Source organism: Melitaea cinxia, chromosome 14 (assembly GCF_905220565.1).
Source record: "Melitaea cinxia chromosome 14, ilMelCinx1.1, whole genome shotgun sequence".
NCBI classification, from domain to species: domain Eukaryota; kingdom Metazoa; phylum Arthropoda; class Insecta; order Lepidoptera; family Nymphalidae; genus Melitaea; species Melitaea cinxia.
In genome coordinates, this window is record NC_059407.1 from 1,940,720 (window position 1) to 2,001,667 (window position 60,948).

Below are 60,948 nucleotides of genomic sequence, written 5' to 3' on the forward strand. Positions count from 1 at the left end.
ATCTCAGTTTTCCTCAAATGAACATGTGTGAAACCTCGGTGAACGGCTAGTCTACAGTAAGCAAAATCATAAATAGACAACAGTAGCCGGCAGTAAGAATCGCGTCCCTCCAACCGTATCCGAATAACAATATACATATGATTCAACGTCTTATTAGAACACGGTATCAAGTGGCGGATAATGGAAATGATCTGTGAAGCATGAAGGCGCCGGCGCATGTCAGACGTCTGACCGCCATTAACGCTACGCTGCTCTTATCTTAATTACATACATACTTAAACTTTAATGATTCAATAATATACAATCAAATGTTTATATAGGTCATACAAATATAGAAATGATTGTAATGGTCTGGGTTTTTAACAGACTTCGATAAAAAGAGTAACTGAGGTAGGGCACAGCAGGAATTTCCTGCTCAAAATATGGAGCAGCCCGACTGGGGTAGTACCTCGACCTTACAGAAGATCACAGCAAAATAATACTGTTTTCAAGCAGTATTGTGTTCCTGTTGGTGAGTAAGGTTACCAGAGCTCCTGGGGTGATTGGGGATTGGGTCGGCAACGCGCTTGCGATGCTTCTGGTGTTGCAGGTGTCTATAGGCTACGGTAATCGCTTACCATCAGGTGAGCCGTACGCTTGTTTGCTGACCTAGTGACATAAAATAAAAGTGTTTCTGTTACCTCAAAACTTTTAACTGGGTTGATCTACTGGTGTATTTCGATAGTTATTTTTAATAGAACAAGAGCACTTTCGAATTTTCATTTCACAAATAAAAATTATAAATTGATTATTATTTTTGTAAAAGTAAAGCTACCACCGATTCGGAATGTAGATTCTGCAGAGAAGAATCGGCAAGAAACTGCACAGGTACTCTTGAAAATAAGAGATATAAAAACTGTTTATTAGTACAAAATTAGTAATATCTTGCATGAAATACAACGTCACTAAGGCCAAACATCTTTATCAACTATGTAGTCCTGCACCGAATAATACGCTTTGTCTATATATTTTTTTAATAAAAATCTAATTAAAGGCGGTTTTTTTTTCGATTGCTAGCAAACACAATTATGTGTTTGTCTTATGTTCCGCCCGTTTCCGGGCCTCCTACACAGGATTGTTATCCAACTTTTCTATGCCCAGGAGTCTAACAGATGAAAGCAAAAAACAATATGCTTAAACCTTTTTCCTCCTTGGTCTCATTCATAAAAATTACTCGTTTCAACAGATCCCTTCCCTACTATGAGAATCACAACTATATAAATATAGGTAGCTAACGATCGCCAAGAAGTACCGTAAAAGACTTATTTGTAACATGAATTGTTCCCATGTCTAGCTAATTAACGTTTCTTTAAATACTTACTGGAAAATTGTTCTATTTAATTTTAATATATAATGGTTTGATCTTAAAAAGATCAAGCCTTAGGGAAATTAATAACGGTATAAATGTTTAATTTAATTAAGAACACGAGAGGTAAAACTACATTCATAAAATTAATTCCACGCATAAAGGAGTTTTTACAGAAATAAAACCTTTGCTAGATTTAAAATTCCGAAATTATAAACAAGGTTTTGACTAATTATAAGTTTAATAGGCTAAATAAATAAACGACTCTAAAAATTGCTTTGTTTTTTTTTCAAGTTATTTGATTCTAATAACTGTTACTGTGTTAATTAAAAAAAAATAGCTCCCATACAGATTATGTTTCATATTCAATGTATTTTCGTATATTTACGCTTCTTTATATGGGCTGCAGTGTATGCCTAAAAATACCTATTGACTCTTGATGATTATACCTGTGATACATCATACAATCGAAGGTAGACCTTTGACAGTGTCACCATTGTTGATCAGTGTTAATCATCATTATTTGTGATAGCAGTCAAGCTCAATTATATATACTTGAAGATAATAAAAAAAAAGTTACTCTTAATTTTGTTCAACTTGTATCATTGTTCAAAATGATGTCACTCGACCGTGATTATGACAGCTCCAATTTACGCTATAAAATAAATCTCAACTCCATTACCGCTATTACTATCATATTTCTAATATAAATAGATCTGCGACCTAATAAAACCTTTATTAACAGTCAGACGAAAGTCACGTCTATTTTTAGTTCGTGTTAATACATAATGATGTTATAAATAGAACGAGGTGTTCTGCGACGTTATCTATGTGTCAATAAATTAATTATCGTGACAAAATCTTTTTTTAACCGACTTCCAAAAAAGGAGGAGGTTCTCAATTCGACTGTATTTTTTTTTTTTTTTTTTTATGTATGTTACATCAGAACTTTTGACCGGGTAGACCGATTTCGACAAATTTCAAATTATGTTTTAATCGAAAGGTTTTGTGTGCTAATTGGTCCCATTTAAATTTATTTGAGATCTAACAACTACTTTTCGAGTTATATCTAATAATGCGTTTTTACTTGACGCTTTTTTCGTCGACCTACGTTGTATTATACCACATAACTTTCTACTAGATATACCGATTTTGATAATTCTTTTCTTGTTGGAAAGGGGATATCCTTAGTTTGGTACCGTGATAAGGAAACCAGGATCTGATGATGGGATTCTAGACAAATCGAGGGAAACTCTCGAAAATCCGCAATAACTTTTTACTGGGTGTACCGATTTTGATAATTTTTAATTTAATCGAAAGCTGATGTTTATCATGTGGTTATATATAAATTTTATCGAGATCTGATAACTACTTTTTGAGTAATCTTTGATAACGCGTAGTTGCTTGACTATTTTTTCGTCGATCTACGTTGTATTACTTGTCGATGTAATTGAAGTCGGTTTTTTTTCGTTTGCAAGCAAACACAATTATTGCAAATTAAAAACGTCTCATACTCAATACCCCTAGTAGCAAAATTCTTCCTGTGTTGGTTGTCCGAAGCACTAAACATAAACATAAGAACTCAGGTCACATAAAACATCTGCATGGCCTCTAAAAACATTGGTCATGATTGAACCGAAACGAAACATGCCTTTGGTTCCAGCAGACATTTGTCTAATTCTGCAAGGAATAAGTCTTAAGAAAGTACAAAAGCATATAAGGAATGATTTATAACAAAATGTGGCTAAGGACAGGTAATAGCAATTACAGATTGAACTTATGATAATGTGTGTCTACGAATAATCTAGAAATGTACGTGAAAGAAATTAACGTGCGCGTGTCAACAAATTTTGTAGTAGTGTTTAAATAATCAAAAAGAAATCGGCAATAAAACGAATCTAAACTGAGTTCACTGAGCCGTAACAAATCAATTCTTCAATTCAGAACATCTGTCGAAAGCAAAATTAATGTTTTAAATTGCGTTTATTGAATTCAAACCGAATAATATCTTCACGGACATCTTCTAAAATTGGAGATAAGGATATACGTATGATTGTTACTCAAAGTGGAACAAAACTAGGTTTATCCAAGTAATTGGTTTCAATTTCGTGATCCACAAATCTGTACTAAAAATTTAATAAAGACGAGTTTTTTTGTTTGAATGCGGTAAGAGGTAAGATGCGGCTCAGAAACTACTGCTGCAAATCGAAAATATCTCTTAGTATTGTGACCAAGTATCGAGGAAGGCTGTAGGTACAACATTACGCTACAACCATGTGAATAGGACCATCTATGAAAAATGTTGCAAAAACAATTATAATTGTATTCTATATAATATGTAAATTTCTATGCGAACGTAGTTTTACAGCTTCTTCTCAAGACACAACTCAGCATGCGTTTAACCTTAATTTGTCACTGATTGTTACGTAAAGCTTTCTTCTAGGAAGTAGATCAGCTTTTAGGTAATAATTCGTTTTGTTCATCGATTAGCATCGTCCATTGGTTCTCAATTAGTTATCCCTAAGTGCCATGTTAAAACGATCTTAAACTGGTACATTTTAAATTATGGCTGCAACGATAAAAATAGTATTTTAATATTATTATTTTTTTAATCTGTTACTTTAGAAATATTAAAAACTATGCTTTTATAATGTAAAATAAAAAAATCAGTTATATGTGTAGGCTAATACATTTTGTATATTTATCACGTTATTTACTAACTTACGGCACAGCAGTGTAAACCAATAAACTCTCTTTTTTATCTAATCTCGAAACTTGTTTGTTTCAGAAATCTATTTATTTAAATAAAGAAAAAAAGGTTTACTTTCCATCAGTGTATGTAGAGTGTTGTTAACAAAATTAGATTAAATTAATGTTGATGACCTATTTTTGTTGTCAAATTATTTCTTAATTTAAATATACTATCTATTATGTAATATTTTTTTTTTGTGACCATTACTGATAACAATAACTTACATCTTATAAAGATTTTTATGCAGTTCTTTTTAGCGATTAAAATTAATACAATTATAAACACACATTTACTGAGTTACCACGCGCAAGTATGACAACTAGTTCCATGAAAATTTACGTACCATTTTAATTTTGTGTATTTTTTATTTTTTTATTATTTAGTTCTGAAAAATATGTTTCTGTCTTAATAATAAAAATTATTTGTAGTTATTTATATAGGGCACTTGTGGCACTTTTGAGGGTATGCGTACTTCGATTTGGGAACCACTGGCTTCGCAGTGAAAGTAGCCCAAGCTGTTAGATTTCGATTGTAAATTCTGCCTTTGATCGGGATAACGGTTGATGCCGTAAATTTAAATGTATACCAATTTCTGTTTATGGATTTATTTTCATCGATAATAATTTATATGTTATAATGATTATAGTGTAAATTGAGCTGTATTGACTGTTAGGGAAATAGTAATGATTTTTTAATTTATATATTTCTTAATAAATCAATTATCAAGCACCGACCCTCAGAAGAATAAGAAAATCGTGTTGGGATCCCTAAACACATACAACACAAATGATTTTCCAGACCAGGAAAAACATCTGTGAGAATGGAATGAACTTGCAGCTATTAGCTTAAACCTAATTATTATGATCACTACGCCAACCTTAATTAGCGGTTTCAAACAAAAGTATATAATACGAATGTGTGTCATTTTTAGATGTTTAATTGCAATTACTTTGCTAGAAAGAATATGTCCAGACAAAGCTATTTTTAAAGTACATACATATATGACGATTACACATTGTGTTTGTGAAAGTAATTGTAAAGCTCTTTTGTTTGTTTTTATATAATCTAGAGGCACAGCCATTCCTTTGCCAAAATTGGTCTAAAATGCAGAGCACCTTTACTTAATATCTTTCATCAGAACTTATATATTCATGATTTCAGCTTAAAACCTCTTTTGACGTCGGTTAAATAAAGGTTGACAATCTTATAACTGAACGAAGCTGACCTAGAGAAATCCAGAGCTCAGCATAAAGTAAGAAACATACGCAAAGAGCAACTACTTTGTAATAATTTATTTTAACACTCACACACACACACGTACAAAATCACAGACACACAAGACCCATCATTTGACTCTTCACTTTATAATCCAGAAAATAGGATGACACAGTTAAAATTTTATAATTAAAAAAAATGATTTATGAGAGTCTCTTTCGAATGCCATTTTGAAACTTGTAATTGTCTGTAGCATGTCATCCGCCATCACGGAACTTCCGTTGACGTAAATAACCGCGTAATACTGACACGCCTACAAAATTTAAAATTGAGTAGAGTTATTTTACATGTCTGTGACGACACAATGAAGATTACCTATATGAAATTGTTGACTTGGAAATTAACGATTAAAAAATAACAAAATTTCATAAAAATACTTATACACAAGGCCATCTGTTTTCAAGTAGGTAACGTAATGTCAGCATTTTAGATAACATCTGACAGATTTACATACAAATGTGTTTTAAAAACGTGCATATAAATAAGAAATACATAAAAAATTACATACATACGAGAGGCATTCAAAAAGTAATGAGAATTGCATAATTATGGGGTCTATGTTAAATACTTAAAAAATATTATTTTTTTACTTTATTAGTACCAGTTCTGATATGTATTTGTTTGTGACTTGTAAAAAGGGTAAAAATGGAAATTCATGCGGTGATAAAATATTTTTGCTTGAATTTTTTTACCACGGAACAAGTTTTTAACAAATTAGGAGAAACTGCTCCGCCATATTGACAGCTAACTGTTGGCTCAGGCAAAATTGAAAATAATTTATTTTTACCTTAACAAATCATAAAATAGTCCTAGATAAGTTAGAAAGATGAGCAATCAATTCTATTTCCATAATGTTTACATTTAAATGGATACTGCTCTGTGTCAATGAGTATTCAGTAACGCTGTAACATGGTATGCGATTGTATGAGTCACACGTGATTCAATTCAAGACGCCAATCCCACGTATGTGTGTTCCTTTTTTGTCTGTTCCTTGTATGGGGTTGTGTGCGCTGTCATTTATTTTATTAATATTAATGGTTAACGTTTTGACTTTTGCATTTATTTGTAGGCGTGTGTATGTATAGTATGTAGATCCCGCGCGTTTTCACCTACGTTTTATTTAAATAGTATTCCATTTTTTTATACTGCCCTTTTTATAAAAGCCATAGCATGATCAGTAGCCCTAAAACTTTCTTAATAAACAACCTATACAAATCTACATTTTTTTCAAATCCGGTCTCTTGATACCGAAGTCAAAATGCCAATAAACAGACTCGTTGGTGCGCTTGTTAATTAACAATATGTTTCTATATATATGTCATATCATGACCAAATTTTAGCAGAGACATGTACGCAAGTTCATAAGAATATTAATACAATAGATATAACACTTATATAATATAGAATAGATACAACTGGGAGAGAGAAGCTGTCAATGTCAAGTGCAGCTATATATTTTCAAAGTAATCTTTCACATTCACGCAGTATTTCCACTACTACGCTATAGTTTTCAATTATTTGTATGTCATAAAATCAGTGCATTGGCATGAGCATGCAAGCAAATAACAACAGCTTTATTCAATTAAAAAAGTCTAACTGAATTAATTAATTGTACAAGTGTCGCCTGATAGATTTATTTTAAAATTAAAATACGTTACTTGTTTATATTACAAATTAAAACAATAATTGATCCCATTACGTCAGGGATTTGTAATATAAAATAGTATCGAATAGTAAAAAAATCTAATATAGTGAATTCATAAATATAAAAAAAAACGCAAGGAACGGCGTTAGTTGAAACTATGAATTACCCAAAAGACCGTTTACTTGAGTGACTAAATTTTGTCTTATTTTTACATCTATATATCTCCGTAGTATTCATTTGATATTCTTCAGAACTGGGTGAGTTCCAAAATCTAACATTTTCCCAGTTTTTTAGTATATAATATTACTTATTTAAATTGTGAATAAAAATCAAGTAAGACAAGAATGTTAATCCACTAAATAGGATCGTATGTCCGGCCTTCAAACGTAATAGGTACTACAAGTTATTTAACATTATATATCGTGCAGAGGAAAAAACAGATTACAAGCTAATAAAGTAAAATGTAACCGAACGACACTATTGTAAATAACCTTGCTATGTAATTGATCGAATTGGATAACCGTGGGGACGATTTTCTTACGTCCAGAACGAATATTTGATATCTAAATGACCAACTAGGTATATTTGCTTTTTTCGGCAAATTATATTTTATTTTCCTAGTTATGGGTGAATGTGGATTAGATGTTACAGATATATTAAAATTTCTTCCCAAACTGCGATTTTCTTTTACTTTTTACATGATATTTTGCTTCAAAAAAAGAATTTGAAGACAAAGTAAAAACTTAAAATGCAGTAGTAGTGTAATTATTATATATAACTTCTGTGTTTCTAAAAGGTTGTATTTCTTACTATCTAAAATTTATTCGTTTCGGTTCGATCACATTATTGTCATCATCAGTCGTTGGTTTTCTATCTTAGTAACGTTCAGGACACAATTTTAAGCTAAGTCAAATTGTATGTGAATATGATTAGATTGCCTTGAAAGCCCGTTTATTGAGGAAGGTCAAAACCATAAAACAATACTATGGCAAATATCAGAACTGTAATAACAAACACGGATAATTAAACGCTTCGTCAATAAATAAATTGGTACATAGAATCACGCCCGGAGCAAGTTGACGTTTACGAATAAACCTAACATTCCTCCTTTAAAGTTTCACGTACGTTCGAATATATACGAGTATATGCATGATAAGGAACGTAGAGAAACGTTTGAAAAATATTTCTAGTAGAAAAATCCAACGAATAGAACCGAACACACACATATTCAGTTTCTATTTTAAGAGTTGCATAATATATAAACAGTATGCAGTAACGAATGCGCTGAGTTCGTTGAAGCTTATGTGGGTCAATGACGAAACGTAAGGGAAAAGCGGGGTTTTAGCGTTTTTCCGTGCTTTAGAGTAAACAATATAACTATTTTTAGAATGCAATCACAATAGCATTCATTCGAGCTGTAGACGAGGATGAGAACATCGCAATTTTAAGTGATGTAACTACATCACCTAGTAGAGTAAGGTACTAGGTGATTAGCTGTCTGCGGCTAAACGTGTGTAAAGGTCATTTATATAATATGTATAAGCAATAAAATAGCTTTGTATGTGTTTTTGACGCAGATACTGGTAAGGCATATGTTTCTATCCAATGTTTTTCTTGTTATTCGACTTTCCTTGCTGTTTTATCACCTTAAACATTTATTGCTACTGTTCCTTTATCATAAGTGTGTACTTTTTTTAGCCTGTAAAACATCTAAATAATATTACTTAGTAATAATTATGCCGTTATATATTATTGAAGTAAAACTTCTGTAAGCACGCTTGACTTGGGGAATAAGCTGGTGAATGCGTGACGAGAGCATTACGAACAGTGTGATCAGGCGAGGCTAACGGAAGTTGAAAAGGAGATATAAGTTAGTGGAGATAGAATCAGACAGAGTTACTTTCGTAAGTTTTACTTCAATCCTTTTGTCTAAAGCACACTCGGTTATCTTCAAAATTAAACTGATATTAAAAATATTTCCTCTTTATAATATAAGTATTTTATACTTTACAATATACGCTCATAACATACAACTATATGACTAGCCCGTTGGCGCAGTTTGTGGCCTTGCTTTCTGCTTCGCGGGTTTTTGGTTCAGACGACCGTGTGTGGATGTTATAAGGTGTTTGTTATAAAAACTGTATGACAATATTAATGATGGTTTGCTAATTCTCCGTCACGCTGCATTTCAACTTAAACATAGGTTTAAGAAGCCTAGACTCTTAGGTTAGTCTATAGAGACTAACCTGAGAGTCTAGGCTTCGTGTTAAGAACACCCTCTTTGCAGATACTGGGACATATCTTAATTAGTTCAGCAATTAGGCCAGCAAATTTTATCTCAATCAGAAGAAATAGGTCACGTATTAGATAGGATTTTATCGGTTTATTAACTAACAAATTGAAGTGTAAAAAATCTATACTTGTAAAAATGAAGGCTTAATTGTAATCAGATATCGTACTCGTATAACTTTTAGAACGTTAAGATTTTTTAGCCTATATCAATAATTATAAAAAATGTTTGACAAATTAAAATCAATATTCAAAAACATCAATTATTATCGCTAAGAATAAAAACATATTGGGACCAATAAACTAAGACAGGACATTTATCCCGCTATCGGTTGGCTTTTTAAATTCCAAGGTGGTAATAGAACTGTGTTATTCCGCTGTCAGGCAGTACGAGAAGAGATGGGGTGGCTATATTATTTACTGCCGTAACCACACAGCAAGTTTATACTATTAGACTATGTATACATTTACGATTGTAAATCTATTGCCGGTCATACTATTGCCAATGTATTGACACAATGTGGTGTAATCGCTTAGTAACTACAGACTTGCAAGTATCCATGTAATTGAAGATATTTCAAATTAAGTATGATCAAAGTAAAATGCTTAGATCAATGTTCTTCTTCTCAATCTTGGATTTTATTGATTATTGTTATTGTTAGGAAAAAGTTAAAAATATTGTATGCAATAAATATTGTTATTGTTAAAATAATAATTTGTATTACTTATTTCCTATGTACTTGAACACTGCCATAAGTTTCATTTTTTTTTTTTGTTGTAAGAATAGTTACATTACCTAAACTTAAACAAAAGGTGCTGTGTGGCTACGGCACTAAAGAATTTAGCCACCCCCTCTCTTCCCGTGGGTGTCGTAAGAGGCGACTAAGGGATAACAAGGTTCCACAACCACATTGGAACTTAAGAAGCCGACCGATGGCGGGATAACCATCCAACTGCTGGCTTTGAAATACACAGGCCGAAGACGGGCAGCAGCCTCTTCGGTGCGACAAAGCCAGTACTGCGGTCACCAACCCGCCTGCCCAGCGTGGTGACTATGGGCAAAACACATGAGTTCACGTTATTTTTGGCGTAAACTTGTGGAGGCCTATGTCCAGCAGTGGACTGTATAGGCGGTAATGATGATGATGAAACAAAAGGTACTTGATTATCATACAGTTCAGAATACTAGATTTAAAAAATCGTTATTTTCGTTCGCATAAACGATGGTACAATTTTATTTTATAGATACACAAAGAAGCACTGTTCTCTGAATCTGAATCTACGTTCTACATTATTTTATACTTCATGTAAGTACGTATTACTTTTATTGTACCCGTCTAGACTTTTGAACAATGAACTTTTGTCAAAATATTGCTATCGCTCTAGACGGACTTAAATACGGTACGAGAAGATTAGAAACTTCGACCAGTTCAGTAAATTATTCCTACTACTAAACCAGGCATCTTTTCTATCTTTTGTATCTTTGATTTCAAATGCTAAATTAAATATGCCTTAAATTTTAATATCGTGAGGAAAGTATCGTAAACGAAACCTGCACTTCAGTAATAATTCTAAAATTAATATTCGGATATTTTTCCATATGTACTATGTGTCTGTGTCTGTCTAACCTGTATGAAGCATGATAAAAAAAAGTTAGTTACGTACGCAGAGCTCCAAAAATAAAAAATCACTAAAATGTTACTTATGTTCTTTAAGCCAAATCAGTCTGGAAGCGAAGAGGAAAGAAGCAACAAGTCTGAAAAGAAAGCAAGTAAATTTCCGATTTAAACGAATCGTGACCGAAAAGAGAAAAGTCATCAAAGCCTCATCTTCACGACATTCAACAACTTTCGTATCATCATACAATATCGCACGCTTCATACAAAAATATATTGCCGTATTAAATTTAACCCAATTCTCTGGCTCAACGAGTTCAAATTGCCGTGGAATTTATCGCCTGCAACATACTGAAAACTCGTTTAACTAAACTAGCTTGTTTTGTAGATTTTCTCTTCCAATTTAAATTCTTAGAGCAAGTTGGTAATAATGATTATCGTGATTAACCAGACAAAAACTAACTAACAGAAAAATTTTGTTTTTCATTGTCATTTGTTTTCTTGGAGTGTAGTATGGAAGTGATTTGATAGGAACTTACGAATTAACCAATGCCAGCTTACCCACAAGTAATATGTCGTTCTAACAGATAATTGATTTCACGCGCAAATCTTCTATTTTAAGCGTTATTGGTTTTAGATAGGGTCGACGGGAATGTAAACATGTCGAGACTTATTATATTTTATATGATAAGAGAGAAAATGGGGAGCCGTCTTTCTCATGGTAAATGAACACTGTCGACCATCGACCATTGACTTGTAAATAGTCTTTGGAGCGTCTTCAATTGTAAATAAATTATACGCACAAGATTGGCCTTCTCCTACATGGGGAAAGAGGCCTATCCCTGCAGTGGGTTATTACAGGCTTAAGCCTAAGCAAGATTGGCAAAGTGGTCACAAGGTCCGACCTTTACGCTAAAAATTAGACCTTAAAAATTCATGATAAACGTTTATAAAGGCCATATCGATGTTTGCCGTGGTCTGATCGCTTAACTTGAGCTGTGTATATTTCTGGACATCACACAGGATTTAAATCTTGCCATATACCGTTGATTAACTCCATAGCATATATACTTTTATACTCCTTTTTACTATTGGAGCATCTCGGTAGTAGGTGATTAACCATAGTATTACACGCATGACTCAGCCTTAATTTATCAGTGCTGATCAAATGTCTTTTGATGTAGAAAAACGGTTGGGACATAATTCACCAAGCTGTTCCAATGAGATTTGGTGGACAAATCTCCTAGCGTAAGAAAAGATAAATAAACTAAGAAACGCCTAACACACAACGGTTTATTTATTCCTGTGACAGGAATCCGGAAACACAATATACAAGCACAAATGCCCAGACCACGAGAAACATCTATATGACCAATACAAATGTTTGCCATCGATTGCATTAAACACGCAACCGTCAGCGCTACTGTTACCAAACTGTGTTGTGACCTTTGAGCCAACGCGTCGTCAATGTCATAATCAGATCACTATCAATTGAAATATCCAAAGGGTCGAAATATTTTCGATGTACTTTGTTACGATTAGTAGAAAGCATACTGTGAGTATGGAGAAATCCACTTCAACAACGAAGGTCTTGATGAAATGAAAATGCCGTACTTGTCACATGTCTGTCGGATAAAACTTTCACATGTGCCGTTTTAATGATGACATTATAGATAAGGATAGACAGATCATCATTGACCACCGGTGTCGTTTGCGGATGTCATTACCATCTTACTGTCGAAGTTGTACCGTTAGTTAATAAGTTGCGATGTCATGTTTTTATTTTAACCGATTGCTTATAGATAGGGATGATAATGCGTTTGATACGAGTTTCATTATCATTTTTTATTTTGAATTTATCATATTTATCATAAGTTGTTAAAACTTCCGCTGTTGTTCTAGCTGGTTTTAGTTATCAAGATTTTATACATCATAGTCTCTGTGAATGCATTGTTGTTCTTTAGTTATGAAACAAGTTGTACGTATGTATGTAGGTTCATTTCAGATAATTAGTTCCGATAGCATCCTTTGTTGAAAGAAATAAATTGATTTATTTTGTCTGAATACACATATCAAAAATAATAATATATAGGAATCAGAATTGTAAAAATCACGTCGAATTTCGTGCTGCAAATTTGCCGTAAAATTTGCTCGGAAACTTACAAAACAGCCAAAAAATGAAAACTTAACTATTTTAGCTATTACTCTCATAAAAACCCATGTAATTAATTTATTCTTAAACCTCTCATGTACAAACATCGACCGGTGATAACTTTATTATGTGTTTAGAAAATCCATAAAAAGGTTTTTCGCAAAAAGCACGCGTAGAGGGGCAAATTGTATTATTTTATTATGGATTCATTTTTTTCTTCTATGTGAGTATTTTATAACGTACCTATAAAATATGATATCACGTTTTCACGTATAGGCAAAGATACTGCTGATAGAGTTTAATGAACTGAACCGAATCAACCTGTGACGTTCCACTGCTATATATATATATATATATATATATATATATATATATATACCACCTTCTCCATATAGAAGAATGGTCCAAGCGTAATGCACAACGCTTCTCCAGGGGTTTGCGGATAATTTATTAAGTAAAGAATTTTATCAAAATCAAAAAGCATATAAGCTGCACAAATAATGTACCTATTTATATTTTTATGTTCACGTAAAAATAAACAAATAAAAAAAACACTTATAACTAATTATTTGTAACAAAACTAAACCGGAAATAATTTCGAATTTGACAAAAAACAAGGTATTGTGATTTCTTTTTGTGACAGAAACTACAATAAACTTCTATTATTGAAATGACAGAGAATTATAAGAACAAGCCGTGTAAAAAATACCACTCACTTTTAAAATAAATATTATCTACATAAAAAATATGAAAAGAAAAAAAAAACTTTAAATAGAAATACGAAAAAAATAACTCAGGTAAAACTTTCAAAATACTTATATAATAATTTTAGATTAGAAATTTTTTTCAGAACTGGTAACTACAAAAAATATAAAATCGTCAAATAAGATTAACTACATTACTGTTTAGGCAACTACTAGCCCAAGCTTGTAAATTACTTTAGCAGTCTGTAAAATTCCTACAATTAGGGAAAAAACTTATATCCTCCACTGGCTTATGTCTTAGAAATTCTCCCAAAACGTGCACTTTTCATCGCGACGTTTTCCATCATTATCAAAGAGTATTATTTTCTGTAAGGTTGAGGTACTACCCCAGTCGAGCTGCTCCATATTTTGAGCAGGAAATTGCCTACTGTGCCCTACCCCAGTTATACGAATTCACTTTGACAAAGTTTTGCTATGGTATATGTATGGTATGGTTTATTTGTACATTGTCTTAGCCTTGATACGACAGACTAATTAATTACACATAACAATTAATTGGCAAAGCATCTACAATATTTGTTTATGATGAAGTCTTGTTGTTTGTTATTATATTTATAAGTAATATATTAAATGTAGAGGTATACAGAGTTTGCGTCTTGTTTTTAATTGGGATTACTATTGCTATTTTGTTAAGTCAACGCAGAATAACTTAATACAAAATCGTGTGATAAAAAAATAAAAAAGGCTAAGAGATCGTCGTTCATAACGAAATTGAAATATATTTTTAAACATGCATTATTCAAATTTCAATTGAAATTCTCTTTGTTAAGATTGAAATTGAATGCCATCCATTTGTTTAGCAACGTATCCCATTATTCTTCAAATTGAAGTACAAACGCCCGTAAAAACGATGGACGTCGCAATTCGATTCAATCTACTTCATTACTCCGCTATCCAGTTACAGCATTATATAAATTACAAACTCAAATTCACTTATTGTAAGATTGGGCTGTACTTTTACGCTTTTGATGATTATTGATTTTAATCTAAGTAGATTATATCCAAATCGTAAAAGTTTAGGCTGTATTATTTATTTTTTACCATCGTATTCCACTATATTTATGAGATGTTTCCATTCGCAAAATTAGATCTAAAATTTGTACTTTAATGAAAAATGTTTCGTAGTGGCCTATTCTACCTCCTGCTGTTAAAGTATATCCGTAACTTATGTACTGGATAATCGTTATCCACAACCGGTGAAACAGGATCGAAGTATTTAGTAAAGCATTATTATAGTACCTATGTAGAATTGAACTGGAAAATAAAAAATAATAATAAAACAACAGTATAAAACCCTGAAAGGAATCCAATTACTTCTTTAATTTTATATAGTTTGCATTTCGCGTGCTGTATTTATTGTAATACCGATCGTTTATAATACAGAGATAAATAAAAAGAAAAAAAAATTAACACATTCGATGGACCACTTGGAAGGTTTAACTTAAATGTCGATAAACAATATTTCAGCTGCAAGGTTCACACAATTTAAACATTCCATTACATTTCAAGTACCTACCTTATTTATAATTCTGAATGCTGTCGGAATTTATGCAAACATAATAATTTCAAACTTTATCGACTACACGTCGAATAAAGATTATTAACATCATATTTGTTACGAGGAACAAATTTTATTTAATACTAGCTGTGCCCGCGACTTTGTCCGCGTGGAATTTAACTAAAGTGTTATTGTTCAGTTCGCATTTATAAAATAAATAAATTTCTAAAATAAAAGTAGCCTAAGTTACTCCTTATTACATCAGCTATCTGCCAGTAAAAGTCCCGTCAAAATCGGTCCATCCGTTTCAGTAATTAGCTGAACAAATAGACAGACAGACAGACAGACAAAAAATTGTAAAAAATGTTATTTTGGTATATGTACCGTGTATACAGCCATATGCATTTAATAAAAAGCGGTTATTTTCATCTTACAAACAGACACTCCAATTTTATTTATTTCTATATATGAAGTACTGAACTGCCTTCAACATCTTTTGCTTTAATTTCGCTAATGCACGTAGACGTTATACTACTTGCTAAATTTTGAAAAGTTGACTTTTCCGTTAAAATTTCTGTTGTTTATTTGGTCTGTTGGTTTACATTTATTTAAATTATAGATAATATCAGTCTATAGTCACTAATATACCTAATGCTTAGATATACTCACAATTTCATACAACATACAATTCAAAGAAACTATAGATTTGGTAAAAAATCTAAAATTTCTGTCTTTGCTTGGGTAAGTTACAGTATGTACCGTAAGCAATTCATCATCATCATCATTACAGCCTATACAGTCCACTGCTGGACATAGGCCTCTACAACTTTACGCCAAAAATAACGTGAATTCATGTGTTTTGCCCATAGTCACCACGCTGGGCAGGCGGGTTGGTGACCGCAGTACTGGCTTTGTCGCACCGAAGACGCAAGCCGTAAGCAATCGCGGACAATATTATCATCCATAAATCTAACTCTCACAGCCTTATACCGCTATGAATCAACGACATCCCGATAAGAAAGGATTAAATTAATTTATACCTGAGATGTGTTAACAACTTATAGCTACAGAAAATTAAACTCTTAAAGGACCCTACTCTTTACTTACACACCTATGCGTAGTGCACTTAATGTGTTTAAGAAAACTCATTGACACTATGAACTCTTCAACAAACGAGCCCTTGTTAACGTTACAATATATATGTCTAAACTTGTAATATTGATGTTCACTCATCATTCTCCTGCGTGTCTTTTCTATCCCACGTGACGTTGGCGAAATCGACAGTGCCCCCTGGCACAACTGAAAACCATTAAGTCCAACAATAATAATACTAATGTAATTTTTTGTCATCAGGTGGTCGCGAGAAGATCAGACTTGAAGCTGATCGTGACATCGGCCACGATGGACTCCAGCAAGTTCGCTACGTTCTTCGGCAACGTGCCCACCTTCACGATACCGGGACGAACCTTCCCCGTCGAAACTTTCTACTCGAAAAATGTCTGCGAGGATTACGTTGACGGAGCTGTCAAACAAGTAAGATTAATGCGAAGTATTACTTTTACAGCTCTTACCGGAATTTTCATTTTGAAACTCCCGATATTTTGACGACGTTGCAGACGTATCAATGGTGATAAATATGTTTATTTCTGAACATATTATTATTTTTCTTATCTATGTTTGTCTATATCTACACTTATTTGCTAGTTATCATATATGTACACTTATGTTCGACTTACAATATACACTTAACCTGTTACTGTTAGTGAGGGTTTTTTTTATAATAATAAAATAATAATATGTTCAGAAATTACAAATGAATGATGTGTATACTTTTCCATCAATCAGTACTTTGTAAGGAACAAAATAAAAATAAAACCGTCAGCGTCGGACTACGTCCTAGTTTTACTAGGTAGTCACAGAACTGTCGATCTGTAGTAATAATGAAAATTCGCCTGTTGTATTATTATAATGCATGCATGATTAACAAAAGACGTGGGTTTTTTGAGCCCGTGGATATAAATTTTTAAATTTAGAAAAAAATAATTATATGCTTATTTCAAAATTCCGCCGAATTATATAATACTAGCGACCTCTGTCCGTTCATATTATTTTACGCGATACGTAATCACCAACAAACATATCAAGTACTAGAATCTTCTCCTTAATACGCTGCATCTTATGGTTTAATATTATTCCGATGGATTCTGTAGTTTTCGCAGTATAGCCGAACAAAAAGACTTGCTCTCCATTTATTAATATAGATTTTCCGCCAATAAATTGTCACGCAGTTTGGCGCGTTAAAAAATTGTCAAGTGCATGGTCCAATAAAGAATTTATTGTTTAATTATTATAAAAGTGATAATCGCGGTATATCCCGTAACAGGAAAAATGTTCATCGCTACCGTGAAAGCTTAAAGCATTTTACATGACAAGAAATTTTTTTTTTATTTGTAACTTTCATGTACGCTAAAGGAAATAGAGCTTTTAAATACATAAAATATCTGTATACTCCGCTATAGTGATAAATTTTAAGAGACATTGTCACGGTCAGCTTGCTGACACTATTGGGGCTGGTATCAGCGGAATCGGCTTTATGAGGCGATAACAAATACACATCAAGAACTAAAGTTTAGGTTGTAGTTACATTTGTATGCAACAATGCATAGATAAAATCACTTAAATAAAGTAAATATAGTTCAACTTCCATCGATAAAATCTAATAGTGTTGAGACGTTCATAAAACACGCACGAAATATGTTCTAAACATAAAAGCAATTGAAATGAAAGTCTATCGAGACCAAGTATACTGCAATAACTACAAGTCGCGATAATCTCTTCTAATACTCGCGACATAAGAGTGATAATCCCACTCGTTTGTCTCCAGATTCTAGACTGCGTTTTACAAGTCTAGCCGATGTCAATGAACTCGATTTTGCGATCTCTTTGTAGTACCGATACGCAATAAAGATTTTATTTGATTTATAACATTACAAAGTGTTACACTCAAATAAAAAAGAAAGATAATTATCAAAGATCGTTTTATTACTGTTGCGAAACTGATATATAATTTTATCGAAATATTTTTGGTACACATAATATATTTTAGAACGAAGTTCCGTAGCCGACGAAAAACATCCGTAACGTTAAAAAAAGCGTAAGATTGTTATGTATAGACTAAGTATGATGGCTAGTTATTATTATTGCGGTTTGCTATTATTATTATAGCATTCGATAATTATAACATATTTTTATAAATCATTGTAAATAAAATAAGATTAAGATAATTTTGTAGTCGTTATTTTTATCGAAAAAAAAAATCAAAGTAAAAAATGTATTCTTGAATAATTATTTTCTTTATACCTCGAATAGAACTTGATATTAATATAATTTTATAATAACGGACTTCGTTCCTATCTGGCGTCCCAACGACATCATTCGAAGACATTGTACCGACAAAATTATATGTATATAACTTAATAGACATTTATATGGGGTCGTGTTTTTGCAACTTTTCAACTCTGTCCCCTTTTGACATGTGAACAATAGTGAGGAGAGGTAGATTAAACCCCATACCTAAAAGACACGTGTATATTTATGTGCAGTGTACTGAAATTGTATTTTTAAATGAAGGCATAATTTGATAAAATTTTGAAAAATTATGCATCGTGATATAAATTTTGAGATCGATATTAAGGTTACGGCTGTGTTTGGCTGTGTGGCTACGGCACTGTGCTGTGTGGCTACGGCACTAAAGAATTTAGCCACTCCCTCTCTTCCCGTGGGTGTCGTAAGAGGCGACTAAGGGATAACAAGGTTCCACAACCACCTTGGAACTTAAGAAGCCGACCGATGGCGGGATAACCATCCAACTGCTGGCTTTGAAATACACAGGCCGAAGACGGGCAGCAGCGTCTTCGGTGCGACAAAGCCAGTACTGCGGTCACCAACCCGCCTGCCCAGCGTGGTGACTATGGCAAAACACATGAGTTCACGTTATTTTTGGCGTAAACTTGTGGAGGCCTATGTCCAGCAGTGGACTGTATAGGCTGTAATGATGATGATATTAAGGTTCCCAGGATGTTACCGTTTGTTTTTTTTTGGTTCAGTAATCACGCGTTCGACGAAAAATAAATATAAGCTTTAGGCTATTTAGCCTCGTGTGATTAATGACGAACCCTATGTCTGTAACGTTGTGTATTCGGAAACCGATGATCATTAGTTCAACTCAGCTGTTTAACATTCCGTGTTTAATATTCTCGTGCCCAAAAATAGTAAAGGAAATATTCAATAAAATACATACCTCGATGGAAATACCGAAACATGTACGAATATAATTCTCATTGGAGGTTTACAGTTTTACGAAACGAACAACAGATAACGGATGAAGAAACGTTTGCCCAATAATTGAACAATTACAATTAACAAAATTATTTTATTAATTTTAAAAAAAATTTTAAACGATTACTACTACGTTACTATTTTTATCTTAATTGAAATACAATAATAGGTTCAGATAGTTGTGCTATGTATTAGATAGTATAAACGACGACGAAAAACAAATCTATATCAATTTATATCAACGAGTAATGTGACGTAGGAAGTCGGAAAAAATATTAATTAAGTTCGCACTATTAGGACCACATAGCACCAGATTTCGACAAAAATCACATCAAAAATTCAGTCGAATTGAGTACCTCCTGCTCATTTTAAAGTGGGTAAAAAATGTGTAAGATAATCATTCGACTAGCCCGTTGGCGTAGGTTATAGGCCGCGGGTTGCGGGTGCAATTCCCGCCCGAGTCTGGGTATAATATTTGTATTTATATATGTATTATTACTATGTATATTTATCAAAAAAAATAGTTATAACAGTCGGCTGTTATCTGTAACACAAGCATTAAGTTGCTTACCATAGGAACAGACGACTATTGTATGTATGTTATATGATATTTATTTATTAGCCACTCCTTATTGCATTAACTATGTCGTTTAAATTCTGTAATTATAACATTTTTAATTACAGTAGTTAAATATTATCGTCCCTTGTTTTCTTGAAGAATGGTTCATTCGAAAGCAAAATACTTGACGCGCAGTACATTGACACGTCAACCTAAACTCGCAGCCGGGGTATTGACCTTTAATTGTAATTTATTTTATATGATAGTAAGAAAACCGATTTCCGTCATATTTTTAACGTAACGAAAATATTTCTTTTAAATTATACGGTTCAGCCATAATAGGTATCTTATTTATGAAGATTACTATTATGTATGCATATAATGTATATATATATATATATATATATATATATATATATATGTATTCACATAAATGCGTATGTATTACGTATTGAAGGAAATAACTCTTCTTTCTAGGCTATTATACGTACTTATATGTCATACCTTTTACGATTGCTAGAATTGCGCAATTATCGCTGTCTAATCACAATAAGCAAGCGATTTATATTGCTGCCTCTACTCTCTAGTCAGCAATCAACGTATGAAACCATTAGTACCAATTATCACTGTTAAATCTGCTATTATCTTTACTTTAGATAAATATTTTTATACAAGAATTTTTATTATTGGAATGGAACTGTCAATCGCACGATAGCAGAGCGTCTACTCCAAATAGTTGTATCAAATATCTGTAATTAGCTGTATGCACAATTACATTTACACGATTCAGACATCAAAATGTTAGACAGACAAAGATAGGCTATATACAGGTATGTCAAATATACGGCCCCCGATCGCAGTGTGTCCCAGAAAGAAGAATCATGACTTTTACTCGATTCCTCTACGGAAGTTTCAAAATGCGGACACTACATTTTTTTTATTTGAATCTGACACGTTCTAAATTTAATATATGGCCCTCTGCAAAATTGAGTTTGACACCACTGGGCTATAATATAAATATAAATAAATAGACAGATTATTATTATTAGTACCTCGTTCGAAACCTCTCTATATAACCTCTAATCCATCGGCTATTAACTCTAATTATTCTATCAATATGTCTATGGATTCCATTACAAAGATTAAAATGGTGACGCGTTGAAAACAGACCATCCTCTAATGGTGTTTATTGTCTTATTGCCGAGGTGTGGCCGCGTATAGTTCAGTTAGGGACCATTTAATAAAATTGTCTTGAGATACCTTATGTTTTTTTTAAACGGATTGAATTTTATTTATAGTGGCTAATATTGAGTATTCATTCTACTTCGATAGACCTCTTTTTCACACACACGGAATATGTCATCAGAAATGTTCTTAAAAGAAATTTTTAATTCTGTAGTTTTAGGTAATGAAGTATTTTTTTTTTTCTATATTTTTTGAGTAGGGAACGAAAATGCATCATGTTTGCATGCATAATGTTGAATTTACAAATTATACAGATAATTGCGCTGCTACCTTTTCAATCCATATTATCCTATATCTAAAGGTTGTCTGGAAGAGATCGCTACTAAGCGATAAGACCGCCTTTGTACATTACTATCTCTATGTGTAAATAACTGTTTTATGTAATGTTTTTTTTCCGAGTGGTGTGCAATAAAGTATATTCTATCTATCTATCTAATGGATTGACAATTTTCAGTTTTCCGTCAAGTATTATTTCAGATCGAGAAAGTACAGTAATCGTGTATTTTTAATATATTTTAAACGTACTTCATAAAGGTATAATAATAATAGTAATAATAATGCAGACAAACCAGCCAAAGGCTGAGAAAAAATACCGATAATAATAATAATAATAACTGGTTAGAACGTATATTTGGATTCGATTTCTTTATTGTTTTATTGGTTCAAAATAAGAATCCTAGTTGACGTGATTTATAATTCCGTCTGTCATTTTAAAAAATTAATATATTAACAAATTTTTATTTAGTTTTCGCGCCTTCAAAATCTAAGAAATCGATAATATGTAGAAATGTTTTTTTTTACTTCTAGTTAAAAACATTCAAAATTGTATTGATAATTGAGATAGTAAATAAAGACGTAGGCGACACATGAGCTCCATGTAACGCATACGTTTAATATTTGTGGCTCAACTTGCGGTTTTTTTAATATTTATTTAACATATACAATACCATTAATATTAAAACTGAAACCCGCAATGTTTAACTAAACTTGACACGTACTTCGAAGTAATTACCATAAAAAAATAACAAAATAGAGATACTTTGAAATGTAATTGGAAAAGAAATATTTAAATTTTGTTTCAATAAGGGTAACGTACAATTTAATATTACAAAATTTAAAAAGAAATTAATAGATAAAGCGTATTATTCCGTGCAGGATTGCATAGTTGATAATAATGTGTGGACTTAGTGACGCTATATTTTATGCAAAATATTACTAATTTTGTTCTATAAGACAGTGTATATATTATTTTCAAAAGAGTAACTGCGGAGTTTCTTGCCTTTTCCTTGATTCTTCTCTTCAGAATCTACGTTGCGAATTGGTGCTAGCTTTACTTTTTAAAATAATAATCACTTTAAAATTTTAATTTGTAAAATGACGATTCGAAAGTGCTTTGAAGCCTATTTGAATAAAGTTGGTTTTGATTTTGAATATTATATTGTAAGTAATGCCAATAAATGAAATCAATAAAATTTCTACTATAAGCTAACACGTACATAACAGCACTGTAGCATTGTTAGGAAAATAATATTAAATAACAACACAAACATTAATAAATGGATAAAATTATATTAAATATAAGTTAAAAAAAGAAAAAGAAAAATACTCTAAGTATGCATATCTCTAAGCATCTGCGGAACGTTCCTATTCCTTTTTATTATTGTATCATACAATTACAAAAATCCATTTCCTGTAAATGCTCTTTATAAACGTATAAAATATGTTATTTGGTGTTTTAATTTTTTATTTTATTTCAAATTAACAACGACGGACTTTAGAGTTCCAATGCCTTTTAATTAAACATCGTGCATTGTAATTATGCTTATTTAACTTACTTAAGACTACAGATCGTCAGTCCTTTAACACGTCAGTGATCATAAATATTAATGTAATCAAATAACATCATATTATGAAATATCTAATACTTTACAAGATGCGAAAGTTAGCGTGGGTGAAACCGCGTAAGACGACTAGTACAAAATAATACTGTCATTATAAAAGACATTAAATTTAACGAAATGACTGTATGGTAAACAACTCTTGCTGCTTATGCAGACATGTCGCTTACATCACCTTTAATGTCAGCTCTGCATAGAAATGAATACTACAATGTAAGCCCTAGGGTCTAGATAGACTATTTATAGAAATAGGTACTATGATGTAATACTTTATAACGAGGGTTTTGATTCATGTAAAATTGTTGAATTATCAATTGATTTTATAGATTGTCAATTCGCCATTATTGACATAAAACTCAAAATGGCAAAAAAATTACAGGATTATTATATTATACTTTGTCCCTTACCTATAACCTATCTTAAGGTGGAGACGATTTAAATAGTGTTAAATGGTGCAAATGCCTTTGTTGAAGTAAAACTTCTTTACTTGACTTGGGGAAGAAGCTGGTGAATGCGTGACGAGAGCGTTATGAAAAGTGTGATCGGGCGAGGCGAACGGAAATTGAGAGGGATATATAAGTTAGACGGAGCTAGAGAAGTTTTACTTCAGTCGTGTGGTCTAAAGCACACTTTTATTCTTTTTTGTTTATATTTATATTTGTGTTTTTATTATTTCACTTAACTTTTATCTTCAACTATCTGACCCGGCGAACTTCGTATCGCCTAACACAAACTTTATCGTATGGTATTAAAGTTCAAATTGACTTTTAAGTATTATCACAAATCTTTTGTATGGGAGTATAGAAAAGTGTTGTTTTTAGACTTTTTCAGGAAATTTAATTTTTTTTTTTTTTTGAATTTTTCTCTCCGTAAGAACCATCCTCGTACTTCAAGGAATATTTTAAAAAAAGATTTAGCGAAATCGGTCCAACCGTTCTCGAGTTTTACGCTTAGCAACACATTCAGCGACTCATTTTTATATTATAGATTTACATTTATGAAATTATTTTACTTTATTAGTTTATGATAGAATATATAACATATTTATATTCTTCTTTTTATTTATTTATGAATTTTCTATAAGTATTAGAATGTAGACAATTGTATGTAAATTTATTATACATCTACACCACCTACACAGTTTATATAATAATATGTTTCCTTTTTATATCTGGGTTGTCTGGAAGAACTGGCCATTTAGCCATAATTTAGCGATAATTTATAGCTTATTGTACTTCACAGTCTGTATCTTTAAGCTTTGTAATGTGTTTGTAGTGTACAATAAATTATAAAATAAATAATAGTATTTAATAATACACAGGTATTTACATCGAAGTTATATTACACAATACTTTCTAGCAATTATTTAATTAATAGAAAAATTGTTGGATTATGCATTCAGGTTTGATGGATCGCAATGTTTTACAGAATTTAGTATCATAACCAAAAGTGTATCTTTTGTATATAGTCAATTTAACTTTGAAAATTAAAAAGACTAGCAATTTTCTATCAACCAAAAATATCAAAATTGACTTAATATCACTCACTATCATCTCTTACAAAGTATTTTTTCAAGGCTTAAAATTTTCTTTTAAATATAGAGTCTTTTATTTGCTGTAATAATAAAATTAAGTTAAAATATACCTTTGATAATAGTCAGAATTCAATTATCAATTGTTTGAGTATTAAATTAAATGCGTCTGCTTTAAATTTTAAATTACGATTGCGGTTTATTTCCAATTACGTCAATTGTTGAAGTATTTTATTAAACTATTTTTGCAAATACTAAAACAATAGCACATATTTTAGAGGCGTGGATTGTGTAAATGGAAAATTAGATTGCGTATGTCTTACTTTTACCCACAAACGATAAGATAAAAGATAACAAAATAAAATAAACTTTACGCCGATGTTAAAGCGTGTGGCGATGTGCGTCAATTCGTTTTAATCATATTAACATAATGTTTAAAAATAAATTTATTATTTTATAAGTAATAAATAACAATGTATGCCTGTAATGGATATGTAAAATCACTATGAAATACTAATTCGACGATCTTTTGGCGCAATGATCACGATTTTGCGGAAACTGTCTGATACTCTGGTAATCACGGTTTTATGACAAATGTTACCGAAATGGTAGGATTCAAACTCATTCAGTAGCTTTTAAGCTTCAGTATCGATTATAGAGTGCCCCAAACAATTTTCATAATATTCAATGTACGGAACAGTTATTATTATTATGATATATATCTTATATAAATAACCATAATTTTGAATTATTAAAAAATGAAAATTTCATGTAGATAATAAAATCACACGACACGTCATAAATGTCATTTGACGTAAATACTCCAAAAATATCTTTAATTCTAATCTTCAAACAAATTATAAAACAATAAAAAATGTGTGTCATTACTCATTACCCTATAACTGTATTTTATACTGATAAATAAAACCAGCGCTCTCGACCATCAAACTATGTTTAAGTGAACAAAGTTTAAGATCGACCTTATCTATATATCTATATATATATATATATATATATATATATATATATATATATATATATATATAAAAGCGAAAGGTCACTCGTCACGAAATCTCCGAAACTATAACACGTACAAACTTGAAATTTGGCAGGTAGGCTTCTTATATGATATAGACATCCGCTAAGAACGGATTTTATGAAACTCTACCCCCAAGAGGGTAAAACGGGGGTTGGAAGTTTGTATGAAAGTCCTATGTTTTTGAAGTAACAGACTTGAAATTTAAAATGTATGCTCTATAGATGGTGAGAAGGTGTCCAAATAATGTATCTTTAGAAATCAACTCCATTTTAGGGTTAAAACGGGGGATAGTAGGTTAACTCACTCATCACGAAATCTCCGAAAATATAACAACTATAATCTTGAAATTTAGCAGGTAGGTTCCTTATAGGGCGATAACATCCGCTGAGAACGGATTTTACGAAACTCGACCCCTAAATGGATAAAACAGGGGTTGGAAGTTTGTATGAAAGTCCTATGTTTTTGAAGTAAGAGACGAAATTTAAAATGTATGCTCTAGAGATGGTGAAAAGGAGTCCAAATAATGCATCGTAATCTATATATATAAAAGAGAAAGGTCACTGACTCACTCATCACGAGAACTCAAAAACCGCTGGATGGTCCATCCATCCAGGATGGACAAATATGAAATTTAGCAGGGAGGTCCGCTAAGAACGGATTTTTTGATATTTCACTGCTAAGGGCGTTTGATTGGGGTTGATAGTTTGTATGAAACATATACAGCAGCTATAAGTTCGCCTGCTAGGTTATTTATACTGCAGCCTGAAAATAAAACTAAAAATGTGGTGTATAGAGAGGTTTTATAAAAATAACTAATAAATTATACTAAATTGTGCCTTTTAAAAAATTACTCAGCGTGATAAGCATTTCAAGTGACTGAAATAAAAAAATAATTTGCTTAAACATCTTGATAGTAATGGATATATATCTTCATAACCACGCGAACGTAGTCGCGGGCAACAGTTAGTGTATTATAACAATAAGTCCCCAAAAGTGTATGTGATCGATTCCCTCAAAACTTACTGAACGGCTTTTCATGCGGTTTTACCAATGGAGAGAGGGCTTCAAGAGGAGTGTTTACGGAACGACTAAGCCGATTTTGATGAGATTTTGAGTTTCACTGGAAGTTTACCGGGAAAACTTTGTGACTCACTGATTTAAACGCGGGCGAAGCCGCGGGCATAGCTAGTAATTATATATAAATATATTGTTATATTGCGGAAAACCGGGATGTCTTGCGCGAACTCAGTGAGGCCTTTTCCAGCAGTGGACTGACTGACTGACTTGATATAACGCTTAAACAGATAGTCGATTCCGAGTTCATCATCATCATTATCTTCACTTTAGCTTGATACAGTCTACTGCTGGAAATAGGCCTCCGTAAGTTCAAACTCCTCATGTGTGTTTGCCATAGTCACCACGGTGGGCAGGCGGATTGGTGACCGCAGGGCTGGCTTTGTCGCACCGAAGACGCTGCTGCCCGTCTTCAGCCTGTGTATTTTAAATCCAGCAGTTGGATGGTTATCCCTCCACCGGTCGGCTCCTTAAGTTCCAAGGTGGTAGTGGAATTGTGTTATCTCTTAGTCGCCTCTTACGACACCCACGGGAAGATAGGGGGCGGCTATATATTTTATTGCCGTAACAACACAGAGATTTTGTCCAAATGAAAGTCCAGTAATAAAATAAAAAATAAATAAAACAACTACCGCAGGTTAGCTGGAAGAGACTTCTTCTAGAGTTATCTCTACCGGCTTTCTACGTATAAATTATATAATGTGTATAACGCCTGACTGCGTCCGGGCTACATCTGACGCCCGTTAGCAATAGTTTTCATTCATTAGTTTTGTTTCATTGCATATTGGAAAATTACTAAAATCGGAAACATCGACATTTTTTTTATTGTCCGCTTTACTTAAACACGCCAATACGCCAACATGCCGAAACTCCAACACTCCAACACTCCGACACGTCAACACGCCAATACGTCAATGCGCCAACACGCCAATGTGCCAATACGCCAATAAGCCAACAGTCCAACATGCCAACATGCCAACACACCAATACGCCAACACGCCAACACGCCAATGCGCCAATACGCTAGCACGTCAACACGCCAACACGCCAATGTGCCAATACGCCAAAACGCCAATACGCCAACACGCCAATACGCCAAAATGCCAACACGCCAATGCGCCAACACGCCAACACGTTAACACTCCAACACGCCAACACTCCAATACGCCAACACGCCAACATGCCAATACGCCAACACTCCAACACGCCAATACGCCAACACCCCAATACCCCAACATGCCAAAACCCCAACACGCCAACACGTCAACACGCCAATACGCCAATGTGCCAATACGCCAACACGCCAACAGGTCAACACGCCAATACGCCAATGCGCCAACACGCCAATGTACCAACACGCCAACATGCCAATACACCAATACGCCAACACGTCAAAACGCCAACACGTCAACACTCCAACACGCCAACACTCCAACACGCCGATACGCCAACACGCCAATACGCCAACACGCCAATACGCCAACACGCCAACACGCCAATACGCCATCACGCCAATACGCCATCACGCCAATACGCCAACACGCCAATACGCCAACACGCCAACAGTCCAACACGCCAACATGCAAACACGCCAATGCGCCAACACGCCAACACGTCAATGTGCCAATACGCCAACACGCCAATGCGCCAACATGCCAACACGCCAATACGCCAACACGCCAACACGCAAATACGCCAACACGCCAAAACGCCAACACGCCATTACGCCAACACGCCAATGCGCCAACACGCCAATGCGCCAACACGCCAATGCGCCAACATGCCAACACGCCAACGCGCCAATGCGCCAACACGACAGGACGCCAACAAAAATAACAAACCTGTTTAATAACGAACCGTTATTTATGATATTATATCTGTCCAGGTCCGGAAGAAGCCACTTCGCCCTCTAAGGACATCGTGACAGGATAGGAAATTGACTTACCCTTTTTGCGCTTGATAAAGCTCTAAAAAAGTTTAGGGTTTGAAGACAAAGTTGTTTCCAGGCTATTCAAATACAATTTATAGTTTAGATTATGAAGCGGTCACCAACCCGCCTGCCCAGCGTGGTGACTATGGGCAAAACACATGAGTTCACGTTATTTTTGGCGTAAACTTGTGGAGGCCTATGTCCAGCAGTGGACTGTATAGGCTGTAATGATGATTATGAAGCTTCGCGCAACGCTCTCTGAGCAACTTAAAAGTAATTAAATCACGAGGGTTGCCATTTTTACGATATTTAAATTTTTCATTGATGACTTTTATCAGTGCTTCAGAAGACCATAGCGGATTTACTAGACCGTGTTTTGGATTTGGGAACATGTTTAACAATGATAATTCTCAGAACAGCAATCCTAACTCGACAATTTCTTCTCCCAAGAATATTATTCAGGGCACTTGTAATTTTGTCATAGTCAGCTTTGTAGAAGCGGAACCTAGCCCCAATACAAGATTCGAGCTTTTCCTGAAAGTTAATTTTAACGGAAAACTCAATAGGAGGGTGTAATGGTTCTATCCCGGAAAGAGGGTCCTTGCTTTCGCTCAATTGGGAGATAACCAGAGAGCTAATTACTAGGTTTAAAACGCGATTTTTATTATTTTTACAACAATTATACTGTGTAAGAGCATTTAATGACATTAAATCAGTAATCATGTTATTCAAAAAATTATTCGTTGTTATCGGAGTCAGTGCAGGGCCAGTCGTCTAGTTCCAACACAGACCAAACAAGTTAAAATCCCCAAAGACGATTATGTTAAAGGAGCTCAGTTTATCAATTATATGATTTGTATTTAAAATGAAGTGTTCCAAGATATGTTTCTGTACCGGAGGGGGAATATAAACAAATGTACAGATAATCAGTTTGACCATTGGTATTTAGCAGTTCAAGTTTAACCCATAAGTCCTCACAGTGCGATATACAACTTATGTGGAGTAATTGTGAGATTTTTCCCAAATAGGAAGGCAAACATCTTAACCTAAGTGTATTAATATAATATATTATATGATATTTGATTATAACCCAATTCATTGACGAACGCAATCTATAAAATATTACGCTACAACGATTAATAAAATAAAAATATTCCAAAATCGAAAAAATGTATCTCTTTTCGTAGCATAACAGATGAGATAATATAAAAAAAATTATCCCAACTGTTATGATAAAAATAAGACATGATAAATATTTATAATATTTTTTATACAACTAGGTCGCCAAACAAGAGTACGGCTCACCTGATGGTAAGCGATTACCAGAAGCATTGTAAGCGTGTTGCCGACCTTACCCCGAATCTCCCCCAGGGGCTCTGGTCACCTTACTCACCACAGAAACATAACAATCATTTATTTATACTAACTTATATAACCATTTTTACATTCCGTACTCTCAGTTATTTTATGATATTGAAAAATTAAAACAAAAAGGTCCAATGAAAATAAAAAAAATTACATTTAAGTTGTTACATAGCGAGCAATGCACACTTTGTGACTGTCACAAACAAAAAAAAACTGTATAATTAATATTTTATTTATTTATTGACAATTGACTTATCTCATATATAAAATTCTCGTGTCGTGGTGTTTGTAGTTAAACTCCTCCGAAACGGCTTGACCGATTCTCATGAAATTTTGTGTGCATATTGGGTAGGTCTGAGAATCGAACAACATCTATTTTTCATACCACTAAGTTAAAAGTGGGGAGTGATTAAGGGGTTAATAAAATATATGGCAAAACAACGTTTGCGGGGTCAGCTAGTATTGATATAATTCATGCATATTGTTGAGAAAGTTCTTTGGTTGTATGTAACTTGTATTATGTGTATTGAAAAGCTTAAAACTTTAAACTGGTAAAATACTTATGTTTGTTTTTTGTTGTCGTTTGTTTTAACAATACTCTAGTCTAACATAATACATGTTACATATTTACCAATTAAATATAATTTAAACGAGTAATTGAAAAAGTAAAAGTGAAAAATTAATTATTATGTTAGAGCAACAACTTATATTTGTTTCAAATGTAAAACGCTAAACAATACAGGTTTAATGTTTCACAATTCAGCTGCAAGACTTGGTCTATATCTACTTATACATTCTAATTGACAAGACAAGTTAACAAGCACGTTATATATTGTTATAAAGCTATAGCACGATTTTTAATCAATACCAATGTTTATTGAAACTTAAAACTTCACATCTCATTGGTTAGCAGCGTAACGTAATACATCGCATATAAACAAATAACCGGTCTTATCTGGTTTAAAACTGCCGTGATCTGGTTCGAACTGGAAAAAATGTTGAGAAAATATTCTTTAACGACTTATTAAAGTGCACAAGCTTCGAGAGGTCGGGATTAATTATTAAATATGTTAATTAGTGGTAGGTTACATTAGCATGTGTTAATTAGTGGTAGGTTTTAATCAAATTAACACTTATGTAGTTAAGGAAAAATACTGAGATGTGGCTAGATTGTATACAATTCGAGCATCTCAAGTTAGAGTACGAGTTTAATTTCAGCTGTAGCACGTCAAGTTGGTTTTAGTTCTCGTGCCCTTCAGCGAAGTGGATCGCCGCACAGTGGGACAGAACCGTGCGTACCGTCTCAAAAATCTGTATCTTTTTTGTTGATTGAAGTAAATCGCTGAAATTTGGTATGTAGTGTCTCCAGAGTACATACAATCCAATAGTTAATGTACCATTGTCAAATGTTTAATAAATAATATAAAATAAAATAAAACTAAATAAAAATGTATTATTTTAATATTAAACCATGGTTTGGTTAACTTATTGAATTATAATTTTACAGTTTTATGATATTAATAAACCTATTTTATGTTATTTTAAATTACATATGAATCTTACATTTAAAACAAATGACAAATATATAATAACCCACTCCAAAAATATATTTTACAAATAATGTACGAAATTATTTCGATTTAAATAGCTAAGAGGTTCTTAGCTTCCTCTAACAATTTCTTGGATATAGTGACTGATAACATAACATAACATAACAATACACTTTATTGTACACCAAAACAGAAATAATACATATTATGAACTTAAACAGAGTATCATCAGGCACAAAGGGCGGCCTTATCGCTAAAAAGCGATCTCTTCCAGGCAACCTAGGGGCGGAGGAGATGGTATTGTGTCAGTGTAGGTGTACAAATTGAGACATAAACGTTTGAATATATTTACTTATTTACATACATACATACATAAACATATACATAAATACATACATACGTACATACATACATACATACATACATACACATATACATACATGTATACATAAACATATACATACACAAACACATACATACAAACATACATACATATGTATATATATATATATATATATATATATAATTTTATTCACGTTGAATATCAAGATAATGCTTCTTGACAGCCTTTTTAAAAATAGAAAGCGATTGTACACGTCTAATATGCAAGGGTAAAGAATTCCAAAGTCGAGAAGCTTGAACAGTGAAAGATTTAGAATAAAAGGAAGAGGAGTGAGGGGGAATTTCAAGAAGTAAGGTATTCTCAGAACGAAGACTGCGTTCATGGATATCACTAAGAAATTTAAATCGTTGCTTTAGATAAGCAGGTGCAACAGGGTTAAATAGAATAGAGTAAAGTAAGTTAAGAATATGCGTATTCCTGCGAAAGCGAATAGGGAGCCACTTAAGTTTTTTACGGAATTCAGAGATATGATCATATTTACGAAGTCCAAATACGAATCGTATACATAAATTCTGGATTCGCTCAAGTTTATTAATCTGCTCTTCAGTAATGTCAAGATAACATGTGTCTGCGTAGTCCAGAATTGGTAATAGAAGACTATTTGCAAGAGCAATTTTGGTGGGAATTGGAAGTAGATTACGCAGCCTGCGAAGAGATCCAGCCGAAGCAAAAACTTTACGACTGACTTCACAAATCTGTGGGCCCCATGATAGATGTTGATCAAAAATAACGCCAAGATTCTTCACACTTTCACTATATGGAATTACAATACCATTAAAAATTACAGGAGGTAGTTGAGATCGATTTATACGGCTAATTAATTTAGAACTTCCTATAATTATAGTCTTAGTTTTGGTTGGATTTACTACTAATCCGTAAGCTTTACTCCATGTGGTAATGGCAAGTAGATCACCATTTATACGAGAAACACATTGAGGCAAGTCACTTACAGTAGAATGAGAGTATATTTGGAGATCGTCTGCATAGAGGTGATAGAGAGAAGTTATAATATTACAAATGGAATTAATAAATATAGAAAATAAGAGAGGGGAGAGCACACCACCCTGGGGGACACCAGCAGCAACCAATGACCAGTTTGAAAATGTGTCATTCAATTTAATTCGCTGCCGGCGACCCTGTAAGTAACTTTGAAACCAATCAGTGGCCTCTGGAGATATGTTAAGAGAACGCATAATGTCACAAAGTATATCAAAGTCTACAGTATTGAAAGCGTTACTGAAATCAAGCAACGTCAATACTGTAACCTCGCGCCTATCCATGCTAGATCGTATATCGTCAGTTATTTTGACAAGTGCAGTAGTCGTACTATGACCAGGACGGAAACCGGATTGCGAGGTATTTAGGAGACTGTGTTTCAAAAGGAATAGGTTAAGTTGATTATACACAAGGCGCTCGAAGACTTTGGATAAAAAGGGAAGAATAGAAATGGGACGATATTCGGACAGGGATGATGGATTAAGTTTTTTCGGGATAGGTATAATATCAGCATCTTTCCACGTAGACGGAAAAGAGCCAGTGGAGATTGAAGTATTAAAAATTTTGGTTAATATGGGTGTAAGTAAATTAAGGAGAGGAATGATCATCTTACGACTAATGCTGTCAGATCCGACGGAGTTGGACTTAATAGCTAAAATGTTCTTCTTAACATCACATTCAGCCAACTGATTAAGAAAGAAAGTGGGAGTATTAGGAGTTGGCAAGGTTGAAAGTCGATGTCTTGTCAAAGATTTAGTCACACTATCAATGGTAACAGATGAGGAAAAATGGAGATTCAACTCGTTAAGGTCTAAATTTTGAGAGCGATAATTCTGATGCGCTTTGCCAACTCCCAGTGATTTTAGAAAGTTCCAGACTTTACTAGGATCTTCTTCTTCGATGACAGATTTATAGATGTGGCGTCGTTGTGCATCTCTACACACCCTATTACAACGATTCCGAGCCTTAATATATATCTCTCTATTAGCTTCACAGCTATTCAATCTGTATCGTGACTTTGCGCGAACCTTTTTCTCCTGTAATTTTCTAATTTCAGGAGTAATCCATGGAGCAGGGTGATGTCTTACCCTTACAGGTCGAATGGGTGCGTGTACATCATATAGTTGGATTAACAGAGAGTTAAAAACAGCCACTTTGTCGTCGATTGTATCTGCATTACAGACAACCGACCAATCGATTTTCGCTGCATCATTCTGGAGTCTATCTAAATCCATCCCACCAAAATTCCGTTGCAGAAGAATTCTAGATTTAAGTTTAGGGGGCTTAATTTTGTACGATAGATACAACAAATCGTGAAAGGAGAATGCATCGGCAGAACATTGACCGTGTTTTTCGACATGGTCAACGGAAGAAACAATAATGAGATCTAAAAGAGATGGAACACTATTAGGAAAAGCATGAGTAGCAAGTAAAGGCAGGATATGAAGATTTGACGCATTAATAAGAGTTTTAAGACGGGAAGACCGGTGATCGTTTTTGAGCAGGCAGGTGTTAAAATCACCCATGATCACTGTGTGACTATACAGAGGAGTTAAATTTTGAAGTAAAGATTCTAATGAGTTAAAGTAATCAACAGTAAGGCATGGGCTATAGAAGACACCAAGAAGAAGTTTTGTATGAGAAAAAATCACCTCCACAAAAAGATGCTCTGCACCGCCGGTCTGAGGTTGCGAAGTGTCAATGATATTAAAAGGGATATGAGAGCGGATATATATTGCAACCCCTCCACCAGCCCGACCAATGCGGTCGTTACGGATCAGGTGGAATCCCGGTAAAGAGAAAGAAGTAGAGGGCAAACAAGGTTTGAGCCAAGACTCGGAGACTAGGACACCATGAATATTGCCATTATTGAGAGAAGACAACAAGTCTGGATAATGAGCAGGGATACTCTGTGCATTTATGTGTACTAAATTGAAGTTCTTAGGAGTATTCGCAAAACAGGAGTCTAACGTGTCGCTCAAAGATGGAATACTATAATAACTGTCAACACTACTTAAATCATCGGAAGCAGAAGATAGCGATAAAAAAGCATCACTATCATTAATGAATGACATTTATGATATTAAAGATATATAAATAAATTAACGAAATAACTAAATAAAATATTTGTGATGTATATTTCTAAAAATATATTATGATAAAATAAATAAAATAAATAAATAATAATTAAAAACCAATATATATTAAAATTAAGAAATAATAATAATAATAATAGGTTGATATAAAATTATACGTATATATATATTATAATAAAATATGTGTAAATACCGTTCAATGCACCCACCAGCTGCATGGAGAGTAATTTAATATACTAAAAATAACAAAAGATTAATAAACATGAGTCGTAACTAAAATCATCACAAAACCATCACTAAACTATTCATGTACTTACTATGAAAACATTTACATGTATATAAAGAAGTCTTAGTAAAATTACGCAATTTCATAGACAAAAAACTATTATCAAATAGCTGATAGTTTTCTGATACTTGATATATAAGGATCTGATGTAAATAGAAGACCGTGAAATACGTCTTCGTTTGTTGCGGACCTAGAGCATTTTCTAGCATGACGCAATCTGAATTTTTTGTAATCTTTATTACGCGATTCTTGGGCATCCTCAGATAAATGACCAATGGGCAGAACAGCAAAATGTCTTATTATACTTTCCCCATGGATTAAGATTTTATGTACTGAAGAAGGCATATTATACCACATATATTTTGTTACGTACAGTTGTGCGGTTGCACGAGTATATTCACCAATTTTTTCTGGATTTACAGCAATACCGGATGCCATGGTTTGCAGAATAACATAGAACCTTCTAATAAGTTCCTCGTCAACCCCTGTAATTTCTGAAGCGCAGTACTAGTTCTCAAAAAAACGCCGAGCTGTATTGCCGTCATTACTGTTTCCACTTCCTTATCGGGGCTTATCAACGTGCAATCCCATCCACTTTCGAAACAAACTTTGTACAAGCTTTTTCTTGTCTTCTTTACTTTTTTTATCTTCCGAAGTTCTCGCAGCCCATTTTTGAAATGAAAGGTTATATGAAATATGTAAAATTAGCTCCATGCACCTGATCCACGCGTGTAACGTAGACAAACCGTATTCGTAAGCATTTATATTATCTGGCTTTGATGCAATCTGAATAAATGGTGAAGACTATATTATGTTAAAGCACACTAAAGTACCTACTGGTAAATGACCACGTAAATCAATAACTTTTATACTGAAATTTCGTGTGAAAAAATATTACTATCTAGTGTCATTATCAAGTTCCTAACCACTATCTATGAAGGTGGTTAGTAGTAGGTAGGTACTGATAATGTACACTAACAACTATAACTAGATACCACTTGCTCCCTTTTCCTTCACCACGATAGAGAAATACATAAACTATATGAGAAACGTGTAATTCACACAGTGATAACAAAACATTAACCACATCTGACCGCACGATAAAAAAAATATACTACATACTAATACATTACCCAAAACTCCCACTTTACCTAAAGATTGAGTAAATAGATAATATTGTTTAATAAAAAAAGGTCAAAAGTGATCTAAATATACAAAAATCTCATTAATCAGAACTAAAATAATTTTTGGAATATTTTGTATTTTCTCCCCATTAGCCATTTTTCGTTTCATTTCAAGGGGGGCAGATTCGGGCACTCAATTTTTTTTGCCTTGACTTTTACATTAGCTGCTCTATACGATGCTATAAAAATTACGACATGGGCAGACACCGCTAACTGTCAAAAGTCTATGCAAAGTTTCTAATAAGGATAGAATATTAGGTCCTGAAATAAAAATTCTTTACCTCCCCAGGTTTCACATAATGGTTCACTTAAATTATTTTTAAATAGAGTACTTCATCACCATTCTAACCATATATCACACTTACAAATTTGCTGGTAAAGTAATGCAAATATGACCATGTAAACTGGTGGAATTGTGTTCTACATAATTGACATAATTTTGAGCATCAACTTGCAAGCCTTATTCTAATACAAAAAATGAGGAATAGTGTATTTCAACTGCTATATAATATGCATTGAACATTCAGCTAGACATATGCATTAACAAAATATTCAATATAGAACATTACGAAAAGCTATTTTTGAGACGGTACGCACGGTTCTGTCCCACTGTGCGCCGTGAGAAAATTTGCATAGACACCTCGCCACCGGCGATCCCCAGTAAGAAGGAATCCTTTATAGGTGGCCCAGAAACACAAACGATTGCTTAGAACATCACAAAAACCCTTGGCCAACATTAATCGTTAAAGTGATGGAAATTGCTACAAAATACGGTACAACAAGTGGTTGCGTCCTCTGCAAAAACTTATGTTCAAATTATGTCCTTGGAGAAAATATTTAGCGAAGTGTGGTACATTTATAATGGTTTAGTATTATTATTGATAGGACAGAAAGTTGTAAAGATATAATAATAGAACGAGCACATTTAAAACCTAAGAATATAGTTGTCACAGTGTTGTTAATTTTGTTTACCGCAGGCGCTTCAGATACACCTTCAGCCCGACGATGGCGACATACTAATATTCATGCCCGGTCAAGAGGACATCGAAGTCACTTGTGAGGTAACGTTATTTTTATAACGCAAATAAATTATTAATATATATATTTTTATTGCATAATAAAAAATACGCTTCACGCTTCAGCCTGTAATATCCCACTACTGGGCATAGGCCTCTTTCCCCATGTAGGAGAAGGATCAGAGCTTAATCCACCACGCTGCTCAAATGCGGGTTGGCGGATATATTCCCTACTATGAGTAACGATCGCTATCAGGTGTACACGATAACAACCGGGACCGACGGCTTAACGTGCTCTCCGAGGCACGGTGGGGAGACCCACAAGGACTGCACAAAAACACCCAGACCACGGCAAACACCTGTATGGCCAATACAAATGTTTGTCGCGTGCGGGGATCGAACCCGCAACCGCCAGCGCAACAGGTACAATCCATGGCTGTGACCGTTGCGCCAACGCGGTGTCATACTCACACGCGGCGACAGACTCATTTAACGCGCTTAAAAACGTACTATGGTTTCATCCAGGTGCTAACGGAACGTTTAGCAGATCTAGACTCAGCTCCGCCACTAACAGTCTTACCGATATACTCCCAACTACCGGCCGACCTGCAGGCGAAGATATTCCAGCGAGCTCCGCCCGGACAGAGGAAGTGCATCGTTGCTACCAATATTGCTGGTGAGTTCAAATTTATTCTTGAACTCTTAAATACTAAATGATTGATCCAAAGATAAGAAAATGACTCAATAACGTGTGAAAATATTTTGGTATTTCCTAAACTTTAGACATAAAATCAAACAAAAAAATGACATGATTCAAGTAGGTTTTTAAAGCGCTTTGGAATCGCCACTTTACAAAGTATTACATTAATATTTGTTCAATCGAAGTTATTATCGATTTGAAATTTAGGTTCTGCTGAGAAATACTCATAATAGGTACATATGCGGTTATTTTTTTCTTCTTTTTAATGTTGTAAGTGTGCAATAAAGTATCATCAGTCCAGCCTATTGCAATGCTGGACATAGGCCTCCACAAGTTCGCGCCAAAAATGCGTGAACTCATGTGTGTTGCCCATAGTCACCAGGCTGGGCAGGCGGGTTGGTGACCGCAGGGCTGGCTTTGTCGCACCGAAGACGCTGCTGCCCGTCTTCAGCCTATGTGTTTCAAAGCCAGCAGTTAGATGGTTATCCCGCCATCGGTCGGCATCTTAAGCTCCAAGGTGGTAGTGGAACCTTGTTATCCCTTAGTCGCCTCTTACGACACCCACGGGAAGAGAGGGGGTGGCTAAATTCTTTGATGCCGTAGCCACACAGCACCAATAAAGTATAAATAAATAAATAAATAAATAAAGTATAAATAAATAAAATAAATAAGTAATACTCAACTCTACTACTTACATTTTTTGTATTGCATTAACCTTTCCCAAAAATCTGTATTACTCGTAAGTTAAAATTGAATGAAATTATTTAATCTAAATCGTCATTTGTGATTTTTTGTTTCAGAAACATCCCTGACTGTCGACGGCATTATGTATGTTATCGACAGCGGGTATTGTAAACTGAAAGTGTATAATCCCAGAATTGGTATGGATGCGCTACAAGTAAGTAACAACAATTTATACATTATATATTGGCTATAAGTTACATAATCCTTAACTAGACCTTACCATTTACCAATATGGACATTTTATAATATGCTACTTGACCCACATCAATAATTTAGTGACTTATAGTAGGTACATAGTATAAATGCGAAAATTGAATGAAATGAAAAAACTCAGTATTCAGATAAATGGATAATTACCCAGAATGCCTTAAGCGTTAGTAAGTAGACCAAAGGGTTAGAAGTCACGCGAGTAAATCTGCAAGATTTAGCCAGCATCTTTAAGTAGTAAACACTATTGTATGTGTAACGTGTGAGTAAGTAATTACTCAATGTTCTAAAAAAAATAAAACATGTTACCGTATATGTGCTATTTCAACCTGCAATCTTGCTGAAATCCTGCCAAAATTATAATAACTAACCGTCTCATACTCAACGGCCCCTACCAGGATTTATTCCTGTGTCAAAGGTCCAGAAATACACACGCGTAGACCACAACAAAAATCTGTCTGTCCAATACAAATGTATGCCAAATGAGGGATCCAACCCACAACGTCTCAATTCTTGTTTACCTGTCCAGATATACCCAGTAAGTCAAGCCAACGCTCGACAACGAGCCGGCCGAGCGGGTAGAACGGGTCCAGGCAAGGCTTTCTGCCTCTATACTCAAAGACAGTACCAACAGGAACTACTGCCTGCCACTGTACCGGAAATACAGCGAACTAATCTAGCTAACACCGTTCTCTTGCTGAAATCTTTGGGCGTTGAAGATCTTTTAGCGTTCCACTTCATGGACCCTCCTCCACAGGTAGAGTTTATCTTTATGTTACTTTGCTTTATTGTGATAAATGCTAGAGTTATTCAACGGCTCAAATATTTTGGGGTTTCCTAAAATTACTTCAATGTTTTAGCGTTAACCAAATAATTACATGTAACTACAATTATCAGTGAATTTTATTTTGGAATATGAAAAGATTAAAATTAAGTATTATTTGACGGTTCGCAGGAAAGTGGACATATTTTTATGTTATTATTATTATTATATGAGAAAGTAGACATTTGTCCACTTTCCTGCGAACCGTCAAAGAATACTTATAACAAATGGACACAATGATAAATAATAATTAAAATTAAGGTTAAACACAGCACAAGACTTACAGTCGAATAAAACTAAACCGTTTTAATATATTTTCTAATGACGCTATCGATAGATGGCGTTATTTGATTCGTTTATTTACCATTTAATATGGTATTTATCTTTTTCTTAGACTAGTAAGCCTTTTGTGCCTATTTAGACAGTTGATCTGATGGAGTAAACTCCAGTTGTGCGTCGGAGCTGACACACACACTTTTTTCTTTTATTGTTTTGAAAACGCAAAAATAAGTGTGAAACTGTATAGGGTTCTCTTATGTTTTAAATTTATATTTGTATCAAAGGAATTTATTAAAACCGCTCAGAGAACTTTTAAACAAAACTTAAAAATTATTTACAGGACACAATCCTGAACTCAATGTATCAGCTTTGGATCCTAGGAGCCCTAGACGGCACGGGAGCCCTAACTCCTTTAGGACGACAAATGGCTGAATTTCCCCTCGATCCGCCTCAATGCCACATGCTCATCGTGTCCGCTGAAATGGGATGTAGCGCTGAAGTGCTCATTATTGGTATGAAAATATCGGAAAACCTCTATAATACACCCTATTTCTTCCAGCAACCTGTAAGACTTATTCGTAATTAAGTGTAACCGAAATGCCATGTTATCAAAATCGATAAAACAACTTTTCACGTGGTCAAAGTATTTTATCTAATAATTATTTATTTTTATTTTTTTGGAGACGGTATTTCTACAATTAATTCTAGCTATTTTATATAAATATATAAAATAATATTGTCTTTTTCTTCGAACGAATTCTTCGAATCTGGACAGCACATCTTGCACTCGTAAAGTTCTAAAACTATCTTTAAAAATCATACCTTCCTTGATATCTGATACCTATATTCACTCATTCCCAAAAGATAGATTGGTAATTTAACTTCTATCTTTCCCTTTCATACGAAAAGATCTTTTGCCCAGCAGTGGGAAACCAATGAGTTCTATAATATGTATATTTATTTCCAGTATCAATGTTGTCTGTGCCGACCGTTTTCTACCGCCCTCAAGGGCGGGAGGAAGAAGCCGACTCGGTGAAGGAAAAGTTCCAAGTTCCCGAATCTGATCATCTGACACTCCTGCATTTGTACAATCAGTGGAAATCTAACAAGTAACTTATTTTTTTAACACAATACATTTTCTTATTATATATTAATTTATTAAAATAATATAAAATACGCTTGTACTATCGCTAGTTTCTTGCTACATATTATATATTCTAGAATAAGAAAAAAAAAAGATGATTAAGAGCGAGTCGAGGATCATACTGTAAACTATTATTTCTGCATTATTTTTCTTCTTGTCTAACCTGATTTGAGTGCAGTGTGACAAAGTGATGACACTAATTGATAGGTACTCTAGAGGTGGCGAGTTTGATCTCCGCGAGTGTCAAATATTTACATCAAACTATTCAAATATATATCTTTGTCTGGACGTTTGGGGAAGCGAAGAGATAAGATTTCTGATATCTGGGACTAACGAAGCCGACCGATGACGGGATAGTCATCCAACTTTTGGCTTTAAAATACACTTCGTCTTCGGTGCGATAAAGCCAGCCCTGGGGTCACCAACCCGCCTATCCACCGTGGTGACTATGGGCAAAACCCCTGAGTTTGCGACAAAAGTTCCAGTGTATCGACCCGGGTAGCATATCTAGTACTCAAACTCACTCACTAATATAATTATGGTTACAGCTATTCCAGCGCGTGGTGTACAGAACACTTTGTACACGCGAAGGCGATGCGAAAAGTTCGGGAAGTTCGTCAGCAATTAAAAGACATCCTCACACAACAACGGCTACCGCTCACTTCCTGTGGCACCGACTGGGACACCGTACGAAAGTGTATCTGCTCCGGTAAATAACATATACATACACACATATTAAATGTAAAATTTTGGTATATGGGTATGTGGGGCCTGCCATACATACATAATCACCAGATGCGCTTTTTTTTATACAATTAGTTCGGCAAACAAGCGTCCGCCTCACCTGATGGTAAGCGATAACCGTAGCTTATAGACGTCTGCAACACCAGAAGCATTGCAAGCGTGTTGCCGACCTTACCCACAATCCCATTTTCTGCCTTACTCGCCACAGGAACACAACACTGCTTGAAAGCATTATTATTTAGCCGTGATGCTCTGCCCTCCCACTCGGGATGGATGTCTGTCCTTGTGGGTCTCCCCACCATGCCTCGGAGAACACGTTAAGCCGTCGGTCCCGATTGTTATCATAAATACTTGATAGCGATCGTTACTCTTACTAGAGAACATATCCGCCAACCCACAGCGGAGCTACATGGTGGATTAAACACGGATCCTTCTCCTAAATGGAGAAAGAGGCTATGCCCAGCAATGGGATGCTAGAAGCTGAATGCGATGTAGTGCATATATTTATGATATTATAATGAAACAATATTGGACAGCGACGTAACCGAATATCATAGATTCATCCAAACGGAGCCTTTACATATGTACAATATTATTGCACAAATTCGTCAGAACTTCAGGATTTTCTCCTCAAATCTCAACAAAACCTTCGTTTCCAGCGTATTTCCAACAGGCAGCTCGTCTAAAGGGCATAGGAGAGTACGTGAACTGCCGAACAGGCATGCCCTGCCACCTCCACCCCACGTCAGCCCTGTTCGGCCTGGGGAACTCCCCCGACTACGTGGTGTACCACGAGCTGATGATGACCAGCAAGGAGTACATGCACTGTGTCACGGCTGTGGACGGTCGCTGGTTGGCTGAACTCGGGCCCATGTTCTTCTCAGTCAAGGAGACGGGCAAGTGAGTACTAATAGACTAATACCAATGGTTGTAAATGTGAATTCGAGAGACGTTACAATTTCGAAGTAACACTTCTTTACGCTTGCTTGAACTGGGGAGTAAGATGATGAATACGTGACGAGAGCGTGACGAAAAGTGTGATCGGGTTAGGCGAACGGAAGTTGACATATAAGTCAGTGGAGATAGAAAGAGATATAAGTTATGTTTCGTATATTACTGTAGGAGCTGTCGAAGTTTTACTTCAGTCGTGTTGTCTAAAGCACAATCGTTTTTTTTTGTATAATAAAACATTTATTACACATCATTACTATTTGCCACAGATCAAATCGTGATAAACGTAAAGAAGCAGCGGTACACCTACAGCGTATGGAAGAAGAGATGAAGGAAGCAGAGGTGAAGATGGCAGAAGAGAAGAAAAAGAGAGACCAAGAAGTTCCCGTGAAGCAAGAGATCGCGACACCGGGCCTCAACACGCCCCGGCGTACTCCGCATCGACTGGGCTTGTAATAATAACCAAGTCATACCGCTGGAACCCGCTATCAACTTTACAAAAAAAAATTGTCATTTATCAATCCATAGCCATCCAGAGCCTATATGTCGAAAAAATAATCTTCCTAGTTAACACGGTCACATAAAAAGATCTTAGAACAAATTAAATATGGGCGGTAGTAGTGATAAGGTTATCTTATTACTAATCATTTTTATACTAGTTATTTAAGTTGACACATATACAGTTAGCAATAAAAAGAAGAAAAAAAAGCAATGTCGAATAAAAATGTTTTAGGTCAATTAAAACATTCATTTATATTTACAGTTTTTTTTTTTTTGCTGTTTTGTTTATTAAATATAACCATACCTACTGATGACTGATGATATGTACAATAGGTTTGTATTTATTTTAAATGTATGTAAAACGCTGATATAAATAAATTCATTAAAAGTTATATTCTCTGCAAATGCAATTTTTTTTATTTATAACAATTCATGTTTTCTGATTATCTAGTGTGAGAGACTTATTAGAATTATTAGTTTTTAATTTAATATGTACTGGAGTCTCGATATTGCCATTTTTTTCTTTTTGTCGATACATCTATTAATTAATACGTGAAGCAAAAACTTTGTATACCTTTTTACGAAAATGACGCAGACGGAGGAGTGTGAATTTATAATTTAAATTAATTATTGTCGAATTTCGGCAATTGGGCGACCATTAGTTAATTCAAATTCATCAAATGAACATCTATTATAAACATCAATTATACAAAATATAAAAAAAGCTATGACGCATTAGTTGTCTTAATACGATATCCAAGCAACTATTCGAATTTTCAATGGTTATGTCTAGACAAGATAAATTAGACTGATGAAGACCGCCAAAGTATGGTATAAACTTATTTAATATAGTCGTACATATATAACATTATATGTGACGCGCAAATTGATTTTGTAAACCTGACGACAGTGATTTGTACTCATTTATACATATTTATTTATTTTCAATAATAAATCAATTTTGCACTACAAAAGTTTTTTTTTTAATTATATAACTGGTAACCTAGACAAACGCCCTACCAAAAAGTAGTAAAATAAAAAAAAAATAGTACCTAGTTTAGAACAGGTTTGGCTCTGTTGTACATAACTCTAACGATAAATAATGAATGTTGTAAAAGGGTTATTTTAGAAGAGTTTATTAATAATGAATTATTTTTTTACGCTGTGGTAATGTCGACTGGTTTGATATTTAAAACAAGAATGTTGGCTTCGTCTATTCTATGTCGAAGAAATATTAAATAATTATGTTTGCAGGCAAACGAAGAAAAACTGACTTCAATAATATCGACAAGTAATACAACGTAGGTAGACGAAAAAATAGTCAAGTAAATACGCATTACGAAGATTACTCCAAAAGTTGTTATCAGATCTCGATGAAATTTAAATGTGATCACATGATAAACATCGGCTTTCAATTAAGGTAAAAATCATCAAAATCGGTACACCCAGTAAAAATTTAGGCGGATTTTAGAGAGTTTTCCTCGATTTCTCCGGTATCCCATTATCAGATCCTGATTTCCTTATCATGGTACCAAACTAGGGATATCTCCTTTCTAACAAAAAAAGAATTATCAAAATCAGTCCATAAACGACGGAGTTATCTCCGAACATACATAAAAAAATATATATATACCGCCGAATTGAGTAACCTCGTCCTTTTTTTGAAGTCGGTTAAAAAATATTGATTAAGAAGATTATTTTCATTAATAATTTTGGCTAAACAGTTGTAGTATAGTTAAAGTTTAGGTTTTTAGCATTTAACATTAATAATAACGTTTTCGTACCACTTGCTCAAAAAAGTGACAATCTATGCCACAAAAAGCGAACATAACAATAGTCATTTTTAATCTGTTAAAAACAGGGAAAGAAAATTGTACTGAATTTCATTCATCCTCTAGGGGGAGAATGTGATTTAAATTTGGAATACTTACCGAAATTTATACTGAACTACATCTGTGTTTACACCATTGAGTTTGTATATATAAAGCATTATACATCTTTTTGAAAAAGGAATACGCATTTATTATGCAGTTATGATTATTAAACAAAATTACGAAAACCGACGAGGCCGTATGAGCTTGATGCCTTTGCTTTTCCGACAAAAAAATATTAGTCTAGGAATTTGCCGCGTTTTTGTTTTCTTCAAATACTTAATCTTCAATAAACGTTAAGTTTATTTTAATTTATTTTTATAAATAAGTTAATGTTCTAAAAATACGTTACGTTATGTTAAATCAAAGCGACAGTGACAGTGAATTGTCGGATTCCATCAGTGCCTCGGACTAAGAATCAAAGATTGATTCTTAGTCCGAGATCTGTGCAATGCTGCCAGAGAAATACTCAAATCAACTCATCAACAATAAATGTACCAAACAAAAATGTAACTAACTCTCTCTATCAATAATTGGACCAATGTTTCGAATGCTACTGCTTTTATTTTTAATTGTCATTATTTTTAATAAATGCTTATCTCATATTATTATTGTGTTAATTTTTTCGCAAATGGTACGAAAAGTATAGTAGAGTATACCTCGGTGATAAAGGTGTCTTAGTCTTGGGTGAACTTAAATCCCTCGCTACACTCAGGACTCGTCTTAAATCCGTCGCTTCGCTCGTGATTTAAGTTTTTACCCCCCTCGCTACGCTCGGGAGTAAACCTCGAGTCCTTCGTTACGCTCGCGATTTAAATCGTCACCCGCGACAGAAGACACTGCTTTATCCCCTTGGTTAATAATCTACTATTCCATTACTACCATAAATATATGTTACTTACGGACAAGCCCAAGGGCTTTTGCAAGTAAATGTAATGTAATGCATACTTATTTTTTTTTTTATACTTTATTGTACACCACAAATATATTACAAACAAAGCATAAAGATAGTTACAGACAGTGAAGTACAATGGGCGGACTTATGGCTAATTAGCCATTTCTTCCAGACAACCCAACTACTTTTCTTAATGTTACAAATAAATAAATTAAAAATATGTAATTTTGCATCTACAGACTTAAAGGCCAAGCGGTCACTGAAATAAAAAAAAAGTTATAAAACAATTAATTCTTTAATGCGATTCTCAATCAAGAAGGCATTCCAGTATTAGAAAATACAATTTTTAAAGATTTTTAAACCTCATTTTCGGTCTCCTCTCCCGCCTTTGAAACGCATCATAACGTCTTACCGCCCCTATTTCTCTCTTTATTTACGTACCATTCGAACACCCGATCCGACTTCGGGAATAAGATTTCTTCAATAACGTATGGCTAATGGTTACAACTAACTCCGAAATTACGATACAAAAGAACGACACCAACAATTACGACGACCAAGAATTTCTCTAAAAACCTGTTAGAGTTGGCCATGGTTACTGGTTTCCATTGTATGGTTCGTTTTGTGCAAATTTGAACTGACATGCTTCTAGTAAAATGTCAGCTTCTCAGGACTCTCATTTATTTGTCGATTTGTGAACAAACAACTAAAGTTTCAACAGTATAGTTATCTTAATATATTATTTAAATTACGCGTCACGTTATTTCTCCGCGATGGAATCCTAAACTACTCCGATTTTAATCAAATTTGCACACCGTGTGCAGTTTGATCCAACTTGAAGGATAGGCTATATTTTATTTTGATATATGTAATTATCATATTTAAGAAAAAAAATTAGACGATACGAAGTTCGCCAGGTCACCTAGTAGTATGTATAACGTAGAAAAAAACTCAAATGAACGAATGTGTAAATGCATTTCCAATTACAGGTAGACACATCAAACAAATTCAACAATTTCAACTCGTGAATCAAAGTATGGAAAAATTTGTGATAACATAATCACAATAAAGGCACCAATGTATATTTTTACATCTCCGATTAGGATCTAACAAAATCAGTTATCAGTTATGAAGAAAAATATTGTGTTTCACATGTCTATATTAACTTTTTTTCTACAATTTAGTTACGTCTAAGGAAGAGAAAGAAAAGCCAACACTTTTTAACAGCTTTTTATTTAATAATATTTAATTACAAATTATCTAATCTAGGTACGCTGGAAGCCACAGGGCAGTTGCAAATCTAAAAATCAAGACACTTAAATATTTTCATTTAGAATAAAAACGCCATATTTTTTTGGAAAAATTTTTCCTTTATTGAATAAATATAAATACTTTTCTGTAAAAATATATGTATTTTTATGACATCGACTTTCTTTGGAATTTAATTATATCTACGAAATTGAAAAATTTAAATATCAATAGAATACTTAAAAGTTGATGAAATTTTTCCTAACCCAAAACAACCAATATTTTTTCAAAATTTTTTTTTTAGTATCACTTAATTTTAATGCTTTAAAAACTAAATATACTACAAAACTAGGTGTAGATAGTATTTCAATATAATAAGGACGCACGACTATGTGTGAGACCAAGTTCTATATTAAACAGATGCTAGTTCAGAGTTAAAAATATATATATATATATATCTATATAGAATTATTAATTTTTGATAAATGATACTAAAAGTGAATATGCTTGTAAACGAATTTGCATAAATACATATATTTAATTAACGTTGTTTAATTAAGTATTAGATTTAATGAACATATCTATAAATAAAAGAGAGGATAATCTTCTAATTTGGTAGTTAACAGTAATATATAAAATACAATAGGTATATTTTAATATAGCCTACTCTTCAACAGCGATATCTTCGTCAATTTGGCTTCTAACAAAATATGCATTAATTAATTATGTGATCATCAGTGGTAACCGACGTACATGATTTTTATTTAAATTATTACCAAAAGAAAATATGTCCCCTAAATAGTAAATATGTTGAAAAAAAAAACAGAATGAGATCTAATGACTAATAAATAAGACTATTATACATTACGTTGACTAAATATAATAGAAAAAAAAAACTTATTGAAAAATTAAGGTTTTCAAAACTTGAAGAAAACTACACTTTATACAAGTTATATTAGTAACTTATTTAAATTGACAATTATTTTTATTTTACACAAACATTTTACAATTAAAACTTCTAACAAAATATCATTTAACAATACGCTAAAAGATTACAAATCGTAACTAAAATATCAAAACTAAATGTGTCCAAAAGTATAACACATTACTGTTTAATGTGATGACAAATTCGATAGAAATTATTAATTATAACAAGAAATACATTTTCCATATCAAATTATGTTTAAAATAGGGATGGTTATCAAATTAATATTATATAATAATGATATAGGAAGCAAAACAGACAATATTAAACATAATTCAATTATAAAAAAAAAACTACATAAAAATATATTAAATAATGATAAAAACAGAAATTACTAATTAGTAATCGTTTTGAGTAAATCTATAGTTGGTGTTACTACCTTCGAAACTACAGCGTGTAGGTTCTATTTTTTGTCAGAAAACATTAATTTCTATATTATGAATTTCCAACAATCATTACAAATGTAACATTAATTCAATTAACGAAACTTGTCTTCAAGGCTTTATATATTGTATCGTTGTCTTCGTACTCTAATCACGATCGTTATCGACAGTTATATTCAGTTATTACACATAAATATCGATTAATGTTGAAATATTTAAACTACCCTCATTTCTAGGAAATAATTTTTTTCTTCTGCGTATTGCTTTTGCCGTTAACGATTTCTTTCTTCAATAGAACATTTTAGGAAACGTTTGTTAATCAAAAATGTCTATATCAATGCTAATAAAGTATTTAGTAATACATAAAGTAAAAAATAATAATAAAAGAATGCGTTTTTTATTTTACATCTTTATGTAATTTAATTTATTTATACAATTTTATTTACTGAGTGATTTATATACTGAGTACCAAATACACTCCTGGCGCAAAGTACACAATAAAGTACATTTTTCTTGCTTTTTACATTTGATGAACAAACTCGAATTTATTAAAATCAAGCATAACTTTAAATCCTAAACGACCATTTAAATGTATCGATGGGAAGAAAATTTGAGTAAGTAGGCACACAATTTTCACATTAATTATTCATAGTATTGCTGTTCAACGTAAATAATCAAGTGTCATCTAAACAATATCGGCCTACCCTCGTAAAGTGTGAATCAACAATTCACAGCGACGTTTAAGCCATGTTTTTCTATATACCTCTGTCTTGCTTCTGCTATCATTTGGGCTTTTCTTTCTTGGTAGCTCATTTGACGTTCTCTTGCTGTTTTGGGAAATATCCCTGTAGGCGTGGGGTTTATGTACTTGGGAAGTGCTTGTGAAGTACTCGGTTGGGGTTCAGACGCAGGTTCCGGTAATGGATTATAGGGTGTAATACCTTCAAGAAAGTTTGTGATAGTCACGTCGACGCTACGTGTTCTCTCTGAAAAAGAATATAATTAATAGAAATGGAAACAATTTATTTTTGTAGTGGGTTTACATATTAACCCGATTTATGTATTTTGTGTGTATTTTCATATAATACTGGACGAAACTATCAATAGCCATCATATTTCGTCTGACCGGTTTTTTCGACCGTTCATTCCATAAACTGAATAACAGGAAAATATCTGGAATATATTTCGGCCAAGCTCCTTCTTTTTTTTTGGTACAAATCGATTATAACAAATAATAATTGATTTTTGTATAAATCGATAATTTTTTTCACATTGGCGCAACCTAAGCACACGAATAGTCGTATACGTTGGGCTCACGCCGCCTCTCGTGCCAAGGGTGTCCTTTTGACTTGGTAATAAGAGATATAAAGTAATAATTTTTTTTTTTACATTCACACACTGTCATCTGTTCCTAAGGTTTCATAACTTAATGCTCGGGTTAAACCTAACAGCCAACAGCTATAGCTAAGTATATATATATGTGTGTGTGTCTTGCTTCTGCTATCATTTGGGCTTTATATATATGAGATAGGGCACAGCAGGAAATTTCCTGTTCGAAATATGGTGCTGCCCGACTGAGTGAGTACCTCGACCTTACAGAATATGACAGCTAAATAGTACAGTTTTTTTTCTGGTCTTGTAGGCGTCTATAGGCTACGGTAATCGCTTACACTCTACGTAGCTCATAGACGCCTGCAACACCAGAAGCATCGCAAGCGCGTTGCCGACCCAATCCCCAATCCCCCCAGGAGCTCTGGTCACCTTACTCACCAACAGAAACACAATACTGCATGAAAACAGTATTATTTAGCTGTGATCTTCTGTAAGGTCGAGGATATAAAAAAAAGATGGAAACAATAAACATAAATACAACCATAGCACCCCAACAAGCCTAGGGCTGGTCCACGTACCCAGGTCGCGCACGATGTCGGCGAGCGGCACGCGCGGCAGCACCTCGCGCACGCGGCGCGCGGCGGCCGGCACGTGCGGCGCGCCGGCGGGAGGCACGTGCGGCGACACGTGCGCGGCGCGTGCCGGCCGCGGGCGGGGCGCGTGCGCTGCGCGGGCCTCGCTCCAGCTCCACGGCGTCGCCTCCACCTGCACGAGAGACTTCCAGGTGTAGGTGGGACTTAATCGAAAACCTTGCTATAATCTATGAATGCCAGATAGCATTTTTTGCCATACTCATTATATTTTTCGATTGTGTGGTTCACTAAATGAATGTGATCAATTGTTGAAAAATCAGAACGAAAACTATCGCACTGTTAATACCTGACAAATCTCGTACAGAGTGCCTAGAGCGAGTTTTATTCACAGAAACATGAGAGAAACGCGTTTATACGTGAAGATTATTTTGCATGGGAATTTAAACACTGCAGCCTAGACGATAAAGAATAGTATACGATACAATCGATAGAGTCATCTAGCGGCAAACGCGAAAACTAGGTTGAAATGCCGAATTTCCCATACAAAATGAAGTTAAAATTTACGCCCGTTATTGCGAGACGGATTAAACAAAACTCGCACTAGGCACTCAGTTTTGCTGTTGGGAAACGAATATATCATAATCTTTAGGATACATCTTTGCAATCTTTCCAGTTGAAGCAAGATTGTTTCGATTGCACCACCCCATACTGGTAAGCAGTAAGTAATGATTGCAGACCTTATTTCAATTAAGTTTAATTGTCTAAAGACGTACGTAATTTTTAACAAACGGGAGGCAATAGCTTCTAAGTCTTCCAAGTAAGATTTTCATCAATGAGTATGCCAAGATACTTAACAACGAAGGAGCAAATACCACGTCCAAGGCAGCATTTATGTGCAGTTTAAGCATTTGTAACCAAATGTCATAAATGCAATCTTATCTAGATTTAACCCTTAATTACTCGCACAAAGAATATTACATTATTGCTCGCATGGGGTCACGGGTGACCCCAAATAGTATGAGTAGTTTTTAATATATTTTGAAATACATAAGTAAATGAATCGATTTTATTATTAAAGTGCTATGTTTATTTTATAATATCTATAAGTAATAATATGAATTACTAATTAATTATACAAAAACAAGTTAAAATAAAATTAATATCAATAATCAACAATTTGTACTTGTTGTAAATACGAAACGGAGAGAGAATTATTGATGAAACGATTTAGTATAAATAAATTTGATATGGGTACTTTTTTTTCTGTGTTAACAGAACCTTTGTCTGATGCAGCAAATTTGCTAGTTAATATGATCTTACATCATCAATGATTCTTTCTCCATTTCTTAGACATAGTGAGAATTAGGGTATGATGGGGCTGGCATGTCTGTGTAGACAAAAGTCCCTAAAAAAATTAAAGAATTAAAAAAAAAAAAAAAAAAAAAAACAATTTGTACTTAGGTATACTGAGATCATAGTAAATACTCGTATTTTTTAGGAACTCTCCAAATCACTCTCGTTACACTGTTGACAGTATATGTCAGAATGATCATAGCACACAAATCTTATACATTTCTTGCATTTTGTTGGTACTTTGCGATCGCATTTCCTTGGGCAGCTGTTGCAACGTTCACGTTTTGCAATGGTTGGCGGGACGCGATTTTCCAACTCACGCTCTTCCATCAGACGTTTTTTTACCTTCTTAGGAGTTGCTCTGACTTCAAGTCGTCGTTTTTGGTTATTATGAATAAGTTCAACAGACAATTGCCGCAAGAAATTACGCCTCATGTGAGTACGTGATTTTTCGGTATTTAGTCGATGTACAATGAGTGCATTTATGCCTGAAACATCTATCAGGTGGAAGGAAATGGCTAACGGCCACTATTTGGTTCACCTCCCTACGTTGAATGTACCACACAAGTGATCATTAGTGTCCACTCCTCCATTAGTGCTGTTGTAAAATGTTATTATTTCAGGTTTCTGCTTGTCAGTTGAGGCTGGGTCGATATGAGCTACATGATGCATGGAAGATAACAACACAACAGCTTTATTTGGTTTTTGAACATAAGAAATCTGACCCACCAACTTCTTCTTCATCAGAACCTCCTTCATTCTCTACCAACCATTGCACAAATCGCTGTTCTCTCCTATCCATGACTAACTCTGACAAAAAGACAAAACTCGTAGTAAAAATGAGTTTTTTGATAATTTCATTGTATAAAGAGGTAAAAAACATATTTATAACAAACATTTATTCACTGAACATACAATAACACAAATATAATTCATAATACACAAAAAACAAATACATAAAATAAAAAACTTACCTCTTCCAAAAAAGTAACGTAATTACTCGCACGGGGTCAGCGCTGAAGAGTGCAGCGACGCATCCTTCCACTCCTGTGACTTGGTCGCTAGTAAAATACAAACTTAGACGCACGTTATGAAGCTAGCGAGGGCGCGGGAGAAATCGGGCCGAGCCAAGTGCTTCATTTTTTAATCCGAAAATGCTTTGACCCCATGCGAGTAATTAAGGGTTAAAGTAAAAATGTTGTTAGACAACCAACTCATCACGACAGCGAGAGCCACTTCGGTATGCCCTCCAAGCGTCTCCGTCCAAATTTTACCATGCACAAGAAGAGCAATATAAGAGTAGTCTCTGCATTTGATACAATTTTGCAGTTTAGTATTTTAAGATTGCAGAAGTCATTAACATATATCAAGAAAAGAGTGGGATTCAAAATAATACCCTGTGGTACTCCATACGTAAAATTCGCCTCATTTCTGATGTTATAGTTTTTTTTTTTTTTTTTAATTTTGCTTTTTTTTATATAGATAGCTTTTGAGAAGGTTTAAATCAAATCTCTTGACGCTAACTGAAACTGTAACAAACGATTTAGATAGGTCCAAGAATATAACAAGAGTCTTATTTTTCCTGTCAATATTTGTAGTCGCATCGTCCCACAAATTCATAATTTATTTATTTATTTAAGCGCATCCTCTGTAAATCTAATAGCTCTGAAGACATATTGGTTACAAGCAAACAAGCCATATTTTTCTAAATAACATGAGTCTTTTATTTTTAAGTTTTTCAAGAATCTTAGATAGTGAACGAAAAACAGAATTGGTAACAGAATCCTTACAACCTTTCTTAAATATTGGGTGAACAATGGTAGCTTTGGAAAACTTTGGGGATTTCTTGAGATAAGCAAAGATTGCAGATCCTAGTTAGTGAAGGAGTGAGAATGACTTTTTAAGGATAGATGTCGTTATACCATCCCATCCTACTGCACTGACATCTAAGTTAATGGTCTCAATTAACACCATCAATGTAAGTGTGTACATTTAAATCACATCTTGATAGAATCTATCATCTCCAATTACGAATCTTAAAAACAATCGTACCAATATACATAAGAAATAAATACAAAAACAACGCCTTGAAATTATTTAACTACTGCAAAGTAATGCCAATACACACTAAAATAAAATATACATTATTAATAGAACAATATTTTAATTCAAATATTCAAATAAAAATGAGTCACTATAAACTAACAAGAAATATTACAAATCACACATAAAAAATACCTAGGCATAGTAATTTTTATGGAAAACGTACGCTTGAATATATTATTCCTTTCTTAATAAATAATCTGCCATCGAATTTAAAAAAAAAATTCAAAAAAATAACTATAAAAACACATTTAAAAAATTCTTTTTAGACCAACTTAAAGAGAGAGAGAGATTGACATGACCGCATTTATTATTTTTATTATGATTATTACTTTTTTTTTAACCACTTAATGTTATTTTTTTTTCTTTCCAATTATATTCACATGTATAATAATCTATATTTGTATAGCTTTATATCATATTTTTATGTTAGTATATAATATCATATGTACTTTAGTATTATTACTTTAGAAACACAGTGCACTGTTAAACTATTCACTGTTTTTGCTGCACTGTTTATCACATAAATTGTATCTTTTTTTCTTCTGTAAATAAAATAAATAAATAATAAATAAATAAATAAAAATAAGTAGGTACAGCCGAGGATTATGCTCTAGACTACTAGCGGCAGAAGCGAAAATTTTACCTATTATATAGATCTTTAGTTGATAATATCTGTTTTCTCCTTTTTTATGCAAGACAAGATGTGAAGGACCATTGAGTTGGTATATGCTCGGCTTGGTGATTGCAGTTATTGTGTACTTTAATTGGTCATTTGAAATTTTATCGTCTCCAGGTGCTTTTCCTCTTTTCTGTGGTTGAATAGCTTTTCTGCTTCCAGTATGCATGATATTTCTTCTGCTAATTCATTACGCTTTTCCCTCACAAATATATTTTTATTCTCATCTGTGTATAATTTTTCATAAAAAAGTTTTTGCCTCTGTTATTATAGACAATCTTCCTGTAAGCAGCTGACTTTCGATATTAGGTATCCATTGTGTTTATTCTTTTACATATTTCAGACCTATACCTTTAATATGTTTTTCTTCTTTTCTGTATCTTGTTATTGATATTAATTTTCTTGCTATATCTGCTATATTTTGGCAACTTTCTTTACTATTCTCCCAAAGCTTTCTTCTCTCTTCGATTAATTTTTTGTTCCTTTCCTAATTTTTTTCCTCTTTTTTTAATTTATTGTCCGTAATCTATTTACTTCTTTCATTGCTTTCTCCAAAAAGTCGTATTGTCTTATGCATCTTGATTTCCAGTAATGCTTTATTTAATTTATCTAAGTTAGTTTATGATAATGACAATATTATGACAAGATTTTTATTTGATATTTTATTGATCTTTTTTCTATGTTTTGTTATGCTTTCAGCCTATAGAGGTTCGTTATCTATACTATGTTAACTAGTGTGGACAAAATAACTATAGCAAAGAAAATCGTGGGTTAAATCCCCACTAAAAATAAATATTTGAATTCATGTTACACAGATGTTTAAAGATGATGTTATCCTACTGTGCATATTTTAATTCGATGAATTTTTGGGATGAAATAAAACAGCAAATACATACCTGCAAAGCATCAGCTATAGCCTGCCTCATCTTTTCAACGAACTCTTGGTCGTTTTCATCTTTCCTTTCAATCGCCGGTAAAGCCATCAGAGTGTAAAACGTGCATGGCGTCCAAAGAAACCATAAAGCGTCCCACCATGGAAACACGTCTATCTTGTCATTGGGACGATGTACCGTGACATTTGTGAAGGGACGTTCAACTGCTATAATAAAATTAAAAAAACAAAGAATAAAATACAATCCAAATTAAAAACATACATTCACTGTACTAAAAAAAAATACATCATTTTTGAAATTCTGAAACTCATTTCTGAAATATTGAAATAAAATTAATTAACCTGATTTTTAAAATACTACTTATAAAGATTTTATTAATAACCATGTTACTCACTTATAGCGATAGGTTGAACCCTATTTCCAATAGGGAAGGACCAGTCAGTAAACTTGAGTAGACCCTTGCCATTCGTGGGACCACCTTCTGGCTGAAGTAACACTGGTTTACTAGGACTCTCTGTGAAGTGCTGTCTGAAAACAAAAATTCAATTGTAAATAATAAATAAAAGCCACACACTCAACATTGTATTATAAATTATACATAACGAAAATAATAATAAGTATATTTTATTTTAATTTTTTCTATAAAAGATATATAGATTATGTGTAAATGGACCGTTTAACAATATATATATATATATATATATATATATATATATATATATACACATACATATATAAATATACATACATATATATATATATATATATATATATATATATATATATATATATATGTGTATATATATATGTATGTATATTTGAGAATATTAAATTAAATACATCAATAATAATTAATGATAAAAAAAATTTTTTTGATGGCACAGTGCTCAGTTTAAATCTGATCTGACAGACTTTACCATCAATAAGATTTGTTAAAAAAATATCGCATAAAACCGGCTAATTTCGAAAAATCGTCTAAGCAATATTTGCATTAAGCAATATTTACAACTTGGTATAAGCTTGTCCTCATAATAAAAGAGAAATTTACTCAGCAGTGGGACGTTTACATGCTGTTGTCAAAAGTAATAGTGTATGTCTTTTTTTAATAAATATTGGATGTTCTGAACTTACGATCAGGTTAGACTTTAGGATTCGTTTTTAATTTTACGCATGCAATACTGGAACCTCAACGCCCAAATGTTTAATAATTAAATAAATTAGACTTGTGTCATCATCATTACAGCCTATACAGTCCACTGCTGGACATAGGCCTCCACAAGTTTACGCCAAAAATAACGTGAACTCGTGTGTTTTGCCCATAGTCACCACGCTGGGCAGGCGGGTTGGTGACCGCAGTACTGGCTTTGTCGCACCGAAGACGCTGCTGCCCGTCTTCGGCCTGTGTATTTCAAAGCCAGCAGTTGGATGGTTATCCCGCCATCGGTCGGCTTCATAAGTTCCAAGGTGGTTGTGGAACCTTGTTATCCCTTAGTCGCCTCTTACGACACCCACGGGAAGAGAGGGGGTGGCTAAATTCTTTAGTGCCGTAGCCACACAGCACTAGACTTGTGTGACGTCACATATTTTACAATTTTACACATATAATTTTTTATTAATAAAATTAAAAAATCAGTTTCGACATTATCTTTATTTCCTTTAAATTATTTTTCAATAAAATCATCATCAATCCAACATTTGTATGAAAAATAAAATCATTTTAATACGAACAATTATATATTCTGTATTTTGAAATGAGATGTAACTAAATTTCGGACCCCACCTCTTGTTACACAACATCACACTTCGTGCCCCCCCTTAAGGTGTGATGCACATAAAAAATTAAATATCATTTTCGTGGAACCAGTACTACTATTAACACTGAATATGTTTACAATAATGATAAAAAAATGTAAAGTAATGTACATCACATTGTTTTTTGTATATTTAATTTTATAGAAAATTTCCTTACTTTCTCACAAACTGAGCAGCATTTTTTATTCCAAGGGTTGATGCAAAAAATGGAGGAACTTTCCATTTTCTTAACTGCAACAAAAGATGATATATTATGTAATTATAATAAAACAAAATAATTTTAATTATAAACGACAAACTGTTACAAGTTACAAATAATTATATTTACAAAAACAAGCCTCTATAATGTAACAAAACGTAGAAATTCAACTTTGTTTCAATGCTATTTCATTTATTTTTTTTTTAAATTATACTTCTTTAGTTAAAATTATTTAATACAAATGATTTTCGAAGTTATACTTCTTTTGGGGCAGTAGGGAAAAATTAAGATTCATTATCAGGCTATAAAAATATATGGATATATAAAATGAGAAATCGATTTTTTAAATTTTATTGAAGTTACACTTCTTCTGATGCGTTACGGAAAAATTAAGAGAGTAAAAAGTTACACTTCTTTGGAAAAATTTCGAGAGTAAATTTTTACGATGCGCACGCACACCATCACGAAAAACCGACACCCTGAAGTTAGCTAGGCAACGAAGAAGTTAGCAACGTGAAGTTAGCTAGCCAATGAAGTATAACTTCTTAAGTGCCTACATAAGTACACTTTTTTTATAAATCTCAATATTAATAAACAAAACACCATCATAATAAAAACAAGCTAATAAATATTATCATGTGATAAAGTATTATCTTTAGTTCTTCTAGAAATTTCTTACATAAATTATTTTTATTGTTGTAGTTTTTTCGTCATTATGTGGCAATGATCCAAAAATTAGGTGTAAAATCCTATATATCTAACAAGATAGTATATTATACACGACTAATTTTTTTTTTCTTTTAATGGAAGGATAGTTCTTTTGTTTCATAGCATTGTTTTACTAGTGGTTGTAGCTTGAATCGCTACTCATGTTAAAAATTTGTAAAGGCCATACAGATGTCTGCTATGGTCTAAGCAATTGTGCGTGTATTTTGTTTCTGGACTCCTACACAAGAGTAAATTCTACTGGGGGCCTCTAAGTATGAAGCATTTATTCCTTTAACAAATATTTGTTCAATTCTAAATTTGACAATTTGAGAGTGTGTATTGTGTTAATTTAATTCAATGTTATTGCTGCTAATAAACTGAACTTTTGACCTTTTACCTTGATTCAACAAATTAATGAATATAGATTTTTTTTTTTTTGTAAGCGTATGTTAATTTTATTCCTTTTTATATAATCTGTTAAAGGTAAGCTTAAAAATTTTAGTGATGGTAAGTGAATACCGTTGCTTATGGATACCTGTACACCGTAAATTTAGCAAGCATGTTGCCTTATTGCAATACACCCAAACTTGAGTTTGGCTACCTTACCACAGAAACACAACACTATTTGAAATCTACGTTATTTGGCTATATTTTTATTGGTATTTTCCTAGTTGGGCTAATCTAATATTTCAAGCAAGATTTTTCCATATACCTTAGTAAAAATATGATAAATATTGCCTACGGCTTTTTGTAATTAATATTTGTTATTATTTTTAATACATTATTTTATAATATACTTACACTTATTGTGCCGAGTGTATGTGCAGCAGCTAACGAGTCTAAACAGGACACATAATTAGCCACAAGGACACTAGAGCAAGGATCTTTGTTGCCCTTTACTTTAACATACACACCTGCAAGTAATAGCAACTTTTGTTAGTCATTTTTGATGATATATTAAGACCTTGAAATTAGCTAAAAATAACTTCTAATAAAGAACAGTTAAAGAAATAGGCTAGTTACTGAATTAATTATACATTTACAATAATTTAAAGACAAAATATAATAATTAAAAATAATTTTGTATATGAATAATATTCATTTGCAAGCACTGCTTTTTTTACCACAAAGTTCAGTAGATAATAAGGTTTTATAACACCTTTACTGGAGTTATGACCAATATAAAATTTTACGAGGTTCTTTTTATTAACATTTAAGGTAAGGTGAGCACAAATATCTAATTTTCTTATATACGTAAATAAAAATATTTACAATATTCTATTCTTAAAAAATGCACTCACCAAACGTCCAACATGCCAGTGTAGATAATAACTGGCTTACAGCAGATTTATTGGGTAATATGATAGCTGCGATCCATAATATTAACGCCAAAACTATCCTGAACGCCATAAGTAATAAACCGATAGGCAAATATAGTAGAAACTGTAAAACATTATCGCCACTAAACCTGAAATTCATATAAATATTGTACACAAATGAAATAAGTTCGATATACAAAAAAAAATCTACTCACAAAATAAACTTTCCCTGCTATAAGCAATTCTTACCTTTCGTCGTTAGTGAGTTTGTCTGCTGTTAACGCCATTATATGTGCGTTTTATAACGATATTTATTATTAAAATAAATCCCTGACTTTATCACAAGATTGTGGGTTATTTAATTGAGCTTTTTTTAAGGAAATCGTGAAATTGTACGAATAGTCGAATACGACACCAGTCACAGAGTACCAAATCACAGGGAATTAAAATGATTGTCAAGAAATGGTTGCTTTCCAATTACCCAGAGAGCGATGCTGTGTAATACAGTGTTTGACATAGCATTTTCCATCAAAAATACAATTGAACATTGGACCACAGAACATATATACCCTAAACGGGCATTAGACACAGACCATATTGGACACTTTTCGACACTCGAAAATGTCAAGTTTGAAA

The 60,948-nt window shown here is 33.4% G+C and overlaps 2 protein-coding genes across 2 annotated transcripts; one reads left to right on the plus strand and one right to left on the minus strand.

The window, feature by feature from the left end:
* Positions 1 to 16,737: 16,737 nt before the first annotated feature.
* Positions 16,738 to 44,344, plus strand: LOC123659688 (pre-mRNA-splicing factor ATP-dependent RNA helicase PRP16). The gene is made up of 10 exons (XM_045594878.1): positions 16,738 to 16,869; positions 37,808 to 37,891; positions 38,372 to 38,522; positions 39,347 to 39,444; positions 40,027 to 40,254; positions 40,940 to 41,111; positions 41,567 to 41,708; positions 42,292 to 42,452; positions 43,147 to 43,387; positions 43,708 to 44,344. The coding sequence occupies exons 1-10, from the start codon at positions 16,738 to 16,740 to the stop codon at positions 43,892 to 43,894; spliced, it is 1,596 nt and encodes a 531-aa protein (XP_045450834.1). The 3' UTR covers positions 43,895 to 44,344.
* Positions 44,345 to 49,714: 5,370 nt separating this feature from the next.
* On the minus strand, positions 49,715 to 60,599 carry LOC123659817 (lipid droplet-regulating VLDL assembly factor AUP1-like). Its single transcript, XM_045594988.1, has 10 exons — positions 60,562 to 60,599; positions 60,295 to 60,461; positions 59,795 to 59,907; positions 58,244 to 58,317; positions 56,669 to 56,802; positions 56,222 to 56,480; positions 55,349 to 55,560; positions 53,333 to 53,409; positions 51,232 to 51,418; positions 49,715 to 50,307 (listed from the first exon to the last, which is right to left on the minus strand). The coding sequence occupies exons 1-10, from the start codon at positions 60,597 to 60,599 to the stop codon at positions 50,042 to 50,044; spliced, it is 1,527 nt and encodes a 508-aa protein (XP_045450944.1). The 3' UTR covers positions 49,715 to 50,041.
* Between the last annotated feature and the right edge of the window lie 349 nt (positions 60,600 to 60,948).

Excerpts from the sequence above, each read along its gene's own strand:
- LOC123659688 (XM_045594878.1), top strand. The coding sequence starts at position 16,738 with ATGGACTCCAGCAAGTTCGCTACGTTCTTCGGCAACGTGCCCACCTTC. Across the intron at positions 37,892-38,371 it reads ACATCGAAGTCACTTGTGAG|GTGCTAACGGAACGTTTAGC; the intron begins GTAACGTTATTT and ends GGTTTCATCCAG. Across the intron at positions 43,388-43,707 it reads TCAGTCAAGGAGACGGGCAA|ATCAAATCGTGATAAACGTA; the intron begins GTGAGTACTAAT and ends TATTTGCCACAG.
- LOC123659817 (XM_045594988.1), bottom strand. The coding sequence starts at position 60,599 with ATGGCGTTAACAGCAGACAAACTCACTAACGACGAAAG. Across the intron at positions 55,561-56,221 it reads ATCGAATTAAAATATGCACA|AAGAAATATCATGCATACTG; the intron begins GTAGGATAACAT and ends ATGAATTAGCAG. Across the intron at positions 50,308-51,231 it reads CGACATCGTGCGCGACCTGG|AGAGAACACGTAGCGTCGAC; the intron begins GTACGTGGACCA and ends ATTCTTTTTCAG.